At 30.5% G+C, this 72,089-nt stretch overlaps 4 protein-coding genes and 1 long non-coding RNA gene across 7 annotated transcripts in view; 3 read left to right on the forward strand and 2 right to left on the reverse strand.

Moving 5' to 3' along the window:
• LOC130936636 (phosphoglucan phosphatase LSF1, chloroplastic) overlaps positions 1–4,241 on the forward strand; it is a 6,969-nt gene extending 2,728 nt beyond the window's left edge. Inside the window, exons 3-10 of one of the 2 annotated variants that reach the window (XM_057866730.1) lie at positions 131–590; positions 682–753; positions 1,258–1,379; positions 1,707–1,922; positions 2,386–2,491; positions 2,638–2,747; positions 3,006–3,150; positions 3,960–4,241. In XM_057866730.1, the coding sequence (XP_057722713.1) occupies positions 131–590; positions 682–753; positions 1,258–1,379; positions 1,707–1,922; positions 2,386–2,491; positions 2,638–2,747; positions 3,006–3,150; positions 3,960–4,085 (1,357 nt within the window). In that variant the 3' untranslated portion in view covers positions 4,086–4,241. The remainder of the gene's footprint in view (positions 1–130; positions 591–681; positions 754–1,257; positions 1,380–1,706; positions 1,923–2,385; positions 2,492–2,637; positions 2,748–3,005; positions 3,151–3,959) is intronic. The other variant, XM_057866731.1, reaches the window with a different exon arrangement.
• Positions 4,242–20,299: 16,058 nt separating this feature from the next.
• On the forward strand, positions 20,300–23,576 carry LOC130932392 (uncharacterized). The gene is made up of 7 exons (XM_057861711.1): positions 20,300–20,387; positions 21,129–21,280; positions 21,705–21,832; positions 21,929–22,140; positions 22,444–22,650; positions 23,006–23,086; positions 23,164–23,576. The coding sequence occupies exons 1-7, from the start codon at positions 20,347–20,349 to the stop codon at positions 23,408–23,410; spliced, it is 1,068 nt and encodes a 355-aa protein (XP_057717694.1). The 5' UTR covers positions 20,300–20,346; the 3' UTR covers positions 23,411–23,576.
• A 4,034-nt stretch (positions 23,577–27,610) lies between these two features.
• Positions 27,611–32,301, reverse strand: LOC130933198 (2-methylene-furan-3-one reductase-like). The gene is made up of 4 exons (XM_057862748.1): positions 32,010–32,301; positions 30,461–30,766; positions 28,757–28,916; positions 27,611–28,080 (listed from the first exon to the last, which is right to left on the reverse strand). Exons 1-4 carry the CDS (start codon positions 32,250–32,252, stop codon positions 27,812–27,814), a joined length of 978 nt encoding a protein of 325 aa, XP_057718731.1. The 5' UTR covers positions 32,253–32,301; the 3' UTR covers positions 27,611–27,811.
• On the forward strand, positions 28,853–36,811 carry LOC130933199 (uncharacterized). The gene is made up of 3 exons (XR_009067644.1): positions 28,853–28,940; positions 35,857–35,903; positions 36,666–36,811. It is a non-coding gene; the product is annotated as an uncharacterized LOC130933199 (long non-coding RNA).
• Positions 36,812–58,122: 21,311 nt separating this feature from the next.
• LOC130935083 (2-methylene-furan-3-one reductase-like) lies at positions 58,123–61,444 on the reverse strand. 2 transcript variants are annotated; one of them, XM_057864648.1, is made up of 4 exons: positions 61,063–61,444; positions 60,033–60,356; positions 59,354–59,483; positions 58,123–58,738 (listed from the first exon to the last, which is right to left on the reverse strand). In XM_057864648.1, exons 1-4 carry the CDS (start codon positions 61,267–61,269, stop codon positions 58,473–58,475), a joined length of 927 nt encoding a protein of 308 aa, XP_057720631.1. In that variant the 5' UTR covers positions 61,270–61,444; the 3' UTR covers positions 58,123–58,472. The 2 variants fall into 2 exon arrangements, with proteins under 2 accessions (XP_057720631.1, XP_057720630.1); XM_057864647.1 differs by having other exon boundaries at positions 59,354–59,513; positions 61,063–61,442.
• Between the last annotated feature and the right edge of the window lie 10,645 nt (positions 61,445–72,089).

The raw sequence follows: 72,089 nt of genomic DNA on the forward strand, positions 1-72,089 counted from the left end.
CTGCTAGCAATAGTCACTCTGTTATAACTTATACCTTCAAAAGATATAAAGCTACTATCATCTTGATCATCATAATCTATTCTGTTCATCAGTGTTTTGTTTTTACTTTTCAGTCTTTTCATTTCCTCAGGAAGGTGCTAAATGAGCAAGCAAATTCTTTTAGCTTGGTTCTTGAGAGGCCCACATCACCTTTTCCGATTCAACTACTGCATAAAATGATTGATCTTGAAATATTGTTTAATAGAGGTCGAGTTCCTATTATCTCCTGGAGCAAGACACTATTGGCATCTAATTTACAGCCATCTAGTGAGAGCTCTGGGAATTCTGGATTTGTGGTGTTCAATTCAAAATTTCTTACATCGAAAGGAAGCCAGCTATTGGGCAATCAAAATCAAGATGCCATCACTTATGGCGAAAGAAACTTCATTACTCAACAAACGACTCGACTTGCTTGTATTTTTAGTGGAGAAGCCTGTGGAGATGGAGAATGGGCTCATGGAAGTTTCCCACTTGAGGAATATATTCAGGCTCTGGACCGTTCCAAGGATGAGATGTACTATAATCATTCCCTTGGCATGCGCTATAGTAAGGTATTTATCATTTTCCGAAAACGTGTTCCTTTCAGTGTGGTTGCTTAAGATATTAACATAATCTTGCTAACTTGCTATCTTAAATTCATAGATTACAGAGCAACTATTTGTAGGATCATGTATTCAAACAGAAGCTGATGTGGAAACTTTGTCAATTGTTGAGGTAATGATGTTTCACATTAAGGCCAAGAATTACTCCCTAAACTCAGTTTTTTGGATTAACAGTAAATATTGCAAATGAAAGCTTAATACAAGCTTCCATTACAAAACAATAATATCTCAGAAGACAAAAACCTCTGTTGAATAAATGTAGTTATCAACTACTATTTACCATTGAATTTGTTAAAGCAGTGTGCCTGGGCAAATAACTTCTTCTGGTTGCATTATCCAAGTTAAAATCTGTAATATAGTTGAAATGCACCAAGTATCTAATCATGTTAATTTGAGACAAAGGCATGCTGTGACATGTAAATTTGGATTACTGCATATTCTTTTATTGTCATGCTGAATGAACCCTCCCTCCCTCCCTCCCTCCCCCAAAACAAACGCGCGCGAATAAAACCTCTCTGGCTCTCTCTCAATTTTATATATTTTACAAGCAGTTTCGTTTTCATAAGCATTGCATTCTTCACTCAACAATCAACATATTGGGAAATTTCTGCTACAGGGAATTACTGCTGTTCTGAACTTCCAAAGTGGAAATGAAGCTGAAAATTGGGGAATAAATGTAAGATCAATCAATGATTCATGTCAAAGGAACAATATTCTCATGATCAACTATTCCATAAGGTAATATAGGTTCCAGACCTTTTCAGTGGTTTTTACTGATGACAAATTTTCCCTTTGATATCGTTTCTTTCTTAATTGAAATTTGTGTCTGGATTTTCACTTATACTCAATATATTGAAAATGTAAGTAACTAAGTATTACTTTAGGATGAGAATTTCCAAATGTTGAATATTTAACTTCTTTTTTCCCTTTTAGAATACTATCACAAATTGAAGTGAATAAAATATATTTTCATGGAGTTGAACCAGAAGTTCTGACTATGCAAAAATTTTTCTACTTAGACTTTGGTTTTTGTTTTATGTAAGTTTTCCATACTTATGTTTTCAGGGATAGAGATTCATATGATTTGAGAAAGAAACTTCCATTTTGTGTGGGGCTACTATTAAGGCTGCTTAGGAAGAATCATCGTGTCTTTGTTACTTGCACTTCTGGATTCGATCGGTCTCCTGCTTGTGTGATTGCATACCTGCACTGGATGACAGATGTTTCCCTTCATGCAGCCTATACTTGGGTCACTGGGATGCACACATGTAGACCCGACAGGTTCATCTTGTTAAACTTAAACACTTTTGGATCATGGCTTGATTGTACCTTAAATTTCTGTTTAAGAGGGCTCAAGATGGGGATATGTAGTCCGAGAAAAGAATACATGCATGGTTTGTAATCTTAAAAAGTTGAAATTGTACAAGTTTCTTTCTTCTTTGGGCATGAGCAATGAAAATGTTCAAGTTCTTTGTTAGCAGCTGTGATTCTCTCCTTACCATCATCCTTGTAGTGAAGTCAAAGTTTTGTGTTCTGCTTGTTTTCTTTCAGGTCTCTACTAATTTTATTTTCATTAATCTAGTTAACCATTGGGTGGCACACAGATTGCTTACATGTTTGTATGTGCCTGCATCTCACACAGTCATTTATTTTCACCACCTCCTAAACTTTTATTTTTTGGGGGTCATTTTGCCACACTTCATTTTCTTAATTAAAGAAGCATTTCACAGAGTCGTAACTGCAGGCCAGCAATTGCATGGGCAACATGGGATCTTATAGCTATGGTTGAAAGGGGAAAACATGATGGACCTCCCACACACGCTGTCACATTTGTGTGGAATGGTCATGAGGTAACAGATATTTAATTATAGCTTCACTGCAGCTTGCTGGTCAGTTTACCTTTAGATTTCTAATGAGGCCTAGGAGATTGAATATGTTTGTTATAATTATAGTTTTAAGTTTCTTCATCTGAGTCCCATCTATTTTAATGTTTTAGGAAGATGATGTAACTTTGGTGGGAGATTTTACTGCAAACTGGAAAGAACCACTAAAGGCAGTGTATCAGGGTGCAAGACATGAAGTAGAAGTTAAACTTCCACAAGGAAAGTATGTCTCCTGTTTTTTTACCATAATGGTCTTCAAAATCTATGCTTTTTGACTTTTTCTTTAAATTAGCTTGGCTACCTAATTAGCTAAATATTCCCAGGTAGTCAATTAAATATCTATTTCATATTATGATCATCTTTTTATTATAGGTTATTGTGATTTAATTTTTTTCATGGGCCCAAAAAAAAAGGGTGACAGTGTAATTCCTTCATGCAATATTTTTGTGGAACATTACATGATTCCATTTTTTGCCTTCAGATACTACTACAAGTTTATTGTTAATGGAGAATGGATGCATTCAACTGCTTCACCAGAAGAAAGCGATGATAGGGGTAATATTAACAATATAATTGTCATCGGTGAAACTGCCAGCATTCAGCCTTCGGTTCAGCACCAGCAGGAGGTATGTACACAGTATACGCTTAGAAGTTGCATTCATATGATGAAGAAATTGCAAAGAATAACAGAGCAAGAACAAGGATAAATCACTCTTTCTGAACATTTGAGAATCCTGAGATTCTCCCTGAAGTTCTTAAATAAAAGCTGGACCTAAACTTCCTTAATTGTGACACCTTGAATAGCTTATTAATTGCTATTCTTAATTTACTTTTTGTTGTCAGTTTGGAAGGTATTTCCAGTAAGGAGTTATCCTCTCGTGGAAGACTACTGTGTTAAGAGACCTTAGATCCATAAGGGTTATTTGGTGGTAGAGTTGGTAGTAGAGTTGTCCGGAGAATAGATTAGATGGTTATATCCAAAAAGAATATGAGCGTAACCGTTAAAAGGGATATACAATTCAATATTTGACTGTTAACATGATTTAAGACTGAACATTATGGCATCTAGCTGATCTATGTAATGAACTCCACCAATTGGGACAATGCTTAGATGCTATTCATTGACAGAAACACAACCAGAATCTATCTAGGCAAATCAAATTTAGTGTGAACTATTCGCTGTAGATTAATATATTGTAGAAATAAGAACAATATTGTAAACGCACTCTTCAGAACATTGGATCACCCTTTGTCTCTCTAGATATACTGATTTACTGTTTACACCAAACCTTACCTTAACCTTCTAAATTGACACCTCAGCTAATCTCAAAACCTTAACCATCTAATGTCCTTTGACCATGCTTATTTTTCCTAGCATAAATGATTGTTCCCTAATTGTTAATTTATCAGTTAATCATTGCTTGATTTTCTGTAGTTCCAGGATGCAAATGTTGTGAAGGTAATTGAAAGGCCTTTGAATGAAACAGAGCGGTTTATGCTTGCGAAAGCAGCTCGTTGTATCGCATTCTCTATCTGTCCTATCAGATTAACTCCCAAGTAAGTAGTTGCATACAATGATACAACTATCCTCTCATGTACAGAAAGAAGTTTGTCCTTGTTGTACATTTTGGTACGATACGGTTGTAATAAATGAGAGAAGATTCGCGTTGTATATTACACCGCTGAAGCATATTATGAATTCACCACATTGGAGGTAGTACTGTTTCTTCCAAAATATTTCAACATGAGTTTTGGGACGGTAGATGGTAGCATTTTCCTTATTCTCTCTTCTTTATATACATTGTCGTTCCTATTTGTGTACTATATAGCACAGAACTTAGTTATTAATATAAGACAAATTGGTTCTTAAGATATAAAAAGAAAACTTTAAACCTCTTTTTTCCTTTTAAAAAAATCGCAAACGAAATTTGCTGGGCATAGAATCACCAAAATTTAAAGATAATATATATTTAATATCTGATTATTTTTGTCACTACTACTACAGTTTGATTAAACTAAATCTATTTCGTTCCGAGACATATTTTCAACTATCCAAGAGAGACAAATAATCTACCAACAAATTTAGTCATTTGTGGGGTTAAGTCGGCTGTGTGCCCAGTAATTTAAGTTATTTTGCAGATGCCACATTTGAATGAAGTGTGTTTAGTTTCAGAGCTATAACTAACTAAACAAGTATACATAAATAAGTTAAGCAAATTCAAACAAAACAAAACTAAATGAATCTCAATTAAATTACGAAATGAATCGAAATTACTTAATGAACTGAAATTACTTAATGAAAACAAAACCAAATGAACCTCAATTAAGATGCAGCACAATTACTACAGTTTCATTCGATTCTCTAATTATAGAGAAAAACAAAAAAAATTGAATCAAAAAAACTTGATCTACTAAATGAACGAATTCAATTCACTAAACCTTAAACCGAACTAGTAGAAAAACTGAGCATAATGAATAAGTAGTTTTGTCAATACCTTAAGGAATCTTTATTATTCTTTTTCTGTGTTTTTTGTTAATGAGCTCAAACATAGCACTGGTTTTTCGTGTAGTTTTCGTATAGAATTTGAAAGATTTTTGAGAGATTTTAAATTTATTTGTTGCAGTTTTGAGTAGGAGATAAGAACCGTTTTTCATATTAGAGTGCGAAACGAGAAGTAACAACTAACAAATCTATTATTTTTAATGTATATGATGGTCGGTATTATATTCGTATACAAATGCAATACTATTCACAAATACAATTTTTCATTATTTTTTTTGTAAGATCGATTCTCGTTGGGAAATGTTTTGTCGATTTTTAGCAAATCGATGGTGGTTCGATTCTAATGGTCTGGGAGTGAAACCAACTCTTTTTTTGCGAGTACCAGTTTTCTAGAAGTGTATCAAAGACTGTCGAATTAGACAGAATTAGAAGAAAAGACTGAAAAGATAACAAGAAAATAAAGATTTTGAAAATAAGAATGACTAGAATCGAATTAGTTTGCATCGAATCTAAATAAAGCAGTGAAATGCCTTCGATTAGATCAAAGGACTTTGAGTTTCGAAAATAACAATACGGAAATTAGACAAGGAAATTAAACGTTACTTGAAAGATAAATTTGCAAGAAAAGTAAAGTTTGTAGAAAATGTAAATAAAAAGTAAAAACAAGTGGAAAAAACCCTACAGAAAATTGATTCGAAGCAGACTCAAAAATTCACTGGGATGTAAGTGTGCATGAGTAATTTCTGAAGTAAATTTCCAACCTCTGTATCTTCGAACCTTCTAGTATTTATAGCTATTTCTTTAACCGATCAATTTGAAATGACACTCCCTCATGTGCGAATACGTGGGTAACCGTTCCCACTCTTTTGCTTAATCATGTGATGGTTGCAGAATAACCTTTAATTTCAAAAATCTTCGATCTTCATTACTCGAGTAACTCCTCGACTTGCTGAGCTAATTGGACTCTTACTCAATATTCCCAAATACGTCTCCTTTAACACCAACTTCTCTTCCAAAAGCTTACTTAATAATTTGAACAACTTCTCCTTCGAATTTAATTATTTTTTACCAACAGAAAATAATGCTGTAAGTTCATTGCGCACAAAGACACTTTTTTTTTCAAATATATTTTTTTTCTTTTAAGGGAATGGATATTGTCACTCTTATTTTAATAATATTTTTTTTCTACAGATTTATACAAATATACAATACAAAAAATTATATGTAAAATTAATTATATTATAAAAAAATTTGAGAAACTGTATATTTTTTTTAAGAAGAAAAACTCGAATTTTCTCTAAACTAATTGATAATGTGTCTTGATCATTTTGCTAATATCTTGTTGGTCAAGACCGCATTTTGCATGGAAAGCGTTAAGGTGAGAAAAGAATTTTATTTCTGTTAAGAAGTAAATTCTAATTCCATTTTAAATTCAAATGCATGATTTAAAATAATTAATTGCATGAATATAATAAATTTCGTGTTCTTTATCATTTTATTTTTGTGGTTTCTTTATTTGTCTTTTTTATTTATTTATTAGAGATAATTTTAACATTTCAACCTTCAGTAATAATGAAATTACAAATCAAACCTTCTTTCATCTGATTTAGTTTGAACATTAATATAAGAATTAAAATTCTCTTGACAATTAAAGATTAATTTTATTGTATTCCAAACCAAAAAAAAAAAATTTCTATTATCAATGTGTTCCAAACGCACCCAAAAAATTCCTCACATTTAGAAACCATTGCCAAAGTAGTGGTCGTGCATTTTCCTGTGTTTTCTGTGTTTCCAGCATGCATAGCTAATTGAAACATATACTCGTATAATGAAGCCACTATAAAGAACGTGGACACAACAACACACACCAACATATATAATAATCTTCAAGCTATATCGTTTGAAGAAAAATATTATTCCTTAGCCCCTTATATATACCTTACTTTATGTTCAAAAATTCTAGCTGACCAAAGAACATTATGGTGTTATGTCGCTGTCCCCTTCTCTTTTTTCACCATCAACCATCACAAAGCAGAGATAACAAGTTCATATATATATTTAAAACATAAATACTTTTACAAAAAATAGTTAGAAAAATATATACCTTACTATTATGATATATATTAATATATTTAAAACAGAAATACTTTTACAAAAATAGTTAGAAAAATATATGATTATGGAATTTTAATTAAATTATCCTTATACTTTTAATGAAATTCTATATTTTATATTATCTTTAAAATATTAATGAAATTTTTTATGACTATTCTTCTCAAGTTAATCTCAATAGTTAAATTATATAAATTATAATATTTAGTTATATACAAATGCTAAAATATTGAATCGAATGCAGACAAATATAAATTTTATGTTGGTGATTTGATATGTATAACCTTAGCTTAAATTACTGGCATTATACTAAAAAAAATATCATTGTCTAATATATAATTAAGCTAAAATGAGAGAATTAAAATCTCATTGTATATTCTACTTCAAAGATTATTAGTCAAACATAAAAAGCATGGAGGCATCAGAATATGAATTTTTCCTATAAAACTTGGAGGTTAGAATTACTCAATCATAAACGAAGCTCTCACTAAGAAAGATGATTTTATCCATATTACATTAGTATTTAATAGATTTAACATTTTAATCATTCTTTGGTAAAATGCACCTCACTTCCCTCTACATTGAACTTTTATATCTATGAAATTAGCACCAAGATCCATAAATACCACCTACCCTAGATGAAATTTCATAAATGTGATGTATTATTGTAAATGATTGAAAAAAATGACAATCATATGCTATGAGAACAATTTAAAAATTCAATTTTGATAATGAATAATTATTAGATTAGAAAGAATCGTTATATAATTACAGAAATTTAAGTATCAGTAGTGGAATGATAAAAAATGATGAAATTCTAACTTTATTTTAGAATAATTAACTTTGATAAAAAAAAAACAAAAATATATTGCATTATTATTATATAAAATAGTTAAAGAAAAAATAATAATAAAAAAAATCAACATAATTATTAAAAATATATAATGTATAATCCTGTAATTATTGAAAATTTATTATAATTAATCATTTATTATTAACAAATCTTGTCGTTAATATATAATACCTTTTACAACTAAAGTTGAAAAAAAATACATAAAAACAAACATCAAAATGGGCAACATTAATATATTTATTAGTACATACATACCAAAATATTATGCATTTTAGAATGATAAGATCAAAATAATTAACAGACCACAATTGTGATGCGATATCATTTATGTAATTTATCTGGAATATAACTATTAGAATAATTATAACCAATCACATTAAAAATAGAATAAGCTATATGCAAGAGATTGAGTAAATTTGTAGGGATAAGTATTGTTTTGGTCTCTAAAATTTAGGGTCGGAATCGAAATTGTCTCTCACGTAATTTTTTATTTAGAATCATCCTAAACGTTTTATTTCGTATTAAAATCGTCCTTTTAATTTTTATGGACAAAAATATCCTCCACCACCACCAAGACATTTACCACCACCACCAGGACCTTTACCACTACCATCAGCATCTTTACCACCACCAAATACACCAAATCAGATTTAAGAACATCAAATTAGATTAAACAACATCAAATTCAACAACAAAATCAACACACAACAACAATAAAATTAGAAAATAACAAATCAAAATTAGAATTAGAAGCAAAGACAGAAACAGAAGCAGCAGATGTAGAAAAGAGAGGGGAAAGAAGGGGTGACGGCGAGCCAGTGACCAAGGGATAGGAGTCATCGCCATCACACGCGTTGTCATCACCATCATGTCGCACCCAGGAGAAAGGGAGAGAGGGATGCGAGCCAGTGACCAAGGGGGAGGAGTCGCCGCCGTTACATGCATCGCCGTCGAGGTGAGGAATGCGTCGCGCCCAGCCGCCGCTTAGCCTCGTCCCGCTGCCAGGTGGAGGTCATCACGTCGCCGCCCGAGAGAGAGAGAGAGAGAGAGAGAGAGAGAGAGAGAGAGAGAGAGAGAGAGAGAGAGAGAGAGAGAGAGAGAGAGAGAGAGAGAGAGAGAGAGAGAGAGAGAGAGAGAGGATGCGTCGGTGGTGGTGAGTGGTCACCGTGTTGCCGCCACTTCCGTCTCTCCTCCCCACTTTCCCTTTCCCTTCCCTCCTTCCCCCTTTCCCCTTCCCCCCCTTCACGTACCCTTTTCCTTCCCCCCCAATGCGTTCTTTTCTTTTATTTTTTTAAACTTTATAATTTTTTTATTAAAGTAGGGATAATTTAGTAATATAATTAAAAAATTTATTAAAAAGGACTATTTTTTAATATGAAATAAAACATTTAGGATGAGTCTAAATAAAAGATTACGTGAGGGACGATTTCGATTCCGACCCTAAACTTTAGAGACTAAAACAATACTTATCCCAAATTTTTATAATAGTCTTTGAAATTCGCATGAATACTCAATTTAGTTCTCAAGATCTCAATTTCTCTATAGTAGTCTTTCAAATAGAGCTCCGAACACTCATAGTGGTTCCTGGGCATATTTCTGGTGATGAGTCATTACCGGAGCGCTTATGTGGCGTCGTTTTGCTACACTGAATGGCTCCAAAACGTCGTCGTTTTGGTTTGGCGCCCTTGTATGTAAAAAATGACGCCGTTTAGATGATATGTAGTATGAAAAACAGTTTCGTCTCCAATACAAACACTTCACTCGTCTCTTCTTCTTCTACCCTCCCACTTTTTCGTTTCTTCATCAATGCCGTTGCCAAAAGATTCTGTTCTAGGGTTGAAAAAATTGAGAGAAGAACTAATCCGACTGAAGAGTCTTTTAGTTGTTCTCCTCCTTCACCAGAAGCACGAGGTTGCGACATCCTGATCAGACTCAAGGTAACCTTTTTTTACCTTGGATTTTCACTACAGTGTTGGTTTTTCATTATATGCAACTTGTTAGTGTAGTTGAAGTTCTGTCGTTTTGTTGTCATTGTAATCTCTAGAGTTTGAATGTTAGTTGAAGTTTTGTGAGGTTGCTCTATTTTACCCGAATGAACCAGTAATTTGATAAATGATATTTATAAAATTAAAAAAATATGTGTTTTTATGGGGTTGATTTTGCTTTTTTCTATTATGCATTAGTAGGCCTAGAAAATCTGTTTGTATTAAGTGAAAATTTTGAATTTCTTGCAGATGAAAGAGAGGTTGGATATCATGTTTCATCATGGGGTGATTTCAAAAAAAATGCAGAAGGGATAATGGTATATTCTCCAGACAACAAGGCATGTTTAGGTGATCTAGACGTTGATACTCTAGATATCTTCTACATATGGAACTACCATATATAAGGAGTTTGGGTACACTGACATAAAGGATTGTTGGTAACATATTTCTAGAAAAGACTTGGAGAATGGGTTGAGAAACGTAAATAATGACAAGAAAATAAGAGAGATGGTGAATTGTACTATGGAGTGATTGATGTATATTTCAAGCATGGAGTGTTAGTGTCGGAGGTCTTAGAGGGCAATGACACAGTTGTATATTTGGATGATGATGGTGGAGAGGGGTATAATACTACTACTACTACAGAGACTGCTATGAGTCTCCCCAAAATGAGACTTATTAAATCATAATTTCTGTTGAGAAGAAGAAAAATGATGGAGGTGATCCTGCACCTGAGCAGCAAGTTGGACAGGCTCAAGATAATGGTGACCAAAGTGATAGAAAAAACAATGTTGTTGTGCAGTCTACTGACAACGCACTACCCACTACTGTTGTACAACCAGTGGAGATAGAGATATCTCAGCCAACTGCTTCTAAGGCAGAAGATTCTCAACAGCTAGCTTACTATTTATATCATTAGGCTTTTGTTAATTAGGCTTTTATTATTTAAGTGGAATGCTCATTTATGTGTAATGCTAATTTTTATTCATATAGGATTTTGGTATGAAAAGGCATTCAAAGTTGTCACCAAGAAGAAGATCCTCTTCACTAGCAACCTCTCTAACAGTGAATCCCATGCAGGGTGCTAGACTGCTAGTGATAAACTACTATGTTATGGTTTATTTTGTATTGAATTGAGTGGATTTTAAGTTTCCTTCCTAATTTTGTGCTATGCTTGAAAACATACTTCTTTGGCCTTAAAATCGCTAATTTTTAATCCTCTTTTATTATCATTCGATGCCATGATATGTGCGTTAAGTAATTTCAGGTTTTATAGGGCAGGAATGACATGGAGAATTGAAAGGAAGCATGCAAAAGTGGAAGGAACACAAGAAATTAAAGGTTTGAGAAGCTAGAACTGACGCGCGCGCATGGCTAGATCACACCATCCTACAACCGACGTGTACGCATGACTGACGCATACGCGAGACGAGCGTTGTGCCTCAGTAAAGTGAATTCGCTGGGGGCGATTTCTGGGTTACTTTTGACCCAGTTTCAGGCCTGAAAATGAAGACAAGAGGTTTCAGAGTGGAGCTGGAAAGGATCATTGATTCACAAACCATTCATTCACATTTTAGGTTTTAGATGTAGAATTATAGAGAAAGAGACTCTCTCCTTTCTCTAGGTTTTAGGGTTTCTTTTAGTTTTATTTCTTCTCAAATTCAGATTTCCATCTTGCTTTAATTTACTTTCTTTTCTACCTTTTATTGTTCTAGTATCTTAGTTTATCTTCTCTTGTTGATTTTTTTATTTTTCCAATTTAGTTTATGAACTCTTCTTGTTAGATTTAATTTTCTTTTAATGCAATTTGAGGTATTTCATGTTTATTGCTTCTTTCTTTAATTGTTGGTTATTGATTCCTTGCATTTGTTAATCTTAGATTTTACTATTTCTTGTTACTTTTCTATACTTTTATTTTGTGCCTTCCAAGTGTTTGATAAAATGTTTGGTTGGATTTTAAAATAGATTTTTATATTCTTAACTTGGATTGATTAATTAGAGACTCTTGAGTTATCAAAATTCTTTTGTTGATTTGTTGATTGGTAATTGAAAGTTGCTAGTTGGCTTGAGTCTCACTAAATCTAGTCTTTGATTAGGACTTGTGAACTTAAGTCGATTTTGCTTGCTTGACTTTTCTTCATTTGTTAGAGGATAATTAAGTGAAAGCGATTTGCACTTACCATCACAATTGATGATGATAATAAGGATATGAATTCTAATTCTCAATCCTTGCTAGGACCTTTCTTAGTTATTAGTTTATTTTTCTCGCAATTTATATTTTCTTGTTCCTTATTTCAAAACCCCAAAAATATACAATCCCATAACCAATAATAAATACACTTTCCTGCAATTTCTTGAGAGACGACCCAATGTTTAAATACTTCAGTTAATTTTATTGGATTTGCTTAAGTGACAAACAAATTAAACGTTGATTAAAGTTTAATTGTCGATTTAGATCTATATTTGTAATGCGATTTTTATTGAGAAATTTTTTACCGACATTTTTCCTCCGTCAGCTAGTTCAGGAACGACAATAAAATTTGTCAACTTGATGAAATTCATCCCAACCAGGGACGGATGCACATGTATAAGTGTAGGGGCAAGTGCCCCCACTATAATTTGAAATTTTTTTGAGTAGTATATGATAATAAAATTTATTTGTCCCCATTAAATTATTGAATTTGACCCCACAATAATTTTTTACTCAATTTTAAGTACTTCATAGTTAATTTAAGAATTGTATATTAGATATCGTTAGAATGATCAATTTTTAATTTAAATAAAATTTGTGTTTTTTTTTTTAGAAATCGATCTGAAAGAGTATTATTTATCTTTTTTTATATTAGTTTTAATTTTTTTTTTCGGTAACAACTACATTAATTGAAATAACTTTTTTAACTATGAATTTCAATAAAAATTGACTTCTAATTGTATGAGAAGTAAATTTCTAAATAAGTATATATATATATATATATATATATATATATATAAGAGTAATATTACACATTCAAGTCTTTTTATGAATTAAGTCTAATCAAATTAAACAATAAGACTTTAAATAATGCTAGCCATAACTGATTTTTGTTATCTTAGACTAATTTGGTTGGAATTAGTTAACAAAAAAAACTTGAATATGTAGCAGTATTCTATATAAAAAGAGAGATATTTCGATTGTATTATTAAAGAAAAAGATTACTCAATTTTTTTAAATATAAAACCTAAATAATAAAATTTTAAATTATATATTATCATTTAAATTACTATTTTAGTGTTTTAATTTGTAAATTATACACTTTAAAGACTAATCATATTATATATGCATAAAAAATAATCACATGTATACATATTAAAATAAAAAATACAAATTAAAAATATATATATTTATATATAAATATATAATGATTAATAAATAATTTGATAACTGATTTTTATGTGCACATAATATTTTTATTATAAAAATTTTTATTATATTATATATATTTTGCCACCACTATCAAAATTTTTTGGATCCGTTCCAAGATTTAAGTATAAAAAAAAATGAATTAATTAAAGACTTTAGATAAATGTGTATAGAGCTTTCTATTTTGTGTTATTAGACCTTTTCACTAGACAATAACTATACAAGAATGTGTGATCTTTTATGTTTCGTTGTGATGTCCTTCTTTTTGAGACAATTACATTTAGCAACTTCATGTTACTTGGCTGCCCTTTATGTTTGTCACAGGCTATTTTTTGCTAAACTATAAAATTTATCTTAATATACTTATGTTTTGTGGTTTTCAATTACTTTTGTTGCCTTCTTTAACATATTACTGTTTTTTGTTCATTTAATTTCATGAACAACTATAAACACAATACATTTATAGTTATTTGAGTTTTTTTATTCCATCAACAAATACTATTTTTACATCTATTGCTCATCCAATGAATACAGAAAATCCAACACCAACTCATTCATGGTTTACAATATAGGATAATCATCAACATGATCAATACAGACACAACTAATACCAACAACTAGGTAACTACTTTTTGCATTTGGGTATCTTTCTCTAACCTCCAAAATCTCCAATCAAAGTTCACCTTCACTTGATGATCATCACTATAAGATTCTGATTTATCAACCTGTTCATCATTCTCAGTATCTATCCACACAAAAAGTTCACATCATCTCTTTCTACTTGTCTGTAACCAACAAAAGATATAACATGATCAACATTCAGACAAGAACAAGAGAAAAACAGTAAAGTAAGGACAATCATAACAACACAAGTAATACTGCTAACTTACATTATAATTGGGACAACCATAAAATGGTTTGTTTGGATTTGAATTTGTTCCGGACCACCTGAAAATTGGTCGGTAGTCATAACCGCACCATTTTAGTAGCTCCGATCTTCTGCTCTTACTTGGCGTTCTCGTCTGGTTCCAACTAGATGGGGAACGAATAGAGCTTCCACCAGCAGTGCTACCACCACCCATCATCGACATAACGAATAACAACAACCAGAAGGGTGAGAAGAAAACGATAACAAGAAGAAGAAATAAATTTTTTAAAAATTTGAAAATTTGGGGTTAAATACAGAGAAAAGGATCAATGTGGGTATAAATTAAAAACGTGCTAGCTAAGCTAATCGTTGGAGCCATTCAGCGTGACAAAACGACGCTACGTAAGTGCTCTGATGATGACTCATCACTAAAAATATGCCTAAAGATCACTATAAGTGCTCGGAGTTCTATTTAGAGAACTACTATAAAAAAATTAAAATTTTAAAAATTACATTAAATATTTATATAAATCTAGAGACTATTATAAAAATTTACTCGTAAAAAATTGCATTTATTATCATACACTCAAATCCAAGGTAGAAGAGTTTAAAAGCTGTCACTTTCAGAAAAACCAGATAAGGTGTTTGTAGCTAGCTAAGCACATGTAAGCTTTATGGTATTCTCTAAAGGCATCAATTTATAGCGTCTTTTATTTTGTATATGGGAATAGTCCTAGCATATATTACGTGGGTAGGTTGACTTTGAAACCCTAGGGAATGTCAAAGAAGAGAAGGACCCTCTTCTCTTTTGACTATGAAGAATAACGGGGGACCCTAAAAGTGGATTCTTCATTTAACTTAGTGTGGGAGCCCCCCAACCAAATTCACAAAGTTGCATCGGATAGAATATCTTTAATTCATAATAACTACATGTTCATGAAATTCAGGACCACTCATAACACCATCATGCAAGCGCGTAACTCACCATGAATATTCCAGCATACCGGTGCCCTCTTTCTCACCTTTTTGCTTAGCTAAGAGCAAGTCCAATAAAAAACACTTCATGCTCTTCCTTTTTCATTTAAGGTCCATTACATTATCATTTACATTACAATCTTGTTAAGTTACCAACAATATTTCTGCCAACTTCTACCAATTCTTATTTATAATTGTGTTTAAAACAAGTGTCTTTATAAATGTATTTAATAAAAATGTCTTTTTTATGCCGTATTTAATAGAATTATCTTTATAAATATATTTTTTGCATATATTTCTTTATATATGTGTTTAAAATATAATAATTAATTATTATTAATAATAAATTGACAGATAATATGTTAGTACCATATATTTTTTCTTTATATTATACTTAAAATAAATGCTAATACATCTCAAAGGAGTAAAGAGTGTAACACTTTTTAAATTCTAAAATCTGAATTCTTTACTTTAAGTCGTAAATTTTCTAATATTTGCTTAATTTATAGGAAGTGCATTACTACTTAGACATTACTTAATAAAGGAGAATTTAAGAATAAACCTCTAAATAGTTAATATGAAAACTAAACTTGTGATTTCACGCTTAATTAAAATAAAAATAATTAATATAATTATTAATTTTATTTTATAATGTGTTAAAGATTTTTATTTAAAATTAGGTTTGAACAGAAAAAAAGTTTCATTTCATTTAAGGGAGAGATTCAAGGAGTCGCTTACGTACTTCTATTAATTAAGCATGAACAAGTTGGTTAGCTCTTAAGCGTATTAATTTTATGTATATTATAATATTCTATCACATAAAAGCATACATTATAATTGTAAATTAGATGTGATAAGACATTATGACACCTAAAAAAAATATATATATAATATTCAAAAGATAATAGCATAATTAGAAATATATGAAGAAAAAATAAATAAAATGACGACCGTTATCACACACAAAATATTAAAACTAAAAGGTCGTTATATATATATATATATATATATATATATATATATATATATATATATATATATATATATATATAAAAGATTCATGATAAAATACATAAAAAGTACTAATCTTGACTCGTGAAAAAAAAGTCAGCTAGAATATTATAAAACTAAAAATGTACAAAATACATTCTATTTCTTTAAAATAAAACATCTAAGAAGAATATATAATACAGTATTCAAAAACAAAAAACAGTACTACATAATAAAATAACTTCAAAAGTAAAGTCTTCTTCATTTTACCAACAAGTCTCACATTCTCAGTGAGATGCATCGCGTCCTACCTGTATCTAAAAAACATAAATTTCACGACAAGTGAGAATCCAAAAGTTTTAGTAGGATAATAGTTTCAAATAGAAACTATATAAAACGACATGATGAACCTGCTAGACAATCTTAATATCTAAACATACAAAGTTTAAGTTTAGGGTTAAACTAACCTATTTAAAAATAAATTCGTCTAAAATAATTGTACTTTTCATTATTAGTTTCATGAGTACTAAATAGTCATCTTAATTAATATTTTCAAGCTCAGAAGTCTTAGTAATCTCATTAGTTTTTAATAGTTTCAGTAAATCTTAATAGTCTCAAAAAATCATCAACAATCTTATTAGTTTCAATCAAGGTTTTAAGAAGTGGATTGATCATTGAATCACTTTAATCACTAATTTACTAGTTTATTAATCTAATCGGTTTAACCGTGATTCAATTCAATTAAAAAATTATTTTAAAATAAAATAATAAATAAATTAAAAATAAATATTTTAAGATATAATTATAATTTAATATAAATCTTAAAATATTTTTTAAAATTAAAACACTACATAAACTGTTATATTTTAAATTAATAATCAATATAATCTCAAATCTTAAAATTAAAAATGTAAGTACAATTAATCACTCAAAAAAATAAAAAAAAATAATAATCAATTATCATGTTCCAACCAAACAACTCAAGGAGCAATCACATAAATACATATCTAATTTTGGATTAATATAATTTTTTAACAACATGAAAATGATGAAAGAATGACGATAGAAAGCGTAAGACATGAATCATCATCATATAAATATTTTTACTCTTCTTGTTTTAGGATAATAATGTAGTCTAAAACCACTCAAAATTAATCCACCGCCTTGGATTTACAAGAAAAAATAAAAAGTATAAGTCTGAGATTAAAAAATGTCCCAAACAATTTGTATAAAACATTTCACTCTTGAAATTTCGCTGAAAGGGAAATCTAATTTACTGATATTCATTATATGCAGTGCAGGTTGATTCAAGTCATTTCCAACCTTTTGATTCCAAAAACACCCTCAATGAGACGATGGTGGAAACATTCATATATATAGATAGATACATGGAACAAATTGAAGAATATGATGATGAGCAATTTAGCAGCATCAACGTGTTTGGAATTTGGATGATAGAGAGGGCAAGGAATGCTGAGTAGTCGTCAGTTTCATTCCTGCTCACATAATAATAATAATAATAATAATAATAATAATAATAATAATAATAATAATAGAGGAAGTATAGGGAGTTAATGGAATATTTATACGATGTGTACAATGGGGTATAAGGATATTCGATTCAATAGGATATACAGATATTTATTATTCCTGGTAGTCATATGGTTATTCTAGATAGTATAGATGTGTTTGAGAAAGTAATATTTTATCGTGGATGTTCATTTTTTAACTCATATTAGGCAAAATAAATAATCCGTTGTACACATTATATAAATATTCCATTAACTCTCTAGCAAAGCTAATAATAATAATAATAATAATAATAATAATAATAATAATAATAATAATAATGCATGATTGGTATTGTCTTTCTTTTCTCTTTTCAATTATTCAACAACACAACACACTGCACATTACTCATCAGTCATCACTACTGTGGATGGCCACACGGTCCACCCTTCCCTTTTTTTCTGTCTACTTTTTCTTGCCATTATTCTCAAACAACAAATGGAGATTGTTTGTACTCTATCTACAGCATACATAACAAATCGGGTTATGTTAAATGGACAATAATTTAAAATTATTTTATTTTATTTAATATTTATAATTATATACTTATTACATTAATATTATTTAATTATTTTAATAATTATTAAAAATAAAATAAATAATAATTAAAAATATAAAATAAGATAATTTATAATATTTTAAATTAACTTTTTATCAAAAAATATTAAAAAATTATCAAAATTTATTATTTTTTGTTATTATTTTTAACCATCAATTTAATTTTTTTAGCCTAATAATCCAATAATATATTTTAGATCATAGTTTTAAATATTAATAATTAAATAAAGATAAAAAATAATAAATTTTTATAGTTTTCTAATATTTCTCCTTTTATTATGTCTCAAATATTTTTTAAATAAATTATAATAAAATTATATCATTTTTCGCAATAACTTTGGCTCATCATGCACATCACATATCCAAAACTAACCTCTTGTATAGATAGATGATGTATTTTAACAGCATAATCTTATCTCCTTTATTATATATGTGATAATATATAAAAAGGTGATTTATCTTCTAATTTGAGAAGAGTACCGGGATAATTTTCATTCTATTTTATCCAATCATACAGATAACATACAATAAGATTTTCTATGAATTTCTAAGTGAAATATTTAGGTTACGTTTGCAATAATTTATTAACATATCCTGAAAAATAATTGTCCATGGAAGCTGAGAAAAATTCCTCAAAGGTATAAAGGACAAGATAGGGAAAAAGGGAATATTTGACTCGTTTCAGATTTAAGTGGTTGCCACCCAAATTTTAAGTGAGAGAAGAATGAGTCCTCGGTTTCCTTACATACACAGATAGAGACGACCTTAGATGAAATCCAAGCAGGTTTTAAAGATTTGTAGAAAGACGAATCATCTGTTGGTCAAACCTACTTTCATATATATAGACTCGTAGGCATCACATGCATGCAATGTTTCCAAATATTTCCTTATTTCTTCAATTTTAATTAATCACATATATTATAGAAAATAATTAAAATATGATAAAGTTAAGAAAGAAAAAACAGAAATATGTATTCTAGTTTTAATTAGGGATATCGAGGTATATTATTTGTTTTTTCACTCTCTCTAAAATATTGTTTTGAGAATCAAATTAAATCAGTCGGTTTGACTAGATTAATAAAAATCAGTTATTAAAAAAATAAAAAAATTGGTTAAATAATCCGCTAATATCTATTTTTTTAATAATGAATCAATTTAAAATAATAAAATACAAAAAATTTAAAAAATTATATATTTTATATATAAATATATTATTTTATTATATTTAATTTAATTTCGGTTGAATTTTGATCGAACCTCAAAACCTTTAAATTTTTAATTTTACTGATTCGATCTTCAATTTAATTTTTAAAACTTTGGTGTAAAATAATTTTATATAGACTATATGAACGGATGAATATTTAAAAAAATAAACGTAATTAAACAATATGAAATATTTTATATTATTAATACATTTAAATTAAACTCTTTTAAATTAAAGATGAAGTACATTGGAGGTGTATGTTTTTTTTTTATAATTTAAATTAAATTCATACCTAAGTAGAAGAAATACTTAACCAAAGCCAATAACGATGGTACATGTTTTGCACCTACTATGTACATTAAAGCAATGACAAGGAATCTGAGAAAGAAACGGCAAAGTTGGGCCCCGAGAATCTGGATTGTGGAATATAGATCATTATTACGAATGTAAGAATGGTCTACACACACAAAATAGAATAGATACAAAAACTGCATGGCCGATTATTGCCAGAGATTATTATTTAAAACAAAAAAAAAAAAGAAAAAAGAAAAGAAACGAAGGAGAGAGAAGAGGGCGAAGAAAGAATCATGAGAGATATACTGATGATGATGATGAATGAATAATTGTGGCTTTAGGAATTGACTATTATGTATGCAACTTGGTTCAACCAAAGCTATTAACTACTTTAACTTGGCCTGCATCACTCTATAAATACCTTCATACTCTTATTACCTTCATCCTCAACTCCGACTCTTTTCTTCTCATTCAGAACACGTTATACAATACATCACTGTTAAGAATTACTATGGATTATTCCAGAATTATTGAGTCTTCAGAAACTCACAGGTTCTCTTTCTCTCTTTCTCTCTCTTTCTCTCTGATGCACAAGCACACGCATGGTTAGTTACACAAACCATCAATCAGTGCACGTGCTTATTAATATGTAAGGGTTTATTACCATGATGATTAGTTAGAGTCATAGATGCTCCTTTCTCCTAATTTGTGGTTTTCAATTCTATAAAATTAAAAATACTTAAACAATATAATTTGGTCTTTAATAGTCCATCAAAGATTTCTACAACAAAAATTTCAGTTTCGAGATACAAAATTTTAATTCTCTCGTTAAGGATACAGGTAATTAAAATTTTTAAAAATATAAAATAAAGCTTTAATAACAATTTTTTAAAAAAAATTATTTAATTTTTTAAATTTTAAATTTATCTTTTCAATTTTTATATTAATGTTAAACTAAACATAATACTCAGTCTAGTACATTTTGCACCAAACATAATATCAAAACTTAATTTAATTTTTACCTTTTTATTTAAAATTTTCAATTTTAATGTTTTAATCTCAATCTTCTTTCAAACGTAGCCTTAATAACCAATTTTAGTGTATGTGTAATATACATGATATAATTTACTACTTTAATTATTCTTTGAGTATATGAATGAGTGGATACATGTACTAATTAGATTAGATAATAATGGATGTTTTGTGCTTTGTTTAGTTACACATCATTGTTATCTCGCCAAATTAAACTAAGTAAACGAAATTTACAAATGTTAAATTGATGTGAATGAATAGGAATAAGTGTGCGGCATGCTTCAGACAGTTCAACAAACTGGAGCACTTGGTGGAGCACATGAGAATCTCATACCATTCGGGTCATGAACCAACTTGTGCCATTTGCAGAAAACACTGCAGGTCATTTGAGTCTCTAAGGGAACACCTTATAGGTAATATATAAATCCATAATAATAATATTCATTATTCTATTTCTCTTTAAAACATCAAATTAGGGTCGTTTTTTCTTTTTTTTTTCTTTTTCGTTTCTATTTTAATTTTTATTACAAAAGTGTCACCACGATGTCTTCATTTTATTTTACTACAGCTAGGGTTTTCACTAACGACACTTAAGATCAAGGTCTTAATTAATTACTGCAATTCGCAATACTGTGCAATTTAAAAGTATTACTCGTCCACTTAGGCAAGTGTCGGAGTTCAAATCCTATCTTGTGCATGCAATAATCTATTGATCAGCGATAGACTCTTAAGTGAAGTTGAGATCTGCGACAGATTTTAGTAATTTGTCTGTCTACTATAGGCAAATAAAATAAAAGTATGGTTATGATCTGATTTTTTTATTGTTATATTTTTCAGGTCCATTGCCGAAACAGGAATGCCGGGATATATTTGCATACCGAGGGTGCAAGTTTTGCTTGAAGGTGTTTGACAGCCCTAACTCGCGCAGGGTCCACCAAGAAAAATGCCAACTCTCTGGACTAACTGTATATACATACATCCATCTATATGACTTGTTAGAAACTAATTTGATTAAAAAATTTTTTAATTAACTTTCTTTACTGCTGCATATTATATAATAGGGAATGATTGGTCGGTTTTCTAGCATGGGTCTTCGAGATAATTTGACAATTGGATCAAGAGGAGCACCAGTAGTTGCACTTGCTTGTAAGATGGTTGGTGGTGGCAGTGATGGCTCACTTGATCTTTGTGCAAGAGTCTGCATAATTGATGAGCATGAGAACATCATCTTCCATTCTTATGTCAAACCACCATTTCCAGTCACTAATTATAGGTTCGTATTATTAATCACTTTTTTAACTTCCATTATTACATCCAACCAGCTTTTCAAGTGATTAGCTCATTTGTTCGCATAATTAAGTATTAGAATTCGAATTCCGTCTTGTCTATGCAACAATCTGTATTGGCTAATAACAAATTCTTAAATGAATTAGTGTTTAATTTACCGAATAGTTGAAAGATATCGAGGAAAACAAACGAAAAAAATTTTCACTAGGTCTTGGTTAAACTGTTAATGATTTGGATTGAAAAGGAAAAGAAGGAATTATGATTAATGCAGATTATGATTGATGAACAGGTACGAGACAACAGGTATTAGAGCAGAATATTTGAGGGATGCAATAGCAATGAGGCAAGTTCAGAGGAAGATTCAAGACTTCCTTTGCAATGGAGAGCCCATGTGGACAATTAGAGCAAGAGGTGGCAAAGCCAGGATTCTTGTTGGTCATGGTTTGGATCATGACCTAGAATGTCTCCAAATAGAATATCGACCAGAAAAGATAAGGTAATTAATATTAACAAGCATAAAATATTAAATATACATCTTTATTTTTATAATTTATTTTATGTTATAAAAAATAAATTTCATATTTTCTTTTATTTTTAATCAATTATTTCAATATAAAGATTGAAAGTTTTGTACATATAATATAAAATATACACATCAAATAGTGTATATAATATTTTTCTTTAATAAATTTAATTCAATATTATTAGACACACATAACATGAAACTATGTATAGATTCACAATACACTTTATAATAAGAAGAATAGATATAGGTACCACAATATTTTATATTGTAGTATAATTGCATCAGTATCCAGAATTTAAAACGTGTCAAATTTGTGTGTCAACAGGGACACTGCAAAATACCCTCCTCTGATGAAAACAAGCAAGTTGAGCAACTCACTTAAATACTTAACACAAACATATCTAGGGTAAGTAACAATCTCAAAAAGGAAAGGAAAGACAGTACATGTGAAACATCAATGTTAATAAAGGTACTTTTTTGCAGGTATGACATTCAAACTGGGATACAGGATCCTTATGATGATTGTGTTGCAACAATGAGACTCTACAAGAGAATGAGGTCCCAGGCACATAGAATGGAGGATTACCCTTTGGCATCTGACCCTCAGAACAGAAACAATTTTGCTTCTTGGAGACAAAGTGAGCTTGAAAGAATGAGTCCTGAACAAATGCTTGAAATTTCAAGGTCTGATTACTATTGCTGGTGCATGGATTCCTTATATACCTCATGAATCTGATGATGGGTCCTACCAGTATATCTCATTTTATTTAATTTCTACTAATTTAAGAACAACAAATAAAGTATACTATATATGTTTCGGTTATTAGTTTTGAATAGTAGGTTTATATCATATATAGCTTGCACTACTCAATATAGTAGCTAGATATATATGTGTATGTATGATATATTTCAATGTGTTATTGTTGAGTATTATAATTTTACCTATACCATTAATAAATGAGATTGTCTTTTATTTTGGTGTACAAATTTTTCTTTTCAATTTTGCTGTTAAATTAAAATTTCAAAGTAAACAAACAATAAAATAGTACGCTTGTAATTACAATATATGTTTCAATAATCCATACTACGAAGAAGAGAGTAGTGTTTATTTGCGGTTATTCATATTTCCACTATTCCATGTAATTATATTCTACTCTTAGATGATTAATCTCCTTTACCTTTTAATTTACTTTTCATTTTAATTGTTAATATTATTCTTCTTTACTTCACTTTTTCAATCTTCTTCCTCCTCTTGCTTTTTTTGTTCTTGTTTGGAATTATCACTCAACCTGTGAACCAAAGGAAGATAATAACGTAGTACTAGAACAAGATCAAGCAAACAAACCAAAGTTTTAATATAAAATCTAATAACATTAATCAATATCATACCTAAGTCATGACATTTAGACTTACGCCAATCAATATATATATATATATATATAGGTTGTGTCTCTGATGGCTATACCAGTGGTGGCTACAAATGACTACGTGTGTTGACTACGCAATAGAATGATAATATGGATTGTGAGAGTGTATCATTAAGTTTGATTAACATAGTAAGCAGTAACTTGTGTTTTTTTTTACGGCAGTTGGTTTCAAGTCGTGGCTTTTTTTTCTTTTTTTTTTTCTTTTGGAAGATGCTTGTTGTTTTTTAATTTTTAGGTTTTAATCAATTTTTTAATTTAAATAAAATTATTTAATTAAATTTTAATTAAAAAATATTTTTATTCTGTAGATAAATATATTAATAATTAAAATTAATTTAAATTTTAAATATTAATTTTTTTTTATTTTTTACCCATTTTGTAACATAGATATTTTATTATATTTTATTTTCTTTATACGTTTTTTATTTTTTTAAATATTTTATTCAATAAAAATTCATCTAATATTTTTTATTTTTTATTATTAGTTAGACTTTTTCATTATTTATATATTTAAACGTTAACACTTTTAAAATTATTAAAATTTATATTCATAAAATTTGTTTCTTTTTTTTAATTATAACGCATATAAAATTAAGTTATATACAAAATATTTTTGAAACACACCCAAAATCATAAATAAAAAATTTAAATTCAAATGTTAAAAATAAAATTAATTTTTTTATATCCTATTCGATAAAAACGCATCTAATATTTCTTATTTTTTATTATTAGTTGGATTTTTTTATTACTTATTTGAACCTTAATATTTTTTGAATTATTAAAATGTATGTTAATAATTTTTTTTCAATTATAACACATCTAAAATTAATAAATTATATATAAAATATTTTTAAAATACATCCAAAATCATAAATCTAAAATTTAAATTTAAAAGTTAAAAATAAAATTATTTTTTTGATATCTTATTCGATAAAAATGCATCTAATATTTCTTTTTTTATTATTAATTAAATTTTTTCGTTACTTATTTGAATATTAATATTTTTAAATTATTAAAATAAATAATTAAGTTAAATTTTTTAGATTTTATTCAATAAAAATATATTTAACATATTTTTATCATAGTATTAGTTAAAATTTTTATTATTTATTTGAGCAGTAATATTTTTTCATTTTAAAGCTTTTATTAATTTTAAAATTAAAATTTCAAATTTTATTTAATTTGATTTTATAATTTGTATTTAATTGTAATTTATTATTAATTAAAAATATTAATAATAAAACATAAATTTTAAAGTTTAAAATCTAAATTTTAGTTTGTATTTTAAATATGCATTTAATTTTAGAAAAGTACTAAATTTATTGGATGAATTTATTTTAATATTTTTTAATATTATAATAAAAAGATGAATAAAAGATCATTTTTTTTAGATAACTAGTTGAACTGTTTTTTTAAGTCTTGGCTTGGAGAGATTAAAGTTCAGTGTGTGCTAGTGTCATTGAATTTAGGAAATTAATTTTTGTTCATAATATTAATTGGCTTATTTTTTATGATGGTTGGTTTTCTGTGATATCTGTACGGGCTCAAATTAACCCAAAAAAAAGAGTGAAACCGCTTACAATTACCGTGTCATTAGCATAGTCACCGCTCCCTAAGTTTGAACTCGTGCAGTCAACATTTTTATTCAATCCAGTACGTGTCGGTGTCGCTTGATTACAGGCTAACTTGGGATAGCCACGCTAGTCACCAAACCTAACTAATCACCACAGACAACACCTATATATATATATAATTTTTTACCCAAATAAAATAAAATTCTTATTAACAGATTGTCCTAAACCATTTCTTATTATATATTTATTTTTTATTTTATGTAAATAAAATCATTACAGGATATATATAGGGTTCTACGATTTGTAAACATAAATCATTGTTCCTACAGCAATTTCGCAATATAGTTTGCCATTATCAAATTATTACTCTCTAGCTACCAAGATTTAGTAAGCGCATGCCCACAAAACACGAAATCGTTTGACCCAACCATAATTTAGTAAGGTCTAGTAGCAAAACACTAAATTTCTACATCCTATATGATTTATTATGTAGGAGATAAAACACAAGAAAATGCCATGGTTTAATAGGCACTTGATAGGAATAAATCACGAGTATACCACGGGAGCACTCAGATAAAGACGTCTAAAACGTCTTTTTTTAAAAATGTTTTTCAATAATTAAAATTTAATATATATAATCGATTAAATCATGTTATTTTTGTCAAAATTAGGTTAGATAAATTGATTTAACCAAAAAAATGGTGAATCAAATCTTGAACTAGTCTAAATTAATATTATTTTTTTTTATAAAAAATGACTACAATATCCTTATTATAGAGAATGACTAAAATACTCTTATTTTATATATATATATATATATATATATATATATATATATATATATATATATATATATATATATATTAATTTTAAAAATTCTAAATCCTAACCCTACGATAAAAAAATAAAAGGCTAAAATTTAGGATTTTTAAAATTAATATATATAATAGAAGTATTTTAGTCATTTTTTATAATAAGATATTGTAGTCATTTTCTATAAAAAATAATATTAATTTAAATCAGTTCAAGATTTAATTCTCCATTTTTCGGTCAAAATTAATTTGTCTAGCCTAATTTTGACAAAAATAACACGATTTAATCTATTATATGTGTTAAATTTTAATTATAAAAAAATATCTTCATAAAAAAATATTTTCAGCGTTTTTACTTAGCGGACTCTTACACAAATAATTAGTAGTGCATATTAAGGCTCTAAAATCATTTTTCTCTCAAACAATTTAGCAAGCACCCAAATCTCCTATTGACCGGCATTTGTTGCGACTAAGAAGAAAGGAAAAAGAGTGTAGTGATGAATGAGTTAGATCGTTTGTACCAATTAAATGACATTGCTTATGTGGCAGAACTTATAAACAAAGAGGTTAGTTGAATAATTTTTTATTTTAGCAATTTTTTTTAGATTTATTTGATTGCTCATTAAATTAGATTATAATAGGATGATGTTGAAATAGAATGGTGGTGATCGCTACTACTACACTAGAACGTGGTGCTGGAACATGATGAGATTTGGTTAGAGGTTGTTAGTTCTAGCTGGAAGAAACAAGCACAAAACAAAAGAAGTAAGAAGTGGGTTAATCCACTTTATGGATTCAAATTGGTGTATATATATGTAGACCCAAATTCGTGTATTATAATTTTGTAAAGAGAACTAATCTACATGCATTATTGAACTAAATAGTGTGTTTTCTCGTGGATTCTGAAAAATATTTTCATTCCTACTTAATTAACCAGACATTCCATATCACTGTATAAAATTGTTTCACCCATCTCTTACAAACTCCTTTCTCATTTGAACAACTATATATAGTTCTTGACATGGCCCAGGACCGGCCATACAGTTTTAGACAAATGTACAACAAAAAATAGGTAATTTATTTGATATATTTCAGATAATATTTCCAATAAGAATAGTTGATTTATTTGATATATTCAAATACTGTTACACATGATAGTTTGACGACAATTACAACCACGATACACAAACGTCATAATGCTCACTCTCTTTATCACACACCTTAAAGAAATGACAACAACATATATATTTCAATGGGAATCAAACTAAAGAAACCTCTCTTCTGGTCGAAAAGATAAAGAAACTTGTGTATATTATGTTCAAGGGATGGGATGAATGACTACTTTTCCCGTTGCTCTACGAGTTAGCAAATAAGAGAGTGCTTCAACAGTATGAGAAAATGGAAATGGAGTCTTGGGGTCAAGTACTGGCACCACCTTGCCACTCTCCAAGTACGGTCTTAGCTTCTGTAACATTGTTTCATCATCAGAAGGGAGTATGAACAGCATTGCTGGTGGAATTCCAGGAGGTACTATTGTTACAATTTTGCCACCTTCTTTCATAGCCTTCAATGCCCTTTCACTCTGTCCTGTATTCAGTTATTTTGGTAGTTAAGTAATTTAAGAGGAATGATAGGGACCAGCAGTGATGTATAACCATCAATTAGCCATCATCAATATTTTTAATGGTGTGAGATGACATCTAACGATATAGGATTACTCATTTTTCTTTTGATGGTTAAGTGCTGATCAGATTTTAATAAAAATGCTGACCCCTAAACTTTCTCATTATTAATTAGTACTCTACAATGCAAGTAAACTATATGCCCAAATGTACCAATGGAGTTAGTTCGAGTGATAAGAGGCTAGAATTTGTTTAAATAGGTGAGATGTGTGTGACCCGGGTTGAATCCGGATTAATCATACTAGGCGAACAAAAAAAACTATAAAATTTATTTTTTAAGTATGTGGGTACATCTGATCTTAATTATATATATATATATATATATATTATATTTTTTATAATTAAGATCAAAAATTAAAAATTATTAAAATATTGATATATCAATATATTTAAAAAAAATTTAAATTATATATTTAAATGTACTAACAGAGTTAATTCAAGTGATAAACGGCTAAAATTAAGTTATTTTTGTTTAGAGACTCACCCATCATAACTAGATACGCAACCAGGGTTGAATCCGGATTAATCATACAGGACGGCATAAAATATATATATATATATTCCCAAATGTAAAGCCTCACCTACGGCATCATAGACTACATCGAACTTTTCAGGAAGATCTTCAAAGTTCTGTTTTGTATAATCAATTGGCATGTCAACTCCTAACTTCTTCAGCAATTCCAGTTTTCCAGTGCTAGCTGTAGCTGCTACCACGGAAGCACCAAAAACATGTTTCGCAACCTGTCTTTGCCAAATATACGATGGGTAAGTCAAGTCAAATTCTACCATGTCATCAGCTCTATCAATTAAAATTCTCTTAACTTTAATTTTCAACTAAACATACATGGCATGAGAGACAAAAACAGAAACATTGTAAGCATATTAGTCAAGGTGAAAAGTCAGGTGAAGTCGATTGAACGTGAAGTTGATATCTGAGAGCCGTTAGATGAAAATTTAGTTAAATCAGTCAAATCATCTGACCGTTCTCAGATATCAACTTCACGTGAAGTCGACTGTCCCTGAGTTTCCACCATTAGTCAATTATTGCGCAGTCATCACCCATCAGCCGCCCCGTAAAATTGTATGTTAACATTTTTGGGGACTAATATAATTATTTTTCTTTTTTAGAGATTTATTTTATATAATTTTTTTGAAGGTTTCATTAGACCCTTGTAAAAAACTAAAACACAATAAGCAGTTAGATTTTTGTTGGGTTTAATTATTTTATTTGTCCAGGTAGTTTTATTAATTTTTTTTAATTAAGTCTTTACAATTTAAAGGTTTACGATGTAATGTTTATACTAAATAAAATTTTGGTGTTGAATTCTTATTGGTTATTAATTACTTTTCAGCAAAAAGATAATAATTCTAAAATATTTATTTTTTATAATATTTTATCATTTATTATATATCAAATACAAAAATGAATATTCTAAATTTTTTATAATATAAAAATTGAGTTATAAAAACTTAACTAAAAATTTCGTGAACTATAAAAATTAATAGGAGTTAAGCCTTTTTGTTATGTATATCAAATTAAAACAGGGACAAGGTTTACTAGTCAAAATAAATATTGTACTATACAGACGTGTGGATCAGGTAATATTTTTTAGGGTATTCGCCGTGCGGTTTGAATCGGTTTTGAATAAAAAATTCATCCGATTCGAACACTAATTTTATTTGCAGTGCGGTTTAGATTGGATGATCTTTTAAAAAAAAAATCGATCCGATCCGATCAAATTTCAAGCGGTTTGGATTGGATTGGATTGGATTTACGATTTTATAAATTAAAAAAAATTAAATACATATATCAAGTCTCAACATTAAATTTTAAATAATTAACAATATTTTAAAAAGCCAACAATAACATAACAATAGAAATAAAATTATAAGTTAGTTAAAATATTTAAATAAATAATATTTTGAACATAAAATATTTATTAAATAATAATAATGCATAAATAATATAAAAATGTATAATAAATTGAATATGCTATATAAGTATAATTGTAAATATAATAATAAAATAATAATATTATAGCACATTGTGCGGTTTGAATTGGATTGGATCGGTTATGAAAAGTAGATTCGAAATCCGATCCGATCCAACGGTTTACAAAAAATAGAATCTAATCAAATCCGAATTAATACAGTTTTAATCGATTTTCAGTTTGGATTGAATTAGATGAACGGTTTAATTTGAATCGATTTGAATTTGAACACCCATAATATTTTCACATTCTTAAAATTAAAATGTAAATATAAAAGAAAAAAAAATGTGATACCTGAACAACGAAGGTTCCAACGCCGCCAGAAGCTCCCAAAACAAGAATAGATTGGCCAGGAGAAAGGCCAACCTTGCGAAGAGCTCCATAAGCAGTTTGAATTGCTAAAGGAATGGCAGCAGCTTCAGCAAAGCCCAAATTTGGAGGCTTGTGATCCAAACCATTCTCTTGTGCAGTTGTGTATTCAGCCAAAGACCCAACATCTTTTGCCTCCACCATACCATACACTTCATCCCCTTCTTTCAACTTCTTCACTCCACTTCCTACTTTCACCACCACACCGGCAACATCATAGCCAGGAACAATCTTCATGCATCACCCACAAAACAAGAATAAAAAGAAACTCCAATTAATGCGGTTAGAAACTGTTAACTTATTTCAAAAATGAAAATATTTGGTAATAAAAAATAATTAGTACAAAATAGTTAAAACTTATTTTATTTAGTATTCATTACAATTAATAAATGCTAAATAAAAATTTTGTAATGAATGCTAAATAAGATAAATTTTAGTCATTTTTTTAATATTATAATTTCAAAAAATTGAATACTAAATAGATAATTATCAAAATTTATTATTTTTTATCAATAATTAATTATTAATATTTAAAAATATGTGTTAAAATATGTTGTATTATATTATTAGACTAAAAAAATTAAATTAAGAACTAAAAATATAATAAAAAATAAATTTTCATAATTTTTTAACATTTTTTTAAAAAAATTTATTGCAAAAATCACTTTTTTTATATTATTTTAAACTTTTTAAATTATTTTTATTTATATATTTATTATTTTTATAAATTTTAAATTTTAAATCTTAAATTTTATTTCTAACTCATAAATATTTAAAAAAAATAAAATAAATAAATATATACAATAAAATTAACTAATACTAACTAATTAAAGTTATTATCTATATTTATTCTTAGCATTAATTTCTGATTTATTAGAAAACAATTTAATATTCTCTTTAAAATGGTGTTAATTAAGCCTTGGTTAAGTAAAATTCTTATTTTTTAAAAATAACTTATTAAAATTTTTTACGTTTAATAAAATAATTTTTAAAAATTAAAAAATATAATAAACATAAATATATGAACAAATTTGGATATTCATTAACATGATGTTATATTAATTAAATTTTTCAATTTTAATAGGTGTCAACTAATTTTAAAAATAATTAGATAAAATATATATTAAAATTAATCATTAAAATTATTCATGAATATATAATATATATATTAAAATATAAAATACATTTTAAAAATAAATTTATATATATATATATATATATATATATATATATATATATATATATAATGGCTAAGTTTAGTATATAAATAACTTTTCTATTTTAAAATATACCTCTCTATATAAATATTTATTTCTAATTTTTAAAAGCACTGAGAGATCCGCCAAACGGTGCAGAGTAATTTTCAATCTGTCTTCATTCATCAAAAGCGATTTCTATATATTTGTACACAGATAACACAATATTCTCTCATCGTACTAACAGAAGAAACACATAAATAAATAGGATGTCTTACCGGAAATGGAACATGTCCAGCATCCTCATACACCTTACGTCCCTCAATCTTAGCATAATCTACGGGATTAATGGCTGCAGCAACAAGCTTTATTAGTACCTGGTTCGACTTGGGTTCAGGAACAGGAAAATTTGGATTTAACTTCAGAACTGTTGTTATCTTCCCATGTTCTGTATAGGCCCAGGCTTTCATGTGAGACGGCATTGCTGGAACTGACGGTGGGGTAGTTGATGCAGTAGCCATGATTTTGAGGTTACAAAGTTAATTAGAACAGCAAGCAATACCGATTCTATGTGACTAATTCGCTATTTAATTTCTACTGTGGGTTCGTCAATTATATATATTACATTATACGTACGATGATGACACGATCACATATGTCATGTTATTAGAGACCTTGTCAATGAAATTTATGGAGTTGATTAATCGACAACTAATTGCTTATTAATTATTACCATGGTCTTTTTGTCAAAATTGAGTTAGTTTAACTAAATTTCAAAAGTGATCTTATGGTAAGCAATTATAGTTGTTTTAATTTGTACTTTTAAAAATTATTGAAATCATTTTCTTTTATCAACTTGAGCTCTTTAATACACTCTTTTTCTCATGTTAAAAAATTTGGAGAGTAAAGTTTACACGACTAAGCGGGTACTATTAGCTAAATCATATATGAATTGGAAGTTTCGGGTACGGGTTGTCACTTGCAAGTCAAGACGGGTGTTAGACCGTTTTCTTAGAGCGGCAGGGGCAGTACCTAGTACCTGCAAAGACATTCCGATGTCCAAGTCAAAATCACTACAATATTTTGGGTCTATGGTCACGGTTTTTTTTGTCACGGCAAAAAACCGTGACCATAGACTCTATGGTCACGGTTTTTTATCGTGACCAAAAAAAAAGTTATGGTCACAGTTTTTACAAAAAGGGTGACCATAGGGTACCTATAGTCACGGTTTTCTAAAAAATGGTGGCCTAAAAGGGTCTATGGTCACGGTTTTGGGAGGTGACCTAAAAGGATCTATGGTCACAGTTTTTTACAGTGACCAAAAAGGGTCTATGATCACGGTTTTCACAAAAAGGGTGACCATAGGGCACGGTTTTGGGGAGTGACCTAAAGTGGTCTATGGTCACGGTTTTGGGAGGTGGCCTAAAAGGGTCTATGGTCACGGTTTTAGGGGTGACCTAAAAGGGTCTATGGCCATGATTTTTTACGGTGACCAACAAAGGTCTATGGTCACGGTTTTTCAAAAAAGGGTGACCTAAATGGGTCTATAGTCACGGTTTTTGGGGGTGACCTAAAGTGGTCTATGGTCACGGTTTTGGTGGGTGGCCTAAAAGGGTCTATGGTCACGGTTTTAGGAGTGGCCTAAAGAGGTTTATGGTCACGATTTTTTACAGTGACCAAAAAGGGTCTATGGTCACAATTTTTCGAAAGGGTGACCTAAAAGAGTATATGATCACAGTTTTGGAAAGTGACCTAAAGATATTTATGATCACAATTTTTGGAGGTGACCATAGATACTCTATGATCACGGTTATTCGAGGTGGCCTAAGATGGTCTATGGTCACCTTTTTTTTTAAATTCAATTTTTTTTATTTTTTTCACTATCCCTCCCCATAATCCCAAAAATCCCCCCTCCCTCCCAACAAAATCCCCATTCCCTCCTAATTAATAACTTAGGAAAAAAAAACCTATCACTTCGTCACATACAGCCCTCATTCTCACCGTTTTCCTTCGAGCCATCCCCCACCTTCGCCAAGCTCCTCCCAACCCCCTCCATCGTACGTCGTTTCCCTTCCTTCCAGCCCTTACCATTGTCGTTCACCTTCCTCCCAACCCTTACTTCGTCACAGCCCCCAAGATCGACGAAGGCAGAAACCCTACGTCGCTGAGCTCTTCTGTCGCGTCTCACCGCAAGCTTCCTGTCACGGTGAGCTTCCTGTCACCGCGAGGAAGAAGAGTAGGCGTCGCGCTCCTCTGCTATCCAGCCACCGTCGAACTTCAAAGAGAGAGAGAGAGAGAGATAGAGAGAGAGAGAGAGGGGGTCAGAAGCTGAGCTAGTGTCTGTCACCGCCTCCACTGCCTTCACCACCACTGTTGAAGCTCTGCTACGGCTGCTGCTGCTGTCTGAGCTGCCGCCAGGGGAAGCCGCTGCTACCGTTACCATGGGTGGAGTTCACCGTTGAGCTGTGCCCCGTTCAGTTTCACCGCAAGCTTCCTGTCACCGCGAGCTAACCAGCAGAAGCGTTGCTATTCGAAGAGCAACTCTGATTATGTGAGCAAGTCTTATTCGAAGCAAAATCCTCTGGGTAACATTCAATCTTCTACTTTAGGTTGAAGTATCTTCTAAGTAACGATTGGACAAAATAAAATAGGTTTTTATCTGAAAGGGAATGAAGTGTAAGTTTATAATTTAAAAGGAAAAAAAACAACTAGAGTTTCCATTATTCTAATTTTGCAATATATTACAAGAACTATATATGTAATTATATAACTTCTTAAGTAAAATTATATTCTTTTTCTTCTCTTTGGATTCAATCTGATTATCTGTAACACTCAACCTAAAATACAGTACTTAGCATATGTAAGTAGGCATATACATGCTATACACGGTTAAGGTTAATAAAAAAACCAAACTTAATTTTAGTTAACTCAAAATTTGGTTTAAACTCCATGTTGGTATTAGTTGATTAGGTTGCTGTTTGATTAGGTTAGCTTAGTTGAATTAGGTGGTTAGGTAGTCAATTGATTTTGTTGTGGATTTAGGTTTGAACTCTGATGTTTATTCTATATGAAATTGGTTTTCCTGTGCTGGTAATGACTTGCCCTGTTCTAATTTAGTTTCCTGCTGCTGCTTCATTGATCTGCCCTGTGCTAAATTAGTTTGCTTGGTGCTGTTGATTAGGTTTAAACTGATATTGATCCTATGTTGCTATTTCATTGATTTATTTTTGTGCTAAACTGGTTTATATGATGCTGCTGCATAATATTATTGCTGTCTTATTCTTGTGTTGGCTGCTGTTGGAATGAACAAATTCTAAATTATTTGTGCAATAGTGATAACTTTAATGAATTTCTGCCTAATTGAACTCTCTTGAGCTGACGAGAAAAAAAGAATAATTGAAGGACTCATTCTTATGCTTAATTTGAATTTTGTTCTATGTTGAACAATGTGTATATCTAAAGTTCAAAATATGACTTTAGTCCAAAATTGTGCGAGAAAAGTTATTTTGAGATGGTTATAATGGTTTATGAAAGCTTGATGTTTGAATGTTTAGATGTATCAAATCATCTGTTGCATGTGGTTTTACTGAATTTAACAAAATGGAAAGAATAATGTTGCCCCTTTGTGAATTTTCATGGAAGAAAGGTAAGGGAACTAGTCTATTGTTTAAGCTGTCAATGAAGAAAAGTGATGGGAAATTCATTTATACGGCTTGTTATTTACAACTTTTCTGTGTTTTTCCTATGAGACAAAATACAAATGCAGCATACTGGAAAAAAAAAAGAAAAAACAAAAAGGAAAAGCTTCATTACTATATAAATTTAAAATAGCCTCATCATGATTTTCCAACTAAATTCACTGAAAAACATGAACTAATGACTGCAATAGGATCTTTGCATAGATGCTACCAATGTGCAGATAGAGAAATGCCACATGAATGCAAGTAATTTCACCGTGGTGTATAATTCATTAATAGATTACTTTTTTAATTGTCTAAAAAAATTATACCATGCATGTCATCCTTTTCTAGAAGAGTTTTGAATTCTTTCTTTCATGTACTTTTAAATTATAATACGTTTATCTGCCTATTTCTTGATGCTATTACCATGTAAACTTTCCTACAGGTTTAGCTCTGATCCAGAAACATCAATGGGACTAGTGCAACATGAAGGTAGGCCATGTGACATTTTAAGATGTTCTTGATATCTGGGTTTTAAGTTAGAAGCTGGAAGAAAGATTTACAAACATAAGTGTGAAGCAATTTACTTTAAAAATTGTACTGAGTGATGAAAATCTTTTTGCTACATTCGTTTTATGGGCAAGGTAGTTGTATGACTTTTTGTTTTGTAGTTTAGCTTGTATCAATCAAATCAAAGTTGTCATTCATGGTCACTTTGCTTCAATCTACTTCGACTAAATAGTTCTTGAGCTACTAAAGTAGCTATTTTTCCCTTCCTTCTTAAATGGAAGATGCTTGGAACTATAAGATAAGGAGTAGTTATTTTTTCATGATTTCTTTGTGTTCCCTATGTATATATTTTTAGGTTTAAATAAATGGATTTTAATTATGCCCTGCTTTGCTTATTCTCGGTTTTTTGAGCTTGGACCCAAATCATCCAACCAATAAATTAATATCAGTTTTATTTTGCTTGGTCTGTGTGAGCATGTATTGAGATGTACTTGCTTCAATTATTCTTTATTACTTCCCTTTGCAAATTTACATTTTCCTTTGCTGATTTGGTAAATACATTAGAGGACTGATTTTCTGTAGTCTGTGTGTGTATTCCGTGCTCTGTCTTTTCATTACCTGATCAGCTGATCTGTTCATAGCATGCTCTTTCCAATGTTAAAAAAATAAAATTAAAAAATATAGTTTTTCTCGTAAATATAGATTTATCTTCTCCTGAATTTTTTTGTTTTGTTTTGTATACAGGATATTGTTTTTGGACTGGTAAAGACAAAAGGAGTTGAGTAGTTGTTGTGGCACCAGTGTATAACAACTTCAAATGGCATCTCAAAATGAAGGAACTAAGCAGTAAGTTTATATCATACTTGATATATATTATAATTTGATCTTCTAATTATTTAGGTAGTGTGTATATGGTAGCTAGATTGTCACTATAATTGACCTATTAGACCATGTTTAGTAAGTTCAGATATTTGCATTATTAGGTTTAATCATGTTTTGTCAAAAGATTGGATGGATTCACCAAGATTTGAGAACGAGTACATAGTTGGTGTAAATAGTTGGTGCAAGTAATGATAGAAGCAACCCAACAATCTTCGCCTGACGCGAGTAGTGCACCAAATGATGCGCAACGAAGCATTCCTCCTTCACTTGGATTGAACCATGTATCAAAGGATATGGAAGTAAGTACTGTTCGAAATTTCTAGTTAAATTAATAGTATGCTTTTGGTAAATGATATATCATGAATTTGAGTTAAAGTTAAGGTTTTAGGATTGTGAATCATTTATAATTATGCATGGATATTGGCTGTATATATGTTGCTCTCTATTCTATGTTAATGAAAGAATATGTTAAGAAAAACAAAGTTCATATTATATTGTATCTTTGCTTTTTACTCATGATGTCTCAATTGCTTGTCACTTGGTATTTTTTTTTTTGAGAACTTAATTGTCGTAGTGATAGCTAATTACAAGAATAATGGGATTGAGTTTACAAATTTGAGTGGAATTAGTTTTTTCTGTTAAAAATTTCCTTTGATTAAATTCCATGTTAGTGTTAGTTGATTAGGTTGCTGTTTGATTAGGTTAGCTTAGTTGAATTAGGTGGTTAGGTAGTCAATTGATTTTGTAGTGGATTTAGGTTTGAACTCTGATGTTTATTCTATCTGAAATTGGTTTTTCTATGCTGGTAATGACTTGCCCTGTTCTAATTTAGTTTCTTGCTATTGCTGGTTTTTCTAATTTGGTTTTTAGGCTTGCCCTGTTGCTGTTTCATTGATTTACTTTTGTGCTAAACTGGTTTATACGATGCTGCTACATAGTATTATTGCTGCCTTATTCTTGTGTTGGATGCTGCTGGAATGAACAGATTCTGAATTATTTGCGCATTAGTGATAACTTTGATGAATTTCTGAGTCTAAGCTATCACTACTGCTGCATTCTTGCAATAGCTGCTGTTTGAAGTGAATGATGGTTATGAATAATTCTTGAGTGTTGCTGTGGATGAATGTTTCCCTTCTTTTCCTGCATATATGTTGCATCATCAAAAGCATTTTTGTAAGATATCTAACATGTTTATTTCTTTTACGTGCAGGAAGACATGATGTGATGAAGAAAATATGTTCCATACAAATATCACAAGGGATGGGTCTTACAATGACCTTAGTTATGTAAATGTAATATTTTGATGTGTTACATACTTTTTGAGGTATTACATGTAATTGAAAAAATTTCACACTATTTTGATTTGTGTTGTTTAGACTAAAAATTAAACATATCTATCTTATAATGAAACTTTTATGATTTAGATTTCTTGAATTTCTTGTTTTTAGATTTATTTTATGATTATTATCATTTTGGGATGTGATTATAATTTAAAAAAATTGAATTTCATAAACAACAACAAACTATAGTCACCATTTTAAAAAACCGTGACCATAGAGGCTATAGCCACGGTGAAAAACAGTGACCATAGATAAGGCTATGGTCACGGTTTTAAGAAGGGGTGACCATAGAGACTATGGCCACGGTGAAAAATCATGACCATAGATAGGGCTATGGTCATGGTTTTAAGGAGGGGTGACCATAGAAGCTATGGCCACGGTGAAAAACCGTGACCATAGATAGACTATGGTCACGGTTTTAAGGAGGGTGACCATAGAGTCTATGGCCACGGTAAAAAAAGGTGACCATAAATAGGGCTATGGTCACGGTTTTAAAGAGGGGTGACCATAGAAGCTATGGCCACGGTAAAAACCGTAACCATAGATAGGGCTATGGTCACGGTTTTAGGTGGGGTGACCATAGAGTCTATGGTCACGGTGAAAACAGTGACCATAGATAGGGCTATGGTCACGGTTTTTTGATCTATGGTCACAATTTCAATTTTCAAAATCTGACACTTTAGGCCATGTTTTTACCTATGGCCACGGTAAAAAACCGTGACCATAGGTCCAAAATCGTGACCATAGATCTATGGTCACCTTTTTTACTAGCTATACCGTGACCATAGGCCTTTTTTTTTGTAGTGAATGGATCTAAGACATATATATCTCGTGGTAGTTATCTCATCTTATTTTATTTGACCAAAATAAGGGAGGTATTTAAATTTGAATGTTGGTTAGAGATTGTAGAACCGGTTTAGGCTGTCATCATCTTATCTTATCTGGATAAGATAATGGAAGTATTTGAATTCAAATGTTGGTTCAGGATATTAGAAGTTATTGATCCATTTTTGGGTCATGAGGATGACCTAATCTTAAAATTGTCAGGTTCGGTGACCGTTCCGAGGAAGGACCCGAAGATCAGGTCCATAATAATATAGAATCCATAAACTCTTATCACGGGTGGATCTAGGATTAGTAGAGGAGCCAAACTTTATAATATAAAAATAAAAAATACTATTTGCACACTTAAATTAGTCACTAAAATCATCCTATTCATTGCATTGATTAGTTCTTCTTCTGAAGCTACCAAATTAAAAACTTTGTAAAGGGATTGCAAAGGATTCTCTCACATTATTCATGATCTTGTTACATGGAACCGTTCATCCAAGCCCATAAAGAACCTCATCACCTTTTCTTTCTCCATCTTCTTCTTGTCGCAACCGCGCTTGTTCTCACCAAGTGATTCAAAGCATACTGAACTTGATTAAATATTCTGTCACAGTTCGTGTTTCTTGTTTCAAGGTGTAGATTTCTTTTTTAATATATGAAATTATGAACTGATCATGGGAGAATAATATTCCCTCAAATCTCTCCACATGTCAATTGCATTAGGCAAGGTTTCGTTATTGATGTCCATGCACAATCCCAGCATCTTTCTCAGTTTCATTGAATTATTTTGTGTGATAATTAGACTATAGCAACAAAAACCATATTATACAAGATAAGTAAAAAGTAAAAACACAGCACCACAAAGAAAAAAAATCTAACACTCAAATGTAGTGCATGTAACTAGATTTATGAATTTTGTCTATTCGAAAGGAGGTTTATTTAAATCTATAGCCTCCCTTATTAAAATGAACAGATGAAGGTTCTTGATGACTTAGAGAATGAGGTTGAATCTATGGCCTTCTTTTAAACTTGATTAATTAATCCTCAAATCAGAAAATGAAACTTAGTTTCTGTTCAGGCTGCGAGATTAATTATGTAAGAGACAATTTTATTTTGTCTCATAACACTTGAAAATAGAATCAGAACAGGAAAGAAGAAGATGACAAAGCCATGTATCTTGATTTAGCTACCTTGTCCAATGCAGCCTACATCCGGTCTCCACCATAACAGTGATGAAATTTTCAAGTATTACGTACATCAATTCCCAATGATTCAACCTAACCCTATCACGGACAAATCATGCTTCTACCTAAGCTTAACTTAGCTAGGTTCACTCTCTAGACTTTCAACACATTAAATGCTCACCCAACTTAGTCAGGGATACCTCACAGCCACAGGTACATGATACAAATAAAAATACAATAAAAAGAGATAAGACATAAATCTTGACTTTTCTCTCCAAGTACCTCTCTTTGCCTTTTCTCTCAATGGCTTTTTTTTAATGTCTCACATATATATTTTTTACCACTAAAGTAAAATAAAAAAGATAAAATTTACAAACAAAATATTCAATGATAAATCATAAAGGAAATGATGTTGAACAGCTCTGAAGCTATAGGATAAACCGGATTTAGTTCTCTCATGTGAAACTCTTCATCTTGGAAGAATATTCTTTTGATGTAGAAACACTATCTAAAATGTTGAGCAAGAACAGTAGAGAAACTCTAAATCAAACATTGTTTCTGGTTCTCTCTCCTTGAACAAAACTAAAGTTGATTTTTCTTTTTGTATTTAGTTCTATTTCCACAGCCAGGGCTTGCTTCCCAAAGTCAGCTCCTTAAATCTTAAGCCAGCTGAAGTTTTCCTTTCTTTTTCTTCCATCAGATCAGAAAATCAGGGAGAGATGAGCAGTAGCAACTTGCTTCCTTGATGAATTTTTTAAATCCAAATCCTTAATCTAGTACTTTGGACCCAAGTTTCAATATTAGCCATTGATTCATAGCAGATTAAAGTAATCTCCACTTTCTTAATGTTACCCAAAATGGTTATGCAGAGGAGAAGGTGAAATCAATAAGTAATTAACTTGCATGTTTATGAAAATATTTTATCTTTTTCTTCTGATTTAGCTTGACTTGAACATTATGCTTTCGGCTCCAATTTTGATTTGACATATCCACTAGAATTTGCTTTTTCTTTCTTCCTCTTTGGTGCTTAATGAGAAAATGTTCTTCTCTTTCTTCTTTGTGCCATACCCGAATAATCATAACACCACAATCAGCTAGATGCTATTCTTTTCATGAAAGCAATGGATTGGACTAGAATGAAAGCTTGGTCCAAGTAGCTAAGGTTCAGGTACTTGGTTCCATTATTTTGGGCTGCATACTAGCACTTGGGTCTTTAACACTAAATGATACATCACAACACTTTTGGGCTATCAATCCATTTACAATTATGTTTGTCGTCACCAAAATGTTATTATTGTTTGCTAAACTCAATAATCTCTCCATTGATGACAAACATCATTTAACATGGAAATAAAGGAAATGGAATAACAAATTTAGATTAGAGACTTTTCTTTGATGATTCTAGTTCAAATGTGATATGCTCCCCCTTTCTCTCAAGAAATAATCATCCTTAATGTAAGCTTCTTCACAAACAACACACATGGCATACTGGCATAAAATTAGAATTTCAGCAGCACATATAAGAGAATATCGTTGAACATGAGCAACTTAATCATCAAAGCATAATATTAATCATCAAATATCATTTGTCTTAATCTATCCTAATTATCCATATTCCTCTACACTACTCCACTTTTTGTCATCAAGAAAAGAAGTGTATTCCAGTTTAGACTTATAAGAAATAGGTTAGACTCCAAAAACATAATCACAAATGAAGCAAGTGCTTAGTTAAGGGTACAATTATCCAGAGAACAAAAGAAATAGTTGCTAAAAATAAATTGTCTCATAAAACTAAGTGCAACAAAAATAAAAATCTTTAACATGAGACATCCCTAGGCATCCGAGCCTTCATCCTCAGTATTCGGTAGCTCTTTTTGATTAGTTGCCATGGTGTCATCTTCATGAATGTTATCCACATACTTTAGAAGAATTGCAACTCTATCCTTTGACTTGCGCAAAGCATTTTCATTTCGAACGGCAAGCTTTTTCTCTTGTTGGCTTGTGGAGATGAGATAATTGGACAAATGCACAAATTTCTACAGAACATCCTTTACAATTCCGTACAGAAGAGATTTGTACTCAATGGAGGCTGATGTTCCAATAGTAGATTGAGGAGAAATGTTGTCAAGCTCTTCTTCTTCATCATCAAAGACCACTCTTTCAAATCTGGTAGGTCCTTTCTTTTGTTGTTTCACTGCACCACTCCCCTTTAGGTAAGAGTTTCTATTTTCAAGTGACTCATTGGTCAGGTCAACACCAAAAAAATTCAAAGAAGCAGGTTAAAAATATGCCATAAGGAAGTGACACATTCTTATCACTCTTTATACAGTCATACATATGCCTCATCATTAAATAAGCAAAAAAAATTTCAATTTTCATAATGATAGCATACAACACCAGTATGTCATAAAATGAAACCCTTTGATATGAATTGCTTTAAAAGAGGATGATGTGGTTAACTATGCGATGAAGTTGTGCACGAATATGACCTAGAGCCTTATGAGTAGGAAAAAGACCATCAATGAGAGAAATGTTTTCACAGACAGAAGCTAGGGCTTGGTATGAGAGACCTAAACCTTCATCCCATTTTTTCGAAACATATGCATTAATACCAACATTAGAGTACCCTAGGGCTTCACTGATAATTTTACTGTTTAGATTTAATTCAAGCCCTTTGACATAAGAATGAACATTTTCATCGTGTAGATCATGTTAGCATAGAATTCATGGATAAGGTCAGGGTAGATAGACTTTTTATTTTAAAAAGATGATTTCAGTCCAAAAATACTATGTTTATCACAAAATCAAGACCTTTCTATTCTGAAGCAGGCAAATCAGCAAGATAGGTAGGGCATAAAGGACGATGAACAACAACTCCCTTATAAAACTCAAAGTTCATAGCAGAGAAAAAATGAAGAGGGTTAAATTGAGAGTGAGGCATGTTTGAAAAGTAAGATTTGAAAGCAAAAGGGTCAATGTTTGGGGGTCCTTTGATTGAGCGAAAAAGAATACGAGGGTAACCTCTCTGAGAACGTCGAGGAACAAACACGAGGCTCTTCTTCAGTCACTGGATATTTTTTCTTTGAAGCACTTGGGCGAGAAGGAACACTTGATGGTTCGGCTGCCTAAGAAGAGGAGGGATGATGTGCCGTTGTCTTGGTGTGAGCCATCGGTTCAGAGTGAAGAGGAGAGGGAGATGGAGATGGTGTATGAGAATGTATGTGAACATGAGTATGGGAAGGTGCTTGAGAATTTTCAAGAATTCTGAGGAGTTTATGAGTGAACATGTCTCTTCTGGTAGCGATTTTCTTCCTCATCTTAATGACACAGGGGTGTTGCAGCTTTTTTAAAGAAAAAATTGAAATGATGAGAATGGGAAAATGAAGAGGCATGCAAGGTATATGAAGAGTTTTTGTTTTGCAACTACAACAAGTTAAAGCAGTTCTTGGAAAAAGAGAAGTTCAAAGCCCTATAACAACTTAATTTGAAAAGGATTTAACTTAAAGATGAAAAGTTGTATTTTAAAATAATAATTAAAATACAAAAAAGACAAAAGTTTGAACCAAATTTTCAATGTATGACAAAAAAACCAATGAAGCCCACTTACATACAAACAAATTCATATTGGGCCCAAAAGGATTGTCTTTAAGGAAACACAAAGGATCACTTGTTATCTGAAAAAAAAGCTTGGCCCACTTGAAATTAATTCAAAATTAAAGATCAGAGTCAACAATCCACGTTGAAAGCCCTTCATCTGCTCATAAATATCTCATTTTGACCTATGAGACAAAAACTTCAAACACCATATCAGTAATATTTAACACAAAGATTAATAACTGAGAATGCCCAAGTTAGTTCTTAATTTATAGAACTTGTCTTCAGCCAAGGATTTTGTGAATATATCAGCTAGTTGTTCCTTTGATTTAACAAATTGAATATCAATATTTTCCTTTTGAACATGTTCCCTAATTGAGTAAAATCTCACTTCAATATGTTTTGTTCTTGAGTGCAAAACAGGATTTTTGAAATATTAATGTCAATCAAGTTATCACAAAATAGAAGAATATTTTTAGTTTTCAATTTGTAATCAGCTAATTGAGTTTTTAATCATAACAATTGGGAACAATAACATAAGGCTGCACTTTGCCAGTGGATAGAGCTACGCTGGATTGGTTCTTGCTTGACCGAACATTTAGAGATCTGCCCACAAAATAGCAAATTCATGAAGTGCTTCTCCTATTCACTCTATCTCCAGCAAAATCTGCATCACAATAACCAACTACAAAAAAAATAATCAGACCTAGGATACCATAAACCAAAGTTGGATGTGGTATGAACATATCTAATGATTCTTTTAACAACAGAAAGATGTGACTCTTTTGGTTGTGATTGAAATCTTGAACAAACTCCAACACTTTGCATAATGTCAGGTCTAGAGGATGTGAGAATCTATCATTCCTCTATACCTAGTTAGTTTTATCAACATCTTTCTCAGTTTCATCCTTTTTCAACCATGAATTCGGATGCATTAGAGTACCTATGGGTTTGGCATTCTCTATTCCGGATTTTTTAACTAGTTCCTTGGCATACTTCTCTCGATGTATAAAATTCTATTTGAAGCCCAAAAAAAAGTTAAGTTCACCCATCATTCTTATGTCAAATTCACTAGTCATGAGTTCTAAAATCAACACAAAGAGACTCATTGGTTGAACCAAAAATTATATCATCAACATAAATTTGTACTAGGATGAAAAAGTCTTTAGAATTTTTAATGAAGAGAGTAGTGTTAGTGGTGCCTCTTTGAAAACTATTTTTCAAAAGGAAAGAGCTAAGTCTTTCATACCAAACTCTTGGAATTTGTCTTAAATCATAAAGTGCTTTTGAAAGCTTGAAAATATGGTTTGGAAATTTTTTATTTTCAAAATCCAGAGGCTGTGCCACATACACTTCTCTATCAAAGATACCATTCAAAAATTCATATTTCACATCCATTGAAAGAATTTAAAATCACAATAGGAGAAGCCTTATAGCTGCCATTCGGGCCACTGTTGCAAATGCTTCATCAAAATATATTCCTTCTTCTTGATCATATCCTTGAGTCACCAATCTTGCTTTGTTCCTAGCTATGCTTCCGTCTTTACGCAATTTGTTCCTAAAAATTTACTTAGTGCCGATCACTTTCTTCCAACTAGATCGGATACAAGTGTCCACACTTGATTTTTTTCAAATTGTTGTAACTCTTCTTCCAAATTTGCCCCCAAAAAGGATCACCAAGAGTTTCATTAATATTTTGAGGCTCAATTTAAAAAACAAAGGCCAAATTATTTTTCTCCGTTGCTCTTCTAGAAGTGGATCTTGTGGTGACACCTTGTGAAGGATTTCCTATGATGAACTCTTGTAGATAGTTCTTTAGAAATCTCCATTCACGGAGTCTTGGTGATTTAAGAACATATTTGGACAGGTTTGGTTCATTGGTATTGGTATTCCCAGGAATATCAGCTGTTACAGAAAATAAAATGAAATTATTTTCTACAGAATTATCTACAATAGCTGAATCAGGAACATTGTGCACAGATTTAGATTTTTTTTTATCTTGGACTCCACTCTTGTTGTCTTTCACTTGATTGCCTGCATCACCATCTTCCAAAAAACTAGGAACAACATTAGAATCACAAAATGTAACATATATGGATTTCTCAATAATTCTAGTATATTGATGATACACTTTATAGGCTTTGCTTGTTATGAAGTAACCAACAAAAATACTTTCATAAGCCTTTAGATCAATTTTTTTTTTAAATTATCGTTAGTGGTTAAAACAAAACATTTGAATCCAAAGATGTAAAAGTAATTCAGATTTGGTGGATTTTCCTTCCAAAGCTCATAAGGGTTTTTTTACAAAAACTTTCTTATGATAATTTTATTCAAGATGTAGCATGTCGTATTCATGGCTTCAGCCAAAGAAATTTAGGAACTTTACTTTCACAAAATATGACCCTAGCCATTTCTTGAAGACTTCTATTTCTTCTTTCCACAACTCCATTTTGTTGGGATATTCTTGGGAAAGATAAGTTATGTGAAATTCTTAGTTCATTACAAAAGGATTCAAAAAAACATTCTTTACCATGATCACTTCTGATAAAAGTAATCTTTAAGTCTTTTTCATTTTGAATTATTTTGCTAAAAACTTCAAAAGCTGAAAATGCATCATTTTTATGTGCAAGAAATAGAACCCAACCAAATCTAGTATAATCATCCACAATCACAAAGTTATAGTGTTTACCACCTAAACTTTGAGTTCTAGTTGGAACAAAGAGATCAATATGTAGCAATTTAAGGAATCTTTTAGTAGAAATGTCTTCCTTAGATTTAAAAGAACTCTTGGTTTGTTTTTTCATTTGACAAGCATCACAAGCGATGTCTTTGTCAAACTTGATTTTAGGAAGGCCTTTACTGAATCCCTTTTTACTAGCTTGTTGATTTGATACATGCTAGCATGACCCAATCTTTTATGCCATAGCCATTTTTCAGAGTCTTTTAAATAAAAATATGCTACATTTTGACTCTTAAGTTCATCTAAAGTTAAACCATACACATTATCAGATTTTTTGCCATAAACAACACTTTGTCCGATTTTTCATTCACAAGGCATTCTAATCTTTTGAAAATTACCAAATAACCAAGATCACACAATTGGCTAATACTCAAAAGATTGTAATTCAATCCATCAACCAATAAAATATCATCAATAAAAGTAGAGAGATTTTTATCAACTTTTTTAATTGCAATAGTTTTTCCTTTACCATCATCATCGAAAGTCACAAATCCTCCATCATACTTGTTGAGTTTGACAAAGAATGTTCACTTTTCCGTCATATGTCTAGAGCATCCACTATCCACGTACCACATGTCTTTCTTCCTCTTGGATGCTAGACAAATCTGTACATATTCTTAAGTGATCTTAGGTATCCAAATTAATTTGGATCCTTTGAAGTTAATCCATCTTAGTTGTCCAAAAGCATTAAAATCACCAACAACATTATATGTTTTGTTTTTCACTATTCTTTTGACAATAAAGCATTGAGAAGAGGAATGACCATGTTTATTGTAGGTAAAACAATGATTTCTGTATGCATGATTTTGAAAGTGATTATAGGTTTTGAATTTTCTGACTTTTGAGATTGATGCATTACTTTTAATAAAATGTGTTTTAGCAACTGCACCATCTTTAGCTATGTATCCCAAACCAGAAATATTTTACAAAGGTTTGGTCCTTGATGTTAATGCATTTGTATCAAAAATGGTTTTTTTAAAACTAGCATCAATTTTAGTGAAGTAACCTAGACCAGAATTTTCAAAAGATCAGAGGATTTTGTTCTTGAGGTTGATGCTTTGGTTTTAGTAACTGAATTTTCAAAAACTACATCATGTTTTGTTAAATAACCCAAATCAAATTTTTCAAATAATGGTTTTTGATTAGCTAACAATTTGTTCAAGTTGCTGAAACTTTGTGCAAATTGAGCTAAATCATTATTTATACCTTTAATCACTTCAAGTAATCTTTCATTTTCTGTAATGAGATCTGATGAAGAATTAACCAAGTATTTCCCTTTAAAATTTTCAATTTTAGATTTTAAAAATATGTTTTCTTTAACGAGTTTAATGGAACTTTCGGTTTCTTTCACTTTTTCTTTCACGATATCATTTTCAACTTTTAAACTTCATTTTTCAAATTTGCATTTATTGTATTTATTCAGCAATTTTCCAGAATGCTCAGTGAGATCATCAATAATAATATGTAAATCTTCAATGGACAAGTCAAAGTAATTTACCTCATCTAATTGATTATGACCAGGCATTAGACAGACTTGTGCGTTATATTCAGAGTCTTTATCCTCATTAAAATCGTTATCTAGATCCTCTCATGAAACCATAAGCACTTTCTTCATTTCTTTCTTCGCATTGTCCTCCTTTTTGAGCTTAGAGCAGTTGAACTTGAAGTGACATGCCTCCTTGCAATAATAACAAATAACTTTGCTCAGATTCCTTTTTTGCTTCATTGAACTCGATCCTTTGTTCTTGCCTTTGCTCCTTAATAGCTTTCTCAATCTTCTAGCAAAAACTATCATTGGAATCATCATCCAATGACTCAACTTTTGATTTTATGGCAACTACTCCTTTTCCTTTTGTGTCTTGACTGATGTGATGTAGTTTTATATACAAGAAATTTTCTTTTCAACTCATCATATGATAATAGACTCAAGTTGTTGCTCTCGGCTACCACGGTTACTTTTGTTTCCTACTCTTTTGTAAGACTCCTAAGAACACTTTCTCATAAGTGTTTGTTCGGTGTGGGTCATTCCTATAGCATTATGATAATCGAGATCTCTCGAACATCTCATCAATGGTTTCTCCTTTCTTCATGGAGAATATCTCATTTTCTTTTCGCAGCATATCTATTCTTGTTTCTTTGACTTGTTTGGTACCTTCATGAGTGACTTGGAGTTTATCCTAAATCACTTTTTCCATTTTACATCTAGATACCTTCCGATATTCCTCGAAGTTGATAACACAGTGCATCATGTTGATGGCTTTGATATTTAACTCCACCTTCTTCTTGTCTTCTTTGCTCCATTCGCCTTCTTCTTTTAGAGTCACTACTTCTTCTGCACTTATCTTGGTAGGAACTTGAGGACCATTCACTATAATCTTCCATATATTGTAGTAAATGGATTGAACAAAGATTCGCATCCTTTCCTTCCAGTAAGTGTAGTTCCTCCCATTGAAGAAATGAGGCATGCTATTTGACTGACCCTCAATAAGAGTGTAAGCCACAATATTTGCACCCAAGTTGTTAGCCATTGGACCTTTTCTCCAAGTTTTGATACCAATTGAAAGTTCTTGATGGTATAGAGAAAGGGGGTTAAATCTATGGCCTTCTTTTAAACTTGATTAATTAATCCTCAAACCAGAAAATAAAATCTGGCTTCTGTTTAGACTACGAGATTAATTATGCAAAAGACAATTTTATTTTGTCTCATAACACTTGAAAATAGAATCAGAGCAGGAAAGAAAAAGATGACACAGTTATGTATCTTGGTTCAACTACCTTGTGCAATACAACCTACATCTAGTCTCCACCACAACAATGGTAGAATTTTCACTATCTTTTCAAGTATTACATGCACCAATTTCCAAGGATTCAAGCTAATCCTATCAGGGACAAATCAAGCTTTTACCTAAGCTTGACTTGGCTAGGTTCACTCCCTAGACTATCAACACATTAAGTGCTCTCCCAACTTAGCAAGGGATACCTCACAGGTACATGATACAAAACAAAAATACAATAAAAAGAGATAAGGCATACATCTTGGCTTTTCTCTTTAAGTACCTCTCTTTTCCTTTTCTTTCAATAGTTTTTTTCTTAGTGTCTCACATATATGGCTTTTACCACTAAACTAAAACAAAGAAAGATAAAACATACAAACAGAAATCAATGATTGACCAAAAAGAAAGATGATGTTGGTCAGCTCTGAAGCTATAGGATGAACCGGATTTAGCTCTCTCACGTGAAACTCTTCATCTTGGCGAAATATTCTTTTGATGTAGAAACACTGTCCAAAATGTTGAGCAAGAATAGTAGAGAAGCTCTCAATCAAACACTGTTTCTGGTTTTCTCTCCTTAAATAAAACTGAAATTAATTTTTCTTTTTGTATTCAGTTCTATTTCCACATCTATGACTTGCTTTCCAAAGTCAACTCCTTGAATCTTGAGCCAACTGAAGTTTTCCTTTCTTTTTCTTTCCATCAGACCAGAAAATCAGGGATAAGATATCAAAGTTAAGCATAACAAAGGAGAGATGGGCAGTAGCAACTTGCTTCCTTGATGAATTTTCTAAATCCAAATCCTTAATCTAGTGCTTTGGCCCCAAATTTTAATATTAGCCATTGATTCATAGCAAATTAAAGTACCTCCACTTTGTTCATGTTACCTGAAATGATTGTGCAGAGGGGAATGTGAAATCAACAAGTAATTAACTTGCATGTTTATAGAAAAATTTTACCTTTTTCTTCATAGCTTGACTTGAACATTGTGCTTTTGGCTCTAATTTTGATTTGACATAGTCACCAAAATTTTGCTTTTCCTTTCTTCTTCTTTCGTGCTTAATGAGAAAATGATATTTTCTTTCTTCTTTGTGCCATACCTGAATCATCATAACACCACCATCAACTAGATGCTATTCTTTTCATGAAGGCAATAGGCTGGAATGAAAGCTTGGTCTAAGTAGCTAAGGTTCAGGTGCTTAGTTTCATTGTTTTAGGCTGCATACTAACGCTTAGGTTTGTAACACTATATGACACATCACAACACTTTTGGGCAATCAACCTATCCACAATTATGTTTATCATCACCAAAAATATTATTATTGTTTGCTAAACTCAACAACAGATTATTAAGATATACTCATTGAACATTAAAGAGTGAATATATATCCTGAATCTTAGCCAATAAAATGTGTCACTTTTTGTTTTCTTTTAGTTTTTATGTTGAAGAGTGTGTGTCTTGAGTCTTAATCGTCATCATTTATTTTAACTATAATCCAATTATAATAAACTTAAGAATTCAAATCAAAGTTCAAGCTGATGTTTTAATTATTTTATAATCAAACACGTTTCAAGTTATATTACAAAATTCGATTATAATCAAATGTGTTCAAAATAATAACTAAACGCAAGAATTATCCAAATCAAAGTTCAAACTCATGCTATAATTTGAGTATAATCAAACACACTCCAAAATTATATTACAAAATTCAGTTATAATCAAACGCGCCCAAGATAATAATCAAACTTAACATTCAAACTAAAGTTCAAACTCATGCTATAATCATAATATAATCAAACACACTCTAAATCATAATACAAAATTTTATTATAATCAAGCACATCTATGATAATAATCAAACTCAATAATCGAATCAAAATTTAATACTATAATATAATCAAACATGCTCTAAATTATAGTATAAAATCTTGTTACATTGAAACTACCAAAAAAAAGATTAAAAATCTTAAGGGAACTAACAATTCAAATGATTTATTCATCACAAGAGTAGCTACAAGCCTACAAATATCTACAAATCCTTTGATAAACAGAGGATAATTGGAGAAAGGAACATGTGTTACACACATGATCAATTTTATATAATTCTCTTTCCTAGTATAAGAGAATATAATATGGTAAAAGAATCAAGTATAATAAATAATGATAAGAATTTCTAATAAACACCTAAGCTCTCTAATGGTGTGATGTTGAACTTCTCATAATATACCACGTTCTAAATAAGATGTCTTTTTGTATGTATTTAGGTTTGAAAATTTATGTTGCTACTGCTTTGAGTCAACATCTTTGTAGAAGTCATCTATAGCAGAAAAAATATCCTTTTTCTTTTTTCCTTCTGAGCCTTGATCAGCTCCCCACCACAAACTGAAGACGAGTAAAGCAGAAGCAGCGGAGGCCTCAACCTCGCTCAGGAGAGGAAAAGAAACATTTATCATAATTAACCTAACTCATATACTATAATAATCAAACACGCTTTAAATCATAATACAAAATTCGATTATAATCAAACAAGCTCATAGTAATAATCAAACTCAATAATCAAAATCAAAGTTCAATGCTATAACTAAACTATATTCAAATACGGTCTAAATTATAAAACAAAATCTTGTTATGAAAAAACCTTCAGCATAACAAATCCAAGAAAAGGTAACTCTCAAATCAAATGTAGACGTCCAATACAAGACACAAGCAACAATAGTTGAAGATTTAAATTTGTCAAATGATTTTAGGATCACAAAAAAAGCAATTATTGACAAAAAAATTCAATACTAAAAAATAAAACTTAGTTAATTATGCTTCCACAATTTATCAAGTAAAAAACACTTTAAAATTGAGATGATAATACATTCACATTTTAGATTGTAGTCCAAAACAATGAACTAAGTAGAATATGAAATAATCAAATTCAAGAATTCAAATAAAAAATCAAACTCATGCAATAATCAAATTATAAAAACATAAAGAGAAGAAAGTAGAATATGCTAAAACACATTGATAAGCTTGCTTGCAACAAGGAAAGTTTTCAACCAGTTGCTACAATATTAACTCAAGGACTTATATTAGTAGCTGATGCACCTTTGAACCAATGTTTTATTTTTTGTCACAAAAGTCGTTCTCATCCTTGCCACTTGTATCATTAGAACTCGTATTATTGTTTCAAGGAGCATGTGACCTAAAATCGAAAGTGCAGTAATAAAAAACACAATAAGGAAGCTTACCTTGTAGAATCAAATAAAAAATACAATCGAAGAAGTTCACGCCTAAGACAGAGAGTACTGTGCCTGAGAGAGAAAGGAGAATCGTGCCGAGTTGAAGAGAGAGCGAAGGAAAATCGTACTGCCGGAGAGAGATGGAAGGAGAATCGCGCTTAGGACTAAGAATGAGGAAGGAGAATCGCGCCTGAGAGTGAGAGTGAGGGAAGGAAAAAGAGGGAGGTAGGTTTTAGCGCGTGTAAAGAGTGAGAGTGGACTTTGTTTTTAATTTTTTAAATTTCTGTACTTATGTATGTATTCAAATACAGTGGCTGAAATTGATATGCATGTAGCACAACTCTATAAAAATATATCATAAATATTATTTGTACACTAAAATCAGCCATTAATATATTTTTGTGTATAAATATATGTGTTGTTCAATTTATTTTCAATGTATATTTGTATTCTAACATGTATTTTATTCTTGTGGCTAATTTTGGTGTATACATATATCATGTTTTTCCATTGTATAAATTGTATTTCATAAAATAAAAATACTATTTGTATACTAAAATCAGTTATCATGTGTTTATGTATGCATTGTTTAGCTCATTTTAACGTGTATTTTGTATTTTAACATATATTTTATACTAGTAGCTGATTTGGTGGCTAATTTTAATATATACATAATATAATTATTTATAAAAATACTACGATAATATTAAAAAAACAAAAAAAAACTAAAATTTATCTTTTTTAATATTTATTAATTATTAATAAATATTAAATAAAATAAATTCAGACTATTTTTAGTTTTTTTTTGTTATTAAATATTTTCAAAAAGGGGCCTGCTACACATACAAGCAAAAAAGGCTTACAAGCCTTACAATTTAGCCCAGTCCAATAACTTGTCCACACGCACTCACTCCCTTTGAATGGAGCGTCAACCCACGCGCGTCACTCAAACGGTTACTCTTCGGAATAAGCGCTCGTCATGGCTAACTCTTCCTCTTCTCCTTCAAAGAAAACACAAACCATAAAGTTTCGAGCAACATTCCAAACTGAAGAGACATTATTCAAGGTCGAACTCGTCGCGAAGATAGAACTCTCCATCAACAATCTCCAGAAAAAACGAAGAAATATTATTCAAGGTACGTTACTATTTTACTCATCTTGTACATTTTTCACATTTCTGTTTCTGATTTTGAAATCGAAGAACTAAGTTTTACTATTCTTCTATGTTCTTCTAGGTTTTACTGATCTTCTTGTTCTAAATCTCATATCACTATTTTTACTGTTCTTCTTATTCTAGGTTTTACTCTTCTTGTAAGTTCCTCTAGGTTTTACTGTTCTTCAAAGTGGTTCTAGATTTTACTGTTCTTCTTGTTCTAGTTCTTCTCGTAACTGATTTTTCACTGTATATTGCTTAATTTGTTGGGTGTATATGGTTGATTGTTGGGTGTATATGGCGTAATGTGTTGGGTGTATATGATTGATTGTTGGGTGTATATGGCGTAATTTGTTGGGTGTATATTCCTAAACCCATGTCATGTAATATAATCAATTGTTGCAACTGTCCTAATATTGCTTGTCCTTGGGTGTATATTGCTTGACATTGTAATATTGCTTGAGCTTGTATATTTATCCATGTTTTAGTGAATTGAACATAATTTTGAATTGATCTAATTAAATACTTATGAAATTGGTTTGGGTGTATGTGCCTGATCTAAGTTTTTACTGTTCGTATTGTTCTAGCTTTTAGAGTTCTTCTTATTCTAGTTCTTCTCCTAACTGATTTTTGTGTGTATATTGCGTAATTTATTGGGTGTATTGGGTGTATATGATTGATTGTTGGGTGTATATGGCGTAATTTGTTGGGTGTATATTTCTGAACTCATATAATTTAATATAGTTAACTGTTGCAAATGTTCTAATACTGCTTGTCCTTGGCTGTATATTGCTTGACATTGTAATATTGCTTGAGCTTGTATATTTATCGATGTTTGAGTCAATTGAACATCATTTTGAACTGATCTCATTAAATACGTATGAAATCGGTTTGCGTGTATCTGATTGATATATGGGTATATCTAACTGATATCTATGGGTGTATTTTTCATTGCAGTAAAAATAGAAGGCAAAAAACAAGCTGGAAAAAATGTAAGAACAAATATATGTCTTATATTCCATGAAATGAATCAAGACAAAGCTGAAGCCATTAGCGGAAGTCGTGCAATAAGACTGTCCAGGCCATCCTCATTGTTATTGAGTCCATTTTGTTAGATAGATTCTAATGATATTGACACTGATTAATGTAACTGTTATATACTCTTGTAAGAAATTGAACACATGCTGTAAATAAATTTGATCCAATTATAAGTAAAAAAATTTTCTATCATTAAACTCTCTCTGGTGTATTGAAAATGTCTGATTTACAGGTACTATAATATGAAGGAAAATATCAAACCAAATATACACCCAAAATCTGACATTTTACACCCAAAGAATGTTGATTATACACCCAAACATCTATCGCCCTTGATGATTTATCCCTAAAAACCCTAAACCATAAACCCTAAACACTAAACCTTAAAACCCTAAAACATAAACCCTAAACCCTAAACCCTAAACACTAAACCCTAAACCCTAAAAACCTAAATCCTAAACCCTAACCCTAAAAACCTAAACCCTAAACCCTAAAACCTAAACCATAAACCCTAAACCATAAACCCTAAACCCTAAAAACCTAAACCCTAAACCATAAACCCTAAATCCTAAACCATAAACCCTAAACACTAAACATTAAAAATCTAAAACATAAACCCTAAATCCTAAACCCTAAACCCTAAAAACCTAAATTCTAAACACTAAACCCTAAACCCTAAACCCTAAAAACATAAACCCTAAACCCTAAACCATAAATCACCCAACCTACTATACACCCAAATCATTGATTTTTACACCCATAAAATCTCATTTTACACTCAAGAAAAGTTAAATATACACCAGACTCTATCCCTTGATGCTTTATCCCTAAACCCTAAGCCCCTAAACCCTTAAACCCTAAACCTTTAAACCCTAAACCCTAAACCCTAAACCCTAAATCCTATACCAAAATAAAAAAACAAACAATAATTTATAACATAAACAGCAGATTCTGAAATATATATATGTGTGTGTGTGTGTGTGTGTGTGTGTGTAAAATGTCAAACACAAGAAAATTCAGAAATACAACCAAGAAAACTATGGTTTACACCCATATTCTGTAACTATACACCCAAAAAACTATTCACTGTTGCTAGTTTCCTGAACTGATAATTCATAACACGTCCTTGATATTGGCTGGAATTTGGATGCACCATTGATGCAGCATGAAAGAGGTTTAACTGGATATAATAAACCTGCAGCATTGGCATAGTCCTTGTAAAATTTTGCAGCATCTTCAAGGTTTTTAAAAGTCATTCCAACCTTGGAAACAAGTTACTCATCAACAACAGAGAGGGGCTGCAAAAAACAACATGTTAAAAACAAGAAAATACTATAAAATTTCTGCACCTCATAAAAAAATAACAATCAAAGTAACATACACCCAAGGACTCCTGATATACACCCGAACGACAACAATTCAATTAAAAATAACAAGAAAAATCATAAACTGTAAATACACCCAAGCTTCTCTAAAATACACCCAAACCTCCCTAAAAATACACCCAAAAAGTTCTGATCTACACCCCAGCGTCTGCTATAAATTACAGATAATTAATCAAAACTAATACATTAGATTCAATCCACAGATTATGTTAACGCATTCATTTCACAGTCTATGTTCACAAATTATTCAGCTAGACATTCATAATTAGCTGAAACTAAATCAAACCTCAGGAACTTCGTTCGATTCAAATTCAAAATTCACTTCGCCGTGATTGAGCTAACAATCTGAGATTGAATCCACTTCGCCATGATTGAGCTGACAATTTGAGGTTGAATCATCCATTATCTTCAAAAGGACTTTAAAATTTGATTTCAGAAACCAGAAAATCGAAATAAAACGAAGCTAGCGTTACAGTTCGCAAAACTCAAGTGAATGACGAAGAGCAAAGAAGTGATAAACGCAGAAGAAAGAATGATCCAAAAGACCAGGGGAGAACGCGAGAAGGAGAACGAAAAAATTTGGCAAGAGATTCGAAGAAGGTAACGAAATCTTTTGAAAATTGGAAGAGAGATATTCGCGCGTTAATTGATTTTGATTGAAACTAAATTCTGTTATATAGCGCGTAACTTGTATGTAACAATTGAAGCGCGTTTAAGATATTAGTAAGTTTCAGCACTTGTAACACTTATAAATACTAATTGCTTGTATGCTAAGATTAATCGATTCGAAAATGTCAAAATTTTTTCTTTCCGTTATCCGTTATAAAAATATAATAAATATAAAACGAAAACGACTTATTATTATTATTATTACTTCTTTAATTGATGGATTTTAGCCGCCTAAACAGTTTGTGCTTATTAGTTAGTTATTAACTTATTATACAAAAGCATAATGATAGGTACTTTCAATTACGTCAGCAATTACGCTTAGAAGTTGCCCCACATGTGTCCATGTTCGGGTGTGAGTTTTAAGTGGTCTTTTATTTTATTAAATTAAAATAAATTAAACAATTTTAACAAAGGAAGAGCACAGAGAGTTAATGGCTTAAGCGTACAATATGAATAATAGAGGTTTAGGAAGTATTAGAGATATGACCATTAGTATTACATTATCCTGTCAAGTTATGCTTTTGAGATGAGTGGGTTCATGATATGTTATTAGAGTTATAGATTCGAAAAGTCAAGAGTTCAATCTTTGGTGAATCCCAAAATCAACTTAAGTTTTTAGAATGAGTAATTTTATGACATGAGATGTTTATTATCCCTACTATTAGGATAGTTATTTTGCATAATATAGATGATATTTATTTTATTCATAAACCAAAAATTTAACCCATTGTACACATTGTACACTTAGGTCATTGACTCCCTATCACTACACTTTAACAAATATACTTATCAGCAAATCCTTTTCTATTTTTTCCTAAGCAGGCAATTCGTTCCACCGACACTATTCATTTTAGATGATACCGACAGCATGTCTTGACCGATTAGTCACGAAGGATCATGTCATCACTAAAATAAGGAGTTGTTGATAATAATCTGATGGGAAATTAATATCTTTTTTTTTTGGGTCAAGGGAAATTAATATCTTTTTTTTTTGGTCAAGGGAAATTAATATCTTTAGATGAGCCAATTTTTCTGACGGTCAGTGAAGACGACACTTAGAGTAGGGCTTGCAGGCCCATTAATATCTTTTTTTAAAGATTCATTTAACCATTTATTCTGCAAAATATTTTAAACGTTTTAGTCTGTTTCTTTTATTTAGAATGTTTTTGTAATGACTTTTTAACTTTCAAGCTCTTCGTATCGTTTTTTTAACTCTCAATATCAGATTAAGCACTAACACAGGTGAGATTTCATCTGACATTTGTTTTATTTTTAATACAATCCTCTTTCAGGTTTTGAAAAGAAAAAAAAAACAACAAAATTGAAAAGAAAAGAAGGAATATTTTTGGAGTGAGAGATAAGAGATAGTAAGAATGACAAACTAGATAGAGGACTGAGGATATATAATTAGCACTTGCTTAAGTGGACAAATGCATTAAACAGTTATAATTTATCAGTCAAATATTATAAAGCAAACACGATTAACATATTAAATTAACACAAGAAAATTGCACGCATGAGCACACAGATGAATGTTGTACCATTCAGCAAATGCGTGCAGTTTAAAATCGACAGGCAAACTGGCAAACTGATAAATTATTATGGTTCTTTGATGAGACCATTTCAACCACATCGATGTGAAACTTGTTCAAATTTTTACACAAACATAATAAGTCACTCAAAGCATAGATTCCAAGCATTGTGACTAAAATGCTTTACTTTGTGTTCATATGCCTTCATGGTATGGGATCGATGACTACTTTGCCCGTGGCTCTGTTTGTTTCAAGATAGGAAAACGCTTCAACAGTTTCGGAAAACGGAAAGGGACTCTTGGGATCAATTATTGGCTTGATTTTGCAGCTTTCCAAATGAGGTCTTAGTTTCTCTAAGATTGTGCCATCAGATTTAAGTATGAAAAATATTGCTGTAGAAAATCCGGGTGGTACTATTGTCACAACTTTGCCTCCTTCTTTTACAGCCTTGAATGCCCTCTCTGTTTCTCCTGTTTTTGTAATTCATGTAAACTAAAATGTTATTATCTATCTTTGACCATTTCATTTCTTCCAACTAAGTAAAACATACATGAATAATTTTATGAGAATTTCTTTTTGGTGAAGAGTAGAATTAGATAAAGAGTGAAGAGTTTTATTAAATTTATAAAGAATATGTGCATGATTTTTTGTGGGTTTTTTTTTTAATTAAAAGAAACAATATTCATTCTTCATGGTAGCATTACTCTAGTTTTATATTGACACATACATAATAATAAGTACAAAAAATTAAATTAAGTAGTAGGGATAAAAATTAATACATATCAGTAACTAAGCTTACACTAACAACTCTTCTAATGGCGAATGAATATCATAGTCTCCTCATACACGTAACTAGACTATTTATCTAAATAAGCTAATTCCTTGACAGTTTTTATGCTTATTGACTAAGTTTTTGTTTTTTGGAGCTTCAAAATGGAAACAATACACAAATTTATTTTACTTTATGTTAAAATTCAGTCCTCATGCAAATTAAATAATAAAAAACAATTATCAAACTAGATTTTTTAACTATAAAAGGATTTGATATCATAACTCTAGCGAAGATCATAAGTTCCGAATCTCACCTACTGCATCATACACCACGTCGAATTTTTCAGGAAGGTCTTCGAAATTATCCTTTGTATAATCGATTGGCAAGTCAGCTCCCAAGTCTCTCAAAACTTGCAGTTTCTTAGTGCTAGCAGTTGCTGCTACCTTAGATGCACCATAGAAATGTTTGGCAAGCTAGCTCAAAATGGCAATGTGAGTTACAATCATGCAACTTTTATGCTCTACAGGAAAAAGTGCTTTCCTAACTCTTGCACGAAATATGAAATAATAAATTACACAAAATAAACTGAAGAGAGTACTTAGATTGTAGAGAATATGTACATTGCAGAGAGTTGAGTGAACAAGGAAGATTTTCACTAAATTTGTAGAGAATATGTACATTGTACATGATCAATTTTTTTTCCTATTATAAAAGAAATAATTTTCGCTCTTGGTTGAACATTACCCATTCATTAGTATATACAACATTAAATAAGGAAAGGTGAAAACTGACGTGTAGTTAAACTTCACGTAAAATTGACAACTGAGAGTTGTTAGATAATTTGACTAAATTTTCATCCAATGAGTCTCAACTATCAATTTCATGTGAAATCGACTGCACCTAAATTTCCACCTATATTAAAATATAAATTAAATTAAATATGTATTTATACATAAATATATAATAACTGATTAATACTTAGATATGCATACCTGAATAACATGCGTTCCAACTCCACCGGCACCTCCCAGAACGAGAATAGACTTTCCGGCGGAAAACTCGGCTCGTTCGAGGCCTTCATAAGCAGTTTCAATGGTTAAAGGAAGGCTAGCAGCCTCACCAAAGCTCAGGTTCTGCGGCTTGTGAGCCAACAATTTTTCTTCTGCTGCAGTATACTCTGCCAAAGACCCATTCACTTTTGGATGATCCAAAGCCTTCTCATTGATATCACCATAAACTTCATCCCCAACCTTAAATTTGGTCACCTCATTCCCCACTTTAACCACCACACCGGCAACATCGTACCCTGGAATAGTCTTCGCACCAATCACAAAAACATTAATTATTTAAAAGAAAAAGAGATCGTGAAATTTGCTAGCTTCTTTTCTTTTGTTCTCTTTTCTTTTTCCGGTTTTGAAAATTCAATCAGTCATAAAACTAGAGAATTAGACGCTGAAAGATTCATCTAAGGTTAACTGAAAATGAAATGAATATAATAAAATAAGTAAAATAATATTTATACATCAACCACTTTTAAACATCTGAATTTGATTGTTATGAATTAATTATATATCTAAATTATTTTTAATTAATAAAACAAAAAAAAATTGTGTTTGGTTTATAGAAAAATATAGATGTTGTGAAATTAATAATATAATATATTTATATAACTTTTTAAAAAATTAACCTTTTGTGATGTATCATTTTCAATCAAACCGATCTGTTAACCAATTTTGGTTAATCAAATCGAATATTCGATCTGATTCCTCTAACCATGAATGACATTTTTCACGTTCAACTCATGTTTGACCCCAATTTTGTCTTTTCCTCTGACTAAGTATGACAACCAAGCTAACATTAAGAAACTAATCAAGTAAAATTTTGTGGACAATTAACTAGCAAGAGCAAAAGAAAACAAGAACCTATTAATGATTTCAATTTTCAAGAACTCTAGAAAAAGAAAATGAAAAGTCTAAACAGAAAAAAATTATGGGGAGTGAAGGATTATAATATGATTCTTACGGGTAAAGGAGAGTCAGTGGGTGCGAAAGCTGCCTCCATTCGCTTATAATCAATGGGATTGAGGGACACAGCAGCAACCTTGATGAGAACCTGATCATCCTTCACGTCAGGCACAGGGACACTGCTTTCAAACTTAAGAACTTGTGAACTCTTGCCATATTCTGAGTACGTCCATGCTTTCATGTGTGTTGGTATGGAAGAAGCCATTCTCCTGCTTTCCACGAATGAAAATATTGCTGCTTTTGAAGAGTAAAGTGAAATTATGAACCCAAAGAAGAAAACAAATGAGGAATCGGATAAAGAAAGTAAGAAGAAAGAGTGGATCAGATGACTCAACAGAAAGTAGTGATGTTTGGTAGGTATGTTGACGGAAATTAAAAACAGTTGCTTTACTATATGTGTTATCTATTGTGTATTATTAATTGAGAATGATTGAGGGCATCCAAATTTATTATTTTTTATTATTAATTAATTATTAATATTTAAAAATATGAGATAAAATATATAGTTAGATTATTAAATTAAAAAAAATTAGATTAAAAAAATTTAGTTGATAGCCAAAAATAATAAAATATATTATAATGGCCTCCTAGTATTTTATAGTTATTAAACTCGATCCGATCTAATCGATTGGACTAAAAATCAGATCACCTAATCGTCAATCTAGATTGAATCATCATTTAAATTGGTCAAACAATTAATTTGGTCAAACTTAACGAAATTCGATAAAATTCAGTCAAATCTGTTCAAAGTCGTTTTAAATCGATTCGGTCAAATCTGGTTAACTAAAATATTATTTTCTATACATAATTTTTTATTAAATGTATAATGTAAATAAAATTAAATTATATTTACAAATAAAAAATATATTAACTATAATATTTTCTATTTCTATGATTGTTATTTTTAATTTTTTCAATAAATACTTAAAGAGTATAATAAAGGAAAAGTCTACGGGCCAGCAACTTTTGTGTTTTCTGGCCGGCACTTAACCATCAAAATAAAAGTGAGTGATTTCCCACCATTAGATGTAATCTCACACCATTAAAAATACTATTGATGGCCAATTGATGATTACAAAACACTAAAATTGCTGGCCCCTAGCATTTCTCTATAATAAATATAAATTTATAAATACTTGAAGAGTACAATAAACATAAGGGTAAAGTATTAAATTAGTTTTTTTTTTTATGTTTGGGTGTAATCCTATTTTGGTTCTTCAAGTTTAAAGTGACCTATTTAAATCCAAAAAAATTTTATTTAGCTTCAATGTAGTCCCATCTGAGATCAAAGTTAAATAATTAACAAAATGTCCTATATGATAGCAGTACAAGAACAAATAATCTGAAAAATAAGTACAAGTTTTAGAGGCACAAAGTCAACCGTGTATGTATGAATACATTTATTTATCAATTTTTTATAATTTAAGTGAAATATTTTCTATAGAACTAAGGAGAATGATAAATAAATGTATTAATGTATTATTCACATTTGATTTTGTGCCTCTGGAGCTTGTATTTATTCTCCAAATTATCGACCTTGTTCTTGTACTGCTATCATGTAGGACATTTTATTAATTATTTAACTTTGACCTCACAGTGGGACTAAATTGAAGCTAAATGAAATTTTTTTAGATTCAAATAGGACACTTAAACCTTAAGGACTAAAATATAATTATGCCTAAACATAACGGACCATTTTAATACTTTACCCTAAACATAAACTAATCGATGAGTTATTAAATTTTAAAAATAGTAATTAATTGAATATAAAATAAAACTAAAAAATATTCATTATAAAAATAAAAAATAAATTAAATTTTATATAATTATTTAATTATAACTGGATCAACTGGTTTTATCTGTGACCTACCAGTTAAACTAGTAACTCAGTGACCTAATAGTTTGACCGATTTTATTACCGGTTCAATTCTGATAATTATATTTTTTTTACTAATTTTATAACCAAAATAATGATATATTACTTTCTCCTTATAATTGAAATCAAATATTTTCTTGTAAAATTAAAAGATTTTTTTTCTTATCTCTCCCTTTTTTTCTAATTTTCTCATTCTTTCACCTACTCTATTTCTCTTATACATGATTATCAATGAGTAATTCTAAATTTAACAATCAAAATATGCAACATAATTTTTTAATTATAATTAAAATTAAATTAAAATTAAAATATAGATATATTATATTAATAATTTAACAACTAAAATTTGTCACATGACATTCTCTCTTTAAAATTAAGACGAAATATCTTCCTCTAAAATTAATGCACTCCCTTCATAACTTCATTCATCTTCTTATCTACCTCTCTCCCCTTCTTTACTTCTCTCTACCCTTCTCACTCTATATATATATATCTTATAATTTATATTTGAGGTAAACATCAAATCGGTACCTAAAAGATTCTGGCACTGACAAAATGGTACTTGAATTTTGTTATTGACAAAATAGCCCCCTGAAAGATTTTAAAATTTGACAGAATCACCCAATTATGAAAGAATGACATCATAGTGAATAGAAAACACTGAAGTGACCGTCGAAAGAGAACTCCGATGATGACAGAGAGATCCGACGATATTTTCGGTCTTCTTCTTCTTCTTTGCCATGGCGAAACGGGACGCAGTGGCGAGGTGCTGCCATGGCGGAGGAGACTTATTCTTCTTCTTCTTCTTCTTCTTTGTCATGGCTGACATAGACACAACGGCCAGGTATTGCCATGGCAGAGGGGACATTTCTTCTTTTTCTTCTTTTTTTTTGCCATGGCAGAAGGAGAAGCAGCAGCAAGGTACTGCCATGGACCATGGCGGAAGGAGCGGAAGAAACGCAACGACGTGTTGAAAAAGAAGAAGAGGTGAACACAAGAACACAGCAAGGTACTGCCATGGCGGAAGGAGACGCGAAAGAGTTTGCAGCGGCGTATTGAAAAAGAAGAAGAGGCGAATACAAAGAACATGGCGAGGTGCAGCGGCGTGCTGTGGCGGTCTTCTTCTTCAACTGTCATAGCCGAAGGAGATGCAGTGGCGTATTGAAGAAGAAGAAGAAGAAGAAAGAAGGTCGATGGAAATGTTGTCGGATCTCTCTGCCATTATCGAAGCAATCCTTTCATGGTTGGGTGATTTTGTCAAATTTTAAAAATTTTAAGGACTATTTTGTCAATAACAAAAGTTAGTTACCATTTTGTCAACGCCAGAATATTTTAAAAATCGATTTGGTATTTACCTCTTTATATTTTATATTACTAATTTTACAAATAAAAATGTGTCACGAGATATTATTTTATTATAATTAAAATAAAATATTTTTCTTCAAAATTAACAAAATTCTCTCTCTCCCTCTTCGTTATCTTTCTCTCTTTTCTCTCTCATCGCTATCTTTTTTGTCTTTTTATTTTACAAAAAATAAAATTCATAAAATTATAAAAAATATATCAAATTTTTAGTTAAATATAATAAAAAATAATCCCATAAAATTGTTTTCATAAAAAATATATTATTATTATATACATATTCTTTTAGTTTGTTTATTTAATTTTAATTTTTTTATCGCTTATCTTTTTAATCTATATTTTTACTTCTCTTCCTTCAAATATTTATTACATATAATTGAAGAATATCAATATTGTGATTAATAATTAGAATCAAGATTCAATTATTTTAAAAAAATAATTTTGAGTTAATTTTATAATTATCAACATAAATTTTTGTATACTAACTAATTATATTATTATATATAGAGAATGATAAAAAATATTATTTTTAAATAACAAGCATGAAAATTAAATATTTAAAAAAAAGATAAATAAATTCCTAACTTATTAATTCAAAGATACATAAATCTTTCACTAATTGAAAATACAAAAACGTCCATGACATTCTAAAATATGAAATATTTTAAGTCCTTTTGTCTAAAATATAAAAGGACAAATTGGTCTCCTTGAAAGACTTAAAAGTCTTGTATTTTAGAAAGTGAAGAGTGTTTTTGTTTCTTTAATTAGTTGAGGACTTAGGGCCGTTTGAAAAATGTTAGAAGTAACTTTTTTTTATTTTTAACTTATGAAAAGTAGTAGTATTAATGTCGGATGTAATTTTCAAAACTAAATTGCAACTTTCTAAAAAACTATTTAGGAGCTTATAAAGGGTGCGTTTGTGAAACATGTTTAAGAGGATAAAAGTGCGTTTCAGTGCTTTGAACGTTGTTCTTTGATGTTTGACAACTTTTCTTCTCTGAATGCCAACGTGTGATTCTGCATCCCAAAAGCTCGTTCACTAGAAGCAAGAAATTATAGCTTCTGCGTTTATTCAACGTACGTTTAAGTTTGTTGCTGGTTATTATTAGTTTTTCCATAATTTTTTTTAAATAAATACTGAGAATATTAAAACAATTATTCTAATTTTTGTGCACTGTTTACCATTTTAATTTTTTATAATATGTATTATTGTTCCTGTTAGAAATGATAAATTAAAAAAAATTAATTATAAATAATAATAATAATAATATAACTTGTAAAAAATTAGAATCTAAAATAATAATAAAAATAAGATTATTAAAAATACTTAAAAAGAGTACTAAAATATATTATTTTATATATTATTTTTAATTTAATAAATAAATATTAATTTTTACTATAAAAAATTTAAAAAGTTGATAATTTTTATATATTATTTTTAATTTTAATTTTATAAATAAATATTAATTTTTATTATAATAATAAAAAAATTATAATATACTAAAATAGAGTACTATAAAAAATATTATATAAAAATACTAAAAATATAAAAAAAAGATTAAATATACTTAAAAAATAATATTATAATTTAATATTATATTTTTTTAGTAATTAATTAATTATTTATCTAGAAGTGATTTTAACTAATATTATCCAAACAATATTTATTTTATCAAAATCAATTTTAGTAAAAATTGCCAAACATAAATCATGTTGGCACAAACTCATTTCTACCCAAAATCAATTCTACAAAATCACTTCTATTCAAACTTCAGTTTGCCCAACGTGAATCCAAACACATACAAAGAAGTTAAAAAAATGACTTCTCTCATAATACTTCTACTTTTCATCATATTTTTATAAAATAAGCACTTTTAGAGTTAAAAATTCAAACACAAAATAACTTATTTATAAGTTACTTTTAACATAGTCATTTATTGTTTAAGTTATTTTATCAAAAGAAACTTAATTAAGTTGGTTACCCAAACTGGGCCTTATTTGTTTTCGAGATAAAAAGTCAGTGGCCTATTTGTCATTTAATCTAATTATTTTTATTTATGCAACAAACTTAACACCTAATCACGTAAAAATATATACATTAAATTCTTTCAAGTTTTAGATAATAAATGTTAAAATTAATTATTAGTAAAAAAATTAAACTCTTTCACATGAAAATAATAAGAGTTAAGAAATTTTATGTTGGACATTTTCGTTTCCAAGAAAAGTTTATTACATTGAGGTCCTTAAATTTTACAAAAATAAGACATATAAGTTCTTCTGTCACACTTTTAAGGACCTATTCGTCCAAATAAAAATAACGGATTTGACTAAGATAAGAACTTATATGTCTTACTTTTATAAAATTTAAGGGCCTCAACGTAATATATTTTTTTTTAAAGACGAAAACGTCGGACGCAAAATTCTTTAGAGACCTATTTGAATATATACGCAAATAATAACTAAAAATTTATTATTTAATTTTTTTAATATATGGAGACTTTGATCTTTTTAGCGGTCGGAGATTTTAATTTTGTTCCCTATAACTTTTTTGTAAAAGTAGTTTGATTTTATAAATATTTTCTGTCATAATTTATAATGTCAAGACAAAACTGACATAATTTTAAAAGATTTATATTTTCGTAATGTTATTATGGACAAAAACTCTAGTAAAAATAAAAAAAAGTATGCATTATTTTTTTAATATCATAAAAGATTCAAAAAATATAAATGTAACGAATAATATAAACATTATTTTTCTAATAGATTTAGCTATGATACATTGTTATAATGAACCTAGCTTAAAAGTGATCATTCATTCATTATTCCCATGATAAAGAAATAAAGAAAATATGCTATCATATCATCATCTAATAATCTCTAATCATAGAGGAGTGCATAACTTAAAATTAGATTAGAGTGATGCTTTTGGTTGAGCTATTTCTCAAATAGGTATTGGTTCTTCTATTATATAAATGATCATTTTTTATTTTAAATTTCTTTAACTTCTTTTTCGTTGATCTTGTTTGAGTATTGTATCTCCAATGTCTTTTTTTCAATTAATTTTTTAGCTGTTTTTTGTTTTTCTCTCGAGTCTTGACTAATCTTTTTCTCCTTTCTTTTGTTGTTGGTTGCTTAATTGGTGAGTTACTTTTTATCTCTCTATTTTATTTTAACTTTTCTTAATTGGTGAGTGACCAATAATAACTCTTTATCGTTATTATTATTATTTTGCGGTGGAGTTCTGCCTCCAAGGTCAGAAAAAATTTGCACTCTTCTATATCTTTAGTCCCTAGCATTATATTACGATACGATCAATTGGTCTCTCCACCACCAATTTCAGAAAAGCTAATAACTGCGCAAATAAATTGATAATGTTTATATTAGCCATGATTAGGGTTCACAATATATATTCTACTTGTGGATATTCAATCCAGACCAACCTATTTAGGTAGAATTGTCTATTTTATTCACTATGGGTAAGATAGAATAAAATGCAAATTTACCTGCGAGTAAAGTAGGATATAGGTTTAGAGTATATCCTATTCTATCTTACCCACATTTTTAATATATTATATAATATATATGTAAAAGTTATGTAAGTAGTGAAGAAAGTGAGTCTTATACTCACAATCTCCTTTTTATAAAAATTTGAAATAATCACTAAGTTAGTTGATGATCATATTATTTGTAATTTTATGTTGGATTTCTTTAAAATTTTATTTTTTTACTTTTAATTTAAACTTAGTTTTTTATTTTCTATTTTATTAATATGTATGAAATTTGGAATAGTTGAATTTTATATTTATTTGAATTTTTTTTTGTTTCTGCGGATAGAGTCGGATAGGGTAGGGTTTAGAATTTTAGGGTGCGGGTAGGGTTAGGGTTGAGTTAGGGTTAAGAGATTTTCAACCCGCAAGTAAGGTAAGATCAAGGTTGCGAAAACCGGACTGGTCATTGAACCGGTCAGGTGACAGGTTCAATGGTTTAATGGTTCAACCGGGGTTGAACCGGTTTCATTAAATATATAATAAAATTATTAATAAAACTCCAACTCTCCAGTATGTGAATTTCTGTAATTTCTGTAAGTCAATTAAGTCCCTTTGCAAAACATCCAAAATATGTACCCAATCTAAGAATCATAAACATAATTCAACCAAATCATATGAAGCTATATAGCAAATTCAATACAGAATTGTGGCAATGCTTTTATTTTGAATCAATAACATCAAAACAACAATTCACCAAAACAAATACAACAGGTTGGATTTAAAAATCAATCTCAGTCGAATTAATAAATTAAACAATTGAATTTGTGACTCAATCTCAGCAGAATTAATTCAATATGAACAAACTGAATTAAAAAAATTCAAAACATTAATATCTCAAAATTCAGCAGAATCATCAATAATACATCATATGCATGTTCAGAATAAATTTCAAATTTCAGAGGGATAGAGTCAGGAAAACAGAATCAGAGAGTGTTAGAGACTGAGACTTGAGACCTGAGAGGGTTGAAGGCTTGAATCAGAGAAGAAGAAACAACTTGAGAACTGAGAACTGAGATCTGAGACCTGAGAGAGTTAAAGCAGAGACTAAGACATGAGACACGATGAAGGTAGTCGCTTTGACTTCGATACTCCACGCGAAGAAGAGAAGCAACGACGGTGAGACACGGTTTGGAACATAGAAGCAGAAACAACGCCAACAAGGAAGGGCGAAGGAGGAACGACGAGGAGGGGAGAGCGATGACGACCCACGGCGAGGAGCAGCGAAGCGGCGCGACCCACGGCGATAAAGCGAGCTTGGACAGAGAGGGCGACAAGTAGAGAAGGGGTTGGCGATGACTTTAAGCTCTGAAATGGGATGATGGGTGGTGGCTATTCTTGGGATTCGAAGAGAGGAGAGGATTATGGGTGGGACTAGGGTTTTCTGGTGGGTATGACTATGAGTGAGAGAGAGAGACAGAAAGGGTGTGGGTGGGGTTGGGGCCTTTCTTTTGGTTCAACTTGTTTACGTTCGTTTGGCCTTTCTTTTCTTTTCTTTTTCACATTCAAAACGACGCCGTTTAGTAGTTTAATTTTCAAACCAAAAATCACTAAAAAATCGCACAGTTCTCCTGGTTCACCGGTTAACCGTGCCAGGCGGTTTCTGACTTTACCCGGACCGGCTAGGTGACCGGTTATCGGTTTTTCCGGTTGAACTGGTCGGTCCGGTTCAGTTTTCAGAACCATGGGTAAGATAGAATTTTAAAAAAATTTTCAACCCGCAGGTAAGATTAAGATAGAGTCTAAACCCTACTCTACCCTACCATTACCAACCCTAGCCATGATTTACAATTAAGATGTCATGTATTTTTTTTCTCTCTTCATTCTTGTGTTGCTTTCTGTTTGTGTTCCTTTATATTTTCATGCTGATTCTATTTGGAATGTTCTTCTGCCAGTTTCTATTTAGTTCCCTTTTTTTAATATTCGCACTGTTATTTATGAAAAAAAAATTGTTTTTTGATCGGTTTATTTTGATAAGTGTATTATCAAATGATTACGTATAAATCGAAAGTATTTCATTTTAATAAATGGCAACCATAAGAATAGAGGATATGCACAATTAAAAAGAAACAAAAAAAAGTCTCATCCAAATCGATACAAATTTAGTACTTTAAGATTTGGGTAATTTTTTTTACGGTTTTGTTAGTGTGTAAATTGGTCGTTTGTTCTACATGTATAGAAGGCCATTTGTCAAATGGAAGAATGTGCATGTAAGGCTAGGGGCAAAAGATGTCGAGCAAAGAAATTTACACCTGCGTTTGGATTTGTGCTTGCAGGAGACAAAGATTGTGTTTTTGCAGTCAATTTGGCTGAGATAAGTCTCAATGTAGTCCCTGAAGTTGCACTCGAGTCTCATAGTAGTCCCTGAACTTAAAAGTTCCTCAGAATCATCCCCGAACTTGCACTCCGAGACTCAAAGTGGTCCTTCCGGCAATTTCAGCACACGTGGCGCAATCGGAAAGCTTAGTTGGCAGCGTTGGTGACACGTGGGACTCACAACGGCTAGCTGATGTGGCAGAGTAAACTCTTCTGACTCAATTTGGTCCCTCAGGTGAAGTTAAAACCCTAATCCCCTTTTTGAAGGCCACATTGTTCACTCTGCTATCTCCTCATCGGTGCTGTGCTCTTCTGTTCTCCCTCTCTGAAGCCCGAAGGTTATGGCTAGCACGAGCAATGCAGCTAGGAGCTTGAACAACCCACAATCGTTTGGAAGCATCATGAGGAGAATGAACAGAAACAGAGAAGCTCGTTTGCCAAAAATGAAAAAAAAATCATGAGAAGCTTGGTTTCTCTGAAAGAGGTAAGCCAAAAATGAAAAAAAATGTGGTTCCTCTGTTTTTTAATATTATTGTTAATCTAATATTCACAAAAATCTAGGCTGTTTTTTTCGATTGTAATTGGTGGGTATGAACGCCTCTGTTCTATTCTCTGTGCTAGGGTTTGATCACTACTGACTTTCGTAGTGGTTTGGCTAAGAAAATCGTAGAGTAGGAGTGTTTCTTGTGTTTTGATGATATGAAAACGTGTTCTTTATGTGTTAGGGTTTACTGCTCTTAGTGGAGGAGTTTCCAAACTGTTAATGTGTTTCAGGACAATGACCCTGATCAATGAATTTGTTAAACAGAGTTTGCATGATCACAGTAGAAGTAAAGATCTTTTGGGAGTTGAAATTTTTTGTAACTCTGATAATGGATTCTGAATTTGAATGATTTACCTAGTTGCCTTTCTTTGTATTGGGTTGGTTTAGTTAAACTGAATGTAATATGTAATGTTGTTTAGTTAAACTGAATGTGTGATCATAAAAGATTCTTGCATACATAAGTTAGAGTAATATAAAGTAAGTTTTGCAATTGCTAATGAAGTTAACCTAGCTATTGGAATAATCAAATTGTTTGATGAATTTGGTCTGGACTAGTGGATTAGTTGTGGGAAAGGGTATGTAAATTTGAATGGTTTGATCCACCAAGATTGAAGTTAGAGAACTGCTATCCTTAGTTACACCAAAATAATGTTCTTGATTTCACACTTTCTTATGTTCACATGACACAAATCATTAGCAACATGATCAAAATAAAGGTGAAATATCATATAATTTAACAGTTAACAACTAACAAAGTTAGGCACTCTATTCAATACTCCGGTCCACAATAACTTTTTCTAATAAAAATTTTGAAAAAGAAAACCACAAAATAATAGAAGACTTAACTTATATTGTTAATTTGAATATAGTGATAATATAGCACAGTGAAATATTAGAGGGAGAAGGAGAAGTAGAAAAGTAAGGGAGTGGTGCTTTTGTTACCAACTATCAAGTAATAAAAAGGAGAGAGTGAGAGTGATGATGAAAATGATAGAAGAAGATTATGACTGAATCAATGCTATGATATGAAGAAGATAACAGATGCCATTTAATGAGCTTTCATTAACTACTATTTATCATTACTATTTCTAGATGGTTTTTCTTGTTTCATCTCCACCTTCAGTGTTATATATTATTTTATTATTTTTTAATCTCTCTAGTTAGTGATTATTTTAGCTCCAAATTTGGCAGATTTTCTTTATTTCTGTGTGCCTTTTTTTGTTGGTAGTAAGTTGTAGTTGTATATATATATTTTCCTCAGTTACAAAAGAAAAAAAGGGTCTTGGTCTTGGATTTTGTGGGAAACTACACGGAGAGTGAAATTTGGTGCCTGTTCTTGTGATTTATTTGCGAGTTTGATTTAAGGCACATATTGCTGATTA

This window comes from Arachis stenosperma, chromosome 6 (genome assembly GCF_014773155.1).
Source record: "Arachis stenosperma cultivar V10309 chromosome 6, arast.V10309.gnm1.PFL2, whole genome shotgun sequence".
NCBI lineage: Eukaryota > Viridiplantae > Streptophyta > Magnoliopsida > Fabales > Fabaceae > Arachis > Arachis stenosperma.

What these genes read in the sequence shown, in the direction of transcription:
- LOC130933198 (XM_057862748.1), bottom strand. Translation starts at nt 32,252, where the DNA reads ATGGCTACTGCATCAACTACCCCACCGTCAGTTCCAGCAATGCCGTCT. An exon ending in TTGGAACCTTCGTTGTTCAG is followed by an intron (nt 28,917 to 30,460) that starts GTATCACATTTT and finishes TGGCAAAGACAG; the next exon opens with GTTGCGAAACATGTTTTTGG. An exon ending in TGTAGTCTATGATGCCGTAG is followed by an intron (nt 28,081 to 28,756) that starts GTGAGGCTTTAC and finishes AACTGAATACAG; the next exon opens with GACAGAGTGAAAGGGCATTG.
- LOC130932392 (XM_057861711.1), top strand. Translation starts at nt 20,347, where the DNA reads ATGGATTATTCCAGAATTATTGAGTCTTCAGAAACTCACAG. An exon ending in GAGTCTTCAGAAACTCACAG is followed by an intron (nt 20,388 to 21,128) that starts GTTCTCTTTCTC and finishes GTGAATGAATAG; the next exon opens with GAATAAGTGTGCGGCATGCT. An exon ending in TTTCCAGTCACTAATTATAG is followed by an intron (nt 22,141 to 22,443) that starts GTTCGTATTATT and finishes ATTGATGAACAG; the next exon opens with GTACGAGACAACAGGTATTA.
- LOC130935083 (XM_057864647.1), bottom strand. Translation starts at nt 61,269, where the DNA reads ATGGCTTCTTCCATACCAACACACATGAAAGCATGGACGTACTCAGAA. An exon ending in TTGGAACGCATGTTATTCAG is followed by an intron (nt 59,514 to 60,032) that starts GTATGCATATCT and finishes ATTTTGAGCTAG; the next exon opens with CTTGCCAAACATTTCTATGG. An exon ending in CGTGGTGTATGATGCAGTAG is followed by an intron (nt 58,739 to 59,353) that starts GTGAGATTCGGA and finishes TTACAAAAACAG; the next exon opens with GAGAAACAGAGAGGGCATTC.